This window comes from Cydia splendana, chromosome 6, assembly GCF_910591565.1.
Source record: "Cydia splendana chromosome 6, ilCydSple1.2, whole genome shotgun sequence".
NCBI classification, from domain to species: domain Eukaryota; kingdom Metazoa; phylum Arthropoda; class Insecta; order Lepidoptera; family Tortricidae; genus Cydia; species Cydia splendana.
In genome coordinates, this window is record NC_085965.1 from 15,185,272 (window position 1) to 15,257,360 (window position 72,089).

Genomic DNA, 72,089 nt, shown 5'->3' on the forward strand with positions numbered 1-72,089 from the left:
AAATTATTGCGGGCGCCACTTCCTACGTAACTCTCACATTTTTGACGTAAAATACTTACTTAAACATGGCAATAATTACGTACTTACGGAAATTTTTTGGTTATATAATTTAATTTCTACTATTTTATGTCGCACCAACACCATACTAACTATTTCTTATGTGGCAGTACGATTGACATAAAAATGTGTTGTATGTACCATGTACCTATGGGTAAAACACATTTACAAAGTATAATGTCCAGTGTTTTAACCGTTGTCGATTACACGGCACTTTTGCTAAGTCCAGTATGTTGGACATTGCCAAGTATGCGAAGAGTAAAATTATCAAATTTTCTGGTAGTTTTTATGAATATGAATATGAATTAAACAGAGGGATTTTAGGTGTTTCAAAACCTTTTAAAAAGTCATTACTTGTCGTATTACAACGTAATGAACCAAATAGATAAAAAAATATTATTACGGATTTTTTTTCCTGTGCGTTCATCAAGACATCAAAAGACAGACCCGATTTCATTTGAGAAATTTCTTACGAAAATATTGATAAAATTGCGTGCATTATTACCATTGCTCAGATGTTGCTGCATCCTACGATACCCCGCTAAGTTTGATTTAATGTTAATAAAATGACGCCAATGACTGGTAAAATTTTACCACCTACGAGCTATAAAGTTTTTGGAAAAATATAAAAATAATAGGTTTTACTTTAGTTCATAACATAAGTTGACATTATCAGTAAGTGTATTTGTAATTAAAAAGGCAATTATTCTATAATTATTAAAAAAAAACATGAATTTGACAAAAAAAACCTTATGCATATAAAGTACTGTATAACACTTTAAACTCTCGCGTTTTGTACACATATTTAATTACACAAACGGGTCTACCACGATATAATTTCATTGTTTTTACCTTTAATTCCGACGTTTCAGCTGAGTTGCACCAGCTAACGGCGGAATTAAAGGTAAAAACAATGAAATTATATCGCGGTAGACCCGTTTGTGTAATTAAATAAAAGTACTGTATACTCGGCAACGTCCAAAATACTAGACGTCTTTTCATTATGCTGCTTATCTACAGTTCATGCCATAAAAACTTTTTTCCTACCATAATTCAATAAATAATCTTTATATTGTGAGGTTACTGTTAATTGAATCTATCACTAATTCACTACACCTTATAAAACAAAGTCCCCCGCCGCGTCTGTCTGTAATTATATGAATGTATGTTTACGATGAACTCAAAACCTACTCAACTGATTTTCATGCGGATTTCAGCTATCAATAGAAAGATTTTTGAGGAAGCTTTAGTTTAGGTGTACAATTTGTTAAGGTTTTGTGTAATCCGTGCGAAGGCAGTGCGGGTAGCTATAGTCAGATATAATACATAGTTATTATATGTACGTATCGCCAGGAGAGGTGAATGATTACACACACTGCTCGCACAGAGTACCTACTAATCGCAAAAATAGTATGAATGAATCAATGAGTAAATGTGACTTAAACGTACGATATTAAAAGTCTATAAAAAAACCTTCAAGAAACTTTTTTGCAGTTGATATCAACTTGATATTGGTACGAAATACGGAACACTAAAAAGAATATTAATTTCAAAATCTCGCTGTCATTACATGATTTTGTTGTTGTGTGCTTGACTTCAACTATCGTGCCCATACCTTTACATTCAATTGTTGAGGATATGTTCTGGAATAGACGTAGTAGGTTAGGCTCCATATCACATATTTCTTATTCATTGCCATTGCCTCGTCACCGACTCGCTAATTACTGCCACTTGTTTAGCTTAAGCATAGACAAGAGAAAGCATGCAGTCTAATATCTATTAATTTTAATTTTTAACAAGCAGAAACGTCTGCGAACGATGCTATTAAGCTTAGAATAAATTTAAAAGTGGAAAAATTACTGTCTTGAGTGAGACTTGAACTCACGGCCTCTGGATTGATACTCCAGCGCTCTGCCATCTGAGCCACCAAGACCTCATCCATAGCCAGCAAATCTTTTCACCATATTATAGGTCAAGGTAAGCTTAATAGCATCGTTCGCAGACGTTTCTGCTTGTTAAAAATAAATTCCCGATCAAACTAATCTGCATAGCATTTGCAACGACAACGTGTGTAAATATCATCGGTAATGTCAAATTTCTATGAAAATATGACGTTTATATTATAGTAACACTCCCTCACTTTGTTCTGTTCAAATCGGTGCAAAGTTAGCTTAGACAGACTCTAGTATCTAACAAGGTCACGCCGACGCCACGCCGATAGCGCAGCGTCGGCGGCGGCGACGCGAAAATTATGGCGGCGGCGGTGGCGCGCCGGCGCGGCGCTCATATTTCATATGGAAATGTTTTCTGGGATTAATTATTTTCATTAATTCATTAATTAACCTCGTGCCTTGAAACGGTCGCAACGCTCAACTTTCGAACCACTTGCTACGCTCGTGGTTAAATTATGAAATCTTTCGCTTGTACAGCGATCAATATTAGCATGAGGACTTAACAACAACTTTAACCTCTTGTCGCAAAGTTTTTGGTTACTCTTTGATCAAGTGCAATGAATACCGGTATTAAATACGAAAACCATTACCGGTATACTGAATACCTGTTATTATTGAGGTATTAATGAATACCGGTATTTCATTATGTCAATTAGTGTACAAATAGCGATAAAGATAAAAACGGAATGACAGCAATACCTGTAATTCCAATATAGGTATAACATTTTAACCGGTATTCGTTTGACAGTTTTTATACAGGTATTTAATAAAACCGGTTATACGGTCCCTGCTTGCGATATTGCTGACAAAAAAATTCGCGCTCGCTGCGCTCGCGTTTTTGGTTGGTTTTTTGGTTAACCCTATATCTAATCTACATGTTAGCTTGACTGATGAGTTAGACCAAGAAAATTCTGCAATGATTTTGATAGCATACGTAGTGCTACTAGTGCAAATGTTATTAATACGTCATAATTTCATAGAAGTTTTGACGTTTAAAATAACACTTGCACTGCGTGTGTTATCAAAATCATTGCAGAATTATCTTGGTCTAACTCCAGTAATTTTTTTTAAAAACTGCTTAATTAACATCAATTTCAAGGACATTGGGTGTTGACAGACCCATAATATTTGTGTAAAAACGGTTTTATGACATTTTTTCAACGATTTTAGCAAGTCTACAAAAGTTTCGGTTTCGGTTTCGGTTTCGGCCGAAACTAGAGCCAAAGCCGAACATTCGGTTTCGGTTTCGGTTTCGGCAAAAAAACATGTTTCGGTCGGACACTAGTACTTAGGAAGGAGGGGCAAACTTTTTTCAAATATGTGCTACCACTAATGAGTACCCTGATAAACTAACAGATGGCGCTGAATTTAATACGTTGTGACATGAATAAGCCACCGAAGAAAGACTTTGCCAAATTAACTCTAAGTTTAGAAGAGTGGGTAGTGTACCAACAAAATATCAACAAAAATAATTTAATAATTATGTTGATTTAATAAATTAATAATACAACAAAATTAAACAACAGTAAATTAATTGCCCCTCATTGCACAGTGCCATCTTTTGGGGAACTCAGTAAACATTAAGTAATCAAGAAAACTAAAAATGAGGTTACATAGTTACGTAGTGGTAAAATAAACACACATATCAACACGCGTATAATTGCATAATTATTTAAAATTATTAATTTTCTCCGTCATAAATTATACCTAACCGAAATTATATCGCATCCATATCAAATCCATATGCATACGTATACAGCACTTAATAATGGCCACTAAAGTGGGTACTTTGAAAAAAATAACATTGACCTCTGTCATTTGCAGTGCCGGATTAACCCTTTTAAGCAAAATAAGCACTTGCTTAGGGCACCACGTCTAGGCACCAAAACCGTAGGCAAAACAACGCGCAGGCTGCATCAGCATTGCAGTGGTCGTGGAGTAGGTACCAACATGAAACTTTTATACGTGAACAAGTACCTACCCATCTAATAACGAAGGGTCAGAGGGACAGTGAGGGTACGTAAAAACATCTCCAACGTAGGCTTTCGGTTTGACCATACGCGGAGGCCCTTAATGTCATGGAAAAATCTTGCTTTCGGGCTTGCGGCCAGCCGATTATTTCGACATAGGTTACCGATTATATAGCGAATTTTGCTCTATTGCACGCCAGATTCGTCGGCCAAGCCGAGTTGCTCCTTAACCGCGATCCTGAGACCTAACTGTCAAAGTGTTATAAGGGGCCCCGTGAAAGCCGAAAACTAAAAGCATCCTATCAAGTAGCGCTTTCGAGTGAAGCCAAAGAGCGAGCAGTAGAAGAGACGTGATTACATGCATAGATTCGATTTCAAGCCACTCTTTTGCAGTTCGGCGTTAGGTCTTATGCGAGGCCTTCTGCCTTACGGCAAAGTTGATCTTCTGCCTTAATTACACTTGGGCGTGGATCCAAATCCAAGCTTTCCTCTTTCGCAGCTGGGCCTTCTGCCTTGCTCACACTTCGCCAATTCAATTCACTTGGTCAATTCCAAGCTCTGCTTTCTTGCATCTTTTCACCTCTCTTGCATCAAACAACCTCGCTGAGACCCTTAAATATCGAGCCCTATGCGAAGCTAGGCTGATAAAAAACTGTCCCATCCCTTCTCTGTATGAAATCCTGGATTCGCGCCTGGTTGGGACTAAAAGTAAAAATATACAACTGTCTATCAAATTGTGTTTTTTATATCGAACATTTTTCGCGCTCGCTTCGCTCGCGTTTAAATAACGTTCTAAGATATGATAAAGGTGACATTCGGGTGGCGACTGCAGCAGCATTACTCTGTTGCAACGTTACTGCTGCAGCACTGTCCATTTTCGTGATAAAATGATGTAACTGATTTCCATACTAAAATTAAAAATGTACAACTGTCTATCAAATTGCGTTTTTTACTTATATCGAAAAATTTTCGCGCTCGCTTCGCTCGCGTTTTCAATCACTTTCTAAGATATGATAAAGGTGACATTCAGGTGGCGACTGCAGCAGCATTATTCTGTTGCAACGTTACTGCTGCAGCACTGTCAATTTTCGTGATAAAATGATGTGTCTGATTTCCATACTAAAAGTAAAAATGTACAACTGTCTATCAAATTGCGTTTTTTATATCGATAAATTTTCGCGCTCGCTTCGCTCGCGTTTTCAATTACTTTCTAAGATATGACAAAGGTGACATTCGGGTGGCGACTCCAGCAGCATTACTCTGTTGCAACGTTACTACTGCGGCACTGTCAATTTTCGTGATAAAATTATGTGACTGATTTCCATTCTCAGCTGTAATGTGAATGCGGCAATGAACGTCACCCAATTTACAAAAAAAAAATTATGTAATCTTGAGGACCCTAGGGAGAGGGGGCACCATCTAGAAATGCTTAGGGCATCAAAATATCTTAATCCGGCACTGGTCGTTTGCGGAGTCAAACGATTTGGGACTCTCATTTTATACGCATTTCCATGCTTTCCCGAAAAAAAACGAATCATTCGCGAAAGTCTCGCAACGCATTGAGGTTACAAACGGCACGCGGTCTTCCTCAGGAGTCTGAAGAAGACCACGGTGAGTGGCGCTCTAGCCAGGCAGGCGGCTTCGCTTTCGCTCGCGCGCGTATACCTTACTGCATCGTCCGATATACACCTACTACTCTGTCGTTAAAATCACGTGTAAAATTTAAATAAAGGCGAAACAAACTATTGAATTTGGAGTGTAGTTTTATTTAGTGGTACCTTTTAACTGTAAACCATTTTATCTGGACTACAGTCCTCTAGCATATCCATCTGTCAACTTTACTTCAAGCTCCGCCTCCAGGGGAGAGGGAGAGAAATTAGGATTAGAAATTAGCCGCTTACTGACACAGACCGAATTCCACGCGGGCGGAGCCGCGGGCACAGCTAGTTACTTTATAAACTTCATAATTTATTTTTTTTGCGAGTCACCATTAGGATAAATAGGTTCTAAGTAAGTATATAGTTATCTAGTAACAAACTCTTCCAAACCAAAAGACCTTAGGTACTTTATTAGACATAAGATAATTAGGGTAAGTGGATTGTTACTGATGTACACCTTTAGTTTCAGCTGTATCTGCTGTCAAGCTGTTATTATAGTTTATCTCTACATATTCTCTACATAAGCTTTTAAACGGTACTGTTTATCGTGTACGAACGGTAGGTACAAGTGCATAATAAATTATTATGAACGTTATTTTTTCTTGAACAATGTAGCATTTACCTTAGTAAACTGTTATTGCACTCGGCACCCAACATTCATTTCCCATGAATGACGAGACAGTGGCAGATCGCTTATAAGTGTCTGAGTCCAGTGTGCAGCAAAACAAACAGCTGACTTCAGTACACGTGTAACAGTTGACCGCAGTGCGCGCGCGACCACAGACCTTGCCAATAACCGCGAAAACTATTCGAAACACGGTGCGGAAGTTTGAACGTACGTATTTTGAAATTGGAATTTGTTTGTTCAAGTTGGATCGAATGTCATTTGTTTTATTTTGCTTCATTTCACTTTCTTAATTTTAGCTAACTTGGGGTTTAAAAAGTTTCTCTACCTCTTCAGAAATTTAGTTCAAATATATTTAGGAGAAAATGTAGAAGACTAACGGTAAATAAAAAAATAATAATTTATGAATATACTTAGTACGGATTAAGTATAGGTAGAGCCCTATTCTCTCAGATATACAGTGGTTAGTTCTCTAGAGCTCGCTTGAGCCTTCTCTTAGAGTATCTAAGCTTTCTCTATCTCCCTATTTCCATTTAGTGTCTATTAAGGTGGCATCTTCTGCTACTGTGACTATTGATTCCATCTTAAGCCTAGTACTTAAGTCCATGAGTGACTCTCTTCCTTATTCCCTAATTAATATAGACACGCAGAAGAGTTGTATACATATTTCGTTCCCAAAAGTTATGAACATTGGAGCCTAATTTCTGACTGTGACTTATCGGGGATCAAAACCAAAATCCTTTATTTTCCAGGATCGCCAATTAGAGACGATGGGCAGTTGGTTGAGCCACCTGTGGTGGGGCGGGGATCCAGACGCAGTGAACTCGCTCTCAAGGCTGACGCGGCGTGAGGTATACGCCGTGCAACGCTCTTGGGCGCCCGTCTCCGCAAACTCAGTTGCAAATGGAACAGAACTTCTCAAAAGGTAACATGCTAAAACTTGGAATATAAAGCTTACTCAACACTTTTGGTAGCAACGATGTTACATGGTTCCGTGGCGAATCTAGCGCTAAGTCCAACACAGTTCCGAGTTTAAGTTCTCCAAGCATAACCCTTCGACGGGATGTTACGTTAACGTGACAAGAAATTGGCGTACGCAACGTTAAAGAAATAAATAGGAATTCCAGGCATAAAATAAATTCCTGCTCTTAGATACCTTTATGAGTGATCGCACTGCAAGAGAGTTGTTATTGTTTACACAATTACAATAAATGTTATTTCTCTATAACGTAATGTACTTTATATATTGTAAATAAATGTAAAAGTACATATCGATAAATCTAGTCGTGAAATTGTCCCGTGAAACATATTCTATTCAACATTCAACCGATCAAACGTGCATAACTACATAAATATAATTATCGACTACCTATACTGACAGCTCGGCCACAAGAGGAACCTTGGGGCCAAGTGTCACATCTTCTAATTGGTATTGAATATGCAGTGTCCCCAATTGAATACAAGTCGATTCAATTCGCTCCCATTGAGCTGCTGGTTGGTTGAATACGCTTTGTAGACAGGAATCAGAGTGGCAGCTATACCTACTCGCACAGCTATAATATGTAGACTCCAGATACCATCAGAAAACTCGTTCGATTGTTTATTGTACTCCCGTGCAATAAAGTATACCGTTATAATACCCCATAGATATTTAAAATTATTATGAGTGTCACGTTAAAATACGTTACTATTTTAAGGTACTTACAAGCAGCGAATGGATTTGTTTTTTTTTCTTTCTCTTTTATTACTACATACCTATTTTAATATCGAATTTAACATAATCTCTCAATCCTGGCAGCAGGTTTTTTCATGAATTTCATTTATTTCTATGTCGTACCTAATGGTTAATTAATAATGTGTACATGCCGAATCATGTGAGTTTGTTTGTTTAAAGTGAATCCATTTATAAAATGGTAGACTTATAAGTATTCTCCAACACTTGTGAATCTTCTTATTTGGATCTACTCTGGAGTAGTTCAACATGTTAACAACATAATATCAATTGGTCGAAATGACTGCGTAATGACGTAGTAAAACTACAAATGGTATTAGTTTTATAGACCTAATTAAAGCTGCCGACCGATATGTGCAACATTGTGCCTGCAACTTGGTTCTATAACTCTTTTCGAAATAGTTATCTCTTCTAATAATTGATATACATGCGTTGTAACCTAAATAGAAACTGTGCGGTACTCAGTGACAACAAATTATGTTTGGCTATTGTGCACGAACGTGTATGTCAAAATAGTTCTTTTTTTATTTAATTAAATATTTCAAAGTTAAAATCAAAGGCCGCAAAAACGCAATTGACGTTTCCTAAATTCGAATCCAAGGGAATCAATTCAAAATCTAATATTATGCAACAAGTAGGTATACGACTGGTTATAGTAAATGTACTATAACCAGGCGGCTTAGCACGGTCGCGTTTTTATCCCTTGTCACCATGCCTGTCACGTTCTAACAAGTACGTAAGTGCGAAAGGGACGCACATAGTGATAGACGATAAAAATGGAACCGTGCTGCGCCCACTGGGGTATATACGTAGTCGTACGATACAAGTGCGAAAAGTAGGAAATTGCGAATTACCTTTTCGCACGTGTATTGTACAACGTTTTACAGTACATATTTATTTATTTTTACACTCGAACCATAATTTGTTTTTGCTGCATTCGTCAACAAAAATCAATAAGGTCAACATTTATTATTATCACAGGTCACAGATTTTTGGTTTTCTATCATCATATTGTTGAATAATTTATAAGGATGTTGAATTCTTGTTCAAGATCAATGAGTTTTGAGTTTTAGCATATTGGTATTACTTATGTAAATGATTAATAAAGAAGGTCTTATGTCCGGGGATAGTTATGAGGTATTCATTATTGTGGTTGCTATTCAAACATATTATGTATGTGATTATGGTTGATACAATCATCACTCATCTGTACTCGCTTGTCTCATCTTCATCGTAACTCAACTAAGTACCTATTCTTTTATTTCAACTTTTTCTATAAATATATTTAACTTTTTTTTATATATTTAAATATTTAAAATTATACGATTTTAAATGGTTGATAACTAAATAAACCAAAAAAGAAGTATAATTTATTATTATTTTCGTATTACAAACTTTACAATGCTTTACTTTGTTATAAAAGTAACACCGATTTTTTTGCAGGCTATTCCGCGCCTATCCTGAAACGCGTGAGTATTTCAAAATGGTCAGAAAGCTGCCAGAACCCGAATACGAGTCCAACATGCAATTCAGAGCGCACGTTATCAACTTGATGAACTCTATCGATCTGGCGGTGGGACACATGAACCAGCCAGATATGGTCGCAGCTATGATGGAAAAAATAGGAGAATCTCACAAGAAGAGGAAGATCAGTGACCGACACTTTTTAGTGAGTCTTGCTATTTATTGAACTTTATTTATTATCTGTAATTATTTTCCATCGTATTTTCACGGAACCGTACGCGTGTCTTGCTATTTCAGACAGTCTCGGTACAAAAAGTACTGAGTTTGACTGAAGTAGCATGACAACTAGGAACGTTTCCGAGAAAATACGATGGAAAACAATTATGCAGTACATCTGTAGGTAGATGAGGTACTTATTTAAATACAAAACGGGACCTAAATGTCGCCATGTTGTAAAAGTGTACAGTCACAAAATACGCGGGAAGTAGTTAGGTATAGTTAATATGAATGTCACCTACGATTTTTTATTACAAAGTGTAACAAAAATACTAATAATTTGTTTTGTTACAGGAACTGAAAGACGTGCTAATAAAAATGTTTATTGAAATACTTAAATTGGATGAAATGACATTAGGCGCCTGGTCCAAAACCGTAGATTTTTGGTACAAACACATATTTGCAAGCCTAAATTGATCTTATTTAATAGAATAAGTTGTGTGTATTAAATTACACAGATGATAGTGACTAGAATCCAGTGATATGATAGCATAGCAAGTAAAGCTAAGGCGATTTTTTCTGTTTCTTAAAATTATATTATATTTTTTTATCTATGTAAGGTAAAAGTCCTAGTGCACGACAAGGAAAGAATAGGAAGATAACATCACTAAAATGTAGTACCTAACTGTTATTGTAACAGTTATATTTTATGAAATATGTAGTTTTAATAGGGAACAACATATATAAAAAATTAAATAAAGCTACGGTAAACTTATCACTAAAATTAAAAAAGGCTCCATAGGTTGCCTTCATGCGTTATGGTGCCCTTTACTGAAGAAGGCTGGCAGCTTTACGTGCTGTGACTGCCAGCCCTCTGACCTGAGGCTGTGCCATAGATACCTCAGTCCGAGTGTCTACACCGGCGGTCGGCAACCTGCGGCCCGCGGGCCGCATGCGGCTCGTGAAACTGTCACTTGCGGCCTGCGAGCCTCTCTGGCTATGTAATATTGAGAAACGACAATGTCTGATAAAGTCATAAATATTAACAAAGTGCGGCCCGCGTCAACTTACTCATCGTTAACTACGCTACTAAAACTACGCAAAAAAAGGTTGCCGACCGCTGGTCTACACCAACGTCGCAAATATGTAGCCCCGCCGAGGACATCATATTTGCTATCATATCATATTGTAACAATGTACACAATTATGGCTGTTTGTAAAATTAGGTTAGATTTAACATTATTTTAAACGATGACCAATGAATATAGGTACCTATTACCTAAGTATTTTGTAAAATTAGGGTTTTGTATTTTGCTATTTTTATAAAATGGCAACAATAGATTCAAATAAAATAATTAAATAGTTAAATGCATTTTTTTTTGTCGACATCTAATTGTCTTTTTCATCTTCACATAAAACTATAATGGTCTAATTCTATTATTATTATTTGTTTGTCCTTTCCATATCTCGGGACCATGGGGTCCCGGACCTTTGGGAGGCATGCGTGGGGCCGAAGCCAACAGCGCAGAGGCCCTTTAAGACAGTTTACTCTAAAAGCAAGGGATACACATGGCGGATACCATCCCCGAGCCCACAATATGATACATCCGGAGATGGTCTCCGCCAGGTGCAAAGACTATTGCAGTGCAGCACTTTTGTGCTGCGATGGGAACTAAGGTCATGGGCTATTGATATGCAAGTTGGATGGATTATTATTATTATTGGTTGTTTGGGTGGGTCTAATTTCGGGTAGTTTAGTGGTGTTTTATTAATATCTCTGTTGACATTTGTTGGGACGTCAGTCTTTCCGTGACCACAGCTGGTGCAACTCAGCTGAAACGTCGGAATTAAAGGTAAAAACAATGAAATTATATCGCGGTAGACCCGTTTGTGTAATTAAATATGTGTACAAAACGCGAGAGTTTAAAGTGTTAAACTATAATGGTATTTTCTCTATGACACTCCTAACTGAATACGACTGTCTAAAAAGTTAGTAAAGTACTCATTATACAGTCAACTGTAAAAATATGGATGTAGACAACTTACTCAAAAATATGTCCCATAGTTCTTAATTCACTGACATAAGAGTTATGGGACATATTTTTGAGATAATTTGTACACCCATAGGCCAATTAGCAAAGCAAGAAGGTAAATACCTATAGTCAAAATGCGGTTAATTTCTCAAAACTACGTCATGATTGTATAAAACACGATTTTAATTGGAAAGGCATAAGGTATAATTATACTTAGGTGATTTGTTTGCCGGGTGCGGCGCCTAGCGGTCACTGTTTGTCCGCAAAAACCACAATGATTTGACAAGACTTGTTATACTTGGTAGAGAATTATTCAATGAACACTTCATTTTTATTGCCCAGTACATTCATAATAATGTTTGATTACTTTGTCCTTTTTGAAAGAAACTAATAATTTTTACGTTATGACGAACCCACCGGGAGATTGGTAACTCTGCAGAAATGACTGCATTGCAAATAATCGTAATTTGTCGGTTCATGCTCGTAAAAACATACGTGATCATTATCAGCCATCCGCGATATGTGGCCAGTATTATTTTTATCACAGAGTGAGTCGCGCGCGTTCTCTACATTATTATAACCTCAAAATATTCCAAAGACTAATCGCGCGGGAAAAAAAGAGCGCGAAAACAAACGTCAATCGAAGTGAGTATTTATGCAAGCGTTCTGAATGATTCAATTGATGTAATAAAAACTTGTTTACTGTTGGGGAAGGTAAAATATACGAGATTCTCATAAATGATGCGTCACTTGTCACAATAGATACTCTTCGACAGATTAATGAACATTGTAGTAGTACAATTTGCCGCCAAGGAATACCCAGAAGGAAAAGAATTGCTTATCTAAGCCTTTATAGTGAATGATAGAAAAGTGTTCCGTAAACGTAGGTGAATATACAAACTTTAAGGCCAGTTCAGACGGGACAATTTTTCCCACAATCTGATTCAATTGTCAATACTGTGGTGTGGACGCAAAAATTAAATAATAAGGTGCGGAACTGCGGACGCAAAAATGCCTTAAATATGCGCGTGTAGAGTACGCGGGGATTGGAGATTGTTTTAGCGCTCGACTGTCACTATAATCTAAAATTGGTGACACAAATTTGTGGGTGAGGACACCAAATGAATTTAATGTCTGATCAAATGATTTATTTGATTGTCTCATCTGGACTGGCTTAACACATTTGAACAATCCGAAGAAGCTCTGTGTGTCAAACTCGCAAAGCGCGCTCATGTCACAATAAGTGTTCCGTGAACAAAGTTTTGTACGGAACACTAAAAATTACACAGATTACACTTGGTAGGTATGTTACATATTTACTATTTAATATTATTTTGAAATCCTTCGATAAGGTAAATTGTCCGCACATGCTGAACCGTGAACCGACAAGGTTGCGTGCACCGACAGCCAATTCCATTCGAATAGACATTTAATCCGATTATCGATACTTCGAGCATTTGACGACGCATTTACAATTGAATTCCGTTTATTTTATTCAAAGGAATAGGTACCTTGTTTGAGGCAAATACCAAGGCGTATAAACGTACGGCAAACATTATGCAAATACGAATACATGACTCGGACATAATACGATAAACATGAAGTGTTATTCTGATTAAAATAACGAGTTGCATTAGAAACAACATTTTACATTCAGCTGCAAATAATATTTATTTAGTATGCTGTAGGAATAGGTATATAATAAGCCCTTTCATTATGTAATACGATATGGTTTGCAAAACTTCGTTTTTTAATTTTCTCATTTCATTTGTTTTCATTACATGTCCGTCTTTGGGTCACAGACTTACATATGTGTACCTACCAAATTTCAACTTAATTAGTCCAGTAGTTTTGGAGCAAATAGGCTGTGACAGACGGACAGACAGACGCACGAGTGATCCTATAAGGGTTCCGTTTTTCCCTTTTGAGGTACGGAACCCTAAAAATTAAACATTGCTCAAAACTTCTTAATAATGACTCTACTTTGATAAAAGTAGATTGATTCGCTAGTTATTGATGTTATTGTCTACGGGTGCAACAGAATATATAAGAGCAACTTTGGCCTGGCCAGCCACATTTGGCTCACGCTACAAGTTGCCTCCAGAATCTCGCGAACTAAATTGACAGGTCAATGTGCACAAATGTAACCACAGTTTGGCCAGTGCTGTTCATATCGATATTTTCAAAAAAGATTGAATTAAAGAATATCGCGAGAATTCACCGCTAGGGGCGCTACTGTTGCGCGGTCAGTTAAAATGTATCTCTAATTTAAGTTATTTTACAAATGTTACTTGGTATTTCGAAAATTGTGCAATTTTATAGTAATAGAGACAAGGATATTGGATAAACATATTGTAATTAAATAAATATTTTATTTTATTTATTTTGTTTTATTTGTTAGGAAAACTTACAGCTAGAGTAACAAGTTAGGTGATAACATAGAAACAGTGATTTTGGCTCAAAATACAAAAAAAGGCCGGCCCAGACGGTGAAATATTTCGTACAATGTGATAGATTCTCATTTAATTTGTGTCATCTACCGGCCACATGTATAAAATTAAATCACCAATTTTAGAATTATGGCGACAACCGAGCTCTTGAAATAAACAACTTGCCCCTAAACCTGCATACTAACATTGAAATTTGTTGGCTTGACTTCGTGCCCGGAAGAGGTACATCAGATGCAATTCAAACTGTACGTATTCTGCTGGAAAAGGCAAAAGCAAACAAGCGAAACATGCATATGATATTCATAGACTTGGAAAAAGCGTTTGATCATGTCCCCCGAGATCTCATATGGGAATCACTCAGGCAGCAAAAAGTACCAGAATACTACATTTACCTGATACAGGACATGTACGATGCGATCACCACCCAAGTTGTTAACCCAGCAGGTAAAGGCGACAGGTTTGAAATAGAAGTAGGAGTTCATCAAGGTTCTACACTGAGCCCAATACTCTTCAATACTACTATGGATTACTTGACGAAACACTGTCAAAAGCCGCTACCGTGGAACCTACTTTATGCAGATGATGTGGTTTTAATTTCGGACAACGTCGACCACCTACAACAAGACCTAAATACCTGGGTAGAAGCGCTTGAAGCCAATGGTTTGAAGATAAGTAGGAAGAAAACCGAACATATGTCCTGTATCTTTGACGGTTTAACAGACCCTAAAACTATCAACATCTCGATAGGAGACACGCCAATACCCAGAGTGTCGGAATTTTAATATTTAGGTTCGATAGTGTCCAACGACGGCAAAATTGATAGGGATATTACTCACCGGACCACTACGGGCTGGATGAAATGGAGACAGCTCACAGGAGTCATGTGCGATAAGAAAATGCCGCTCAAGACCAAAGGAATACTGTACAAAACAGCAATAAGACCCGCGGTTTTGTACGGATCGGAGTGCTGGGCTACAAACAAAAGTCACCTTAATAAGCTACACACTACCGAAATGCGTATGCTACGATGGTCAGCTGGCGTCACACTCCTAGATAGGATCCGGAATGAGTACATTAGGGGAAGTTTTGGAGTCGCGCCAATAATCGACAAAGCCAAAGAAAAACGCCTTAGATGGTACGGGCACGTCCAAAGACGCGAAGAAGGCCACCCGGTAAAACTGGCCTTGAACCTGCCTGTAACCCAGCCACGCGGCCATGGAAGACCACCCTCCACTTGGCTGACGACGGTCGAGAAAGACCTCAAAGAAGCTCAAATCGACACCAACGCCGCACGGAATCGTGCTCAGTGGAGGATGCGGACGAGGAGGGCCGACCCCAAGTAAATGGGACTACCGGTCTAGGGGAAAGAAGAAGACTAACATTGAAATTTGTCAGTTTCTCATCCGCACCTCCTGATTTGATCGGTAACGTCACAATCTTACAATCGAATCAACCACTTTTCTCGTCACATTCATTTAAATCGAAATCGTTTGTGACCCCTTTATAATTATGACATGGGTAGTAAGTGCAATAACTTACCTACATATCGATATCATTTTATCGACATATACCCGTGACTATTAGACCGGGAGATAGTGACACATTTTACTGGGTCATTTGTACCAGTATGGCGGTTCGTCAGGGGTCTAAGCATGTAATGAAGGAAAGAAAAATGATGGTCAAAGCGCTGGTACCGGCGGCCCAATCGCGTGGGCGTTAGTCGAACGTGTCGGATAAAATACGAGTGTCGAACGATTTGTTCCACAAAAATCCTCGTATTTTCCGATAGTTCATAAAAAAGAAGTAGGCGGTAGCGTAATGCCATACTTCTCCGGTGTGACTTACAGCCCGCCATACTGAGGCGAACACATTAATTAAAAAAAAACAATTCAACCATTTGTGCCAAGCTAATTTTTGCACAGGTGATCATCGTCGAGCAGCCATTCATGGACATCACCATGCCATACTCTTCGGACGGTTCCAAATGGCCGCCATACCGCCCCGAAAGGGAGTTAAATTTTTTTTTTTGTTAAACGATTTGTACCAGTATTGCATTTAAATTTTTGGAAAGTATTTGATAAAATGTGACCGTTATTATAATTGCCATACTTATAGTAGGGGGATAAAGTGCTGCCATACTTGAAAAACTTATTTAATCGACACGTTTCAAAAATACGACTATGTATACGTAAAATAATTTTTTACAGCATGGCATCATCATATTCTGTTTGTTTGGATACAATTGTACCTAAAAAAATATATTTCAGATTATAACTACGGGGCGGACGACTGTGAGACTTAAGCCAAGACTTAAAACAAAAAACAATTTTTTGACGATTTGTACCAGTATGGCATTTGGATTTTTGGAAATTATATGATGCAATGTGACCATTATTATATTTGCCATACTTCTAATAGGGGGAAAAAGGGGCACCATACTTGAAATAAAAAAAAGTATTGTACACATTTGCCACCTCCTACAGGTATGGCATTATGAGATTTCCATTTATGATCACACAGAAAGTCTTGAAAAAAAATTACAAGATGGTACAAATCGTTTAGCAATAAAAAAAAATTAACTCCCTTTCGGGGCGGTATGGCGGCCATTTGGAACCGTCCGAAGAGTATGGCATGGTGATGTCCATGAATGGCTGCTCGACGATGATCACCTGTGCAAAAATTAGCTTGGCACAAATGGTTGAATTGTTTTTTTTTAATTAATGTGTTCGCCTCAGTATGGCGGGCTGTAAGTCACACCGGAGAAGTATGGCATTACGCTACCGTCTACTTCTTTTTTATGGACTATCGAATAATACGAGGATTTTTGTGGAACAAATCGTTCGACACTCGTATTTTATCCGACACGTTCGACTAACGCCCACGCGATTGGGCTCATGTCAATTTAGATCGCGAGTTTCTGGAGGCGACTTAGTCAACGTCCATAATGTTTATTTTATTTGGGGTCGCCGTCATCGAAAACGATGAGGAGGATTGCAGCAAACATTAATTTTTCACTTGTTTTGTTGTTTTTCATTTCAAGTTCTTATCATCATTTTTCTACTCAAATTAATAAATTAGAAAAAGTTTATTGGTAGGTACAGTGAATTTAATTCAAATAGTTTCATTGATATGTTCTAGTGAAGAACAACATTTCTTGGTAACATGAGTCAAATACTACGATTAGTTGTAGGTAGCGTACGAGCAAAAAAGTATGCATCGTACGCGTCGGCTACAGTAGTATACTAATAAAAAGACACGTGATAGGCACGCTGATATTATCATGTATCCACCGCTTAGCGAGGTAGGCGAACGTTCGCCTCGCCAGCATCTAGAGTGAGATAGCAATTTTTCGAAGAAAATATATTACTTTATTTCTGGTGCAGATGGCTGCCTTTTCCTCGTTGGACTGAAAGCATCAGGAGTACTTATTAAGAGCCAACAGGAGTGGTCATTCCTCCATACAAACGTAGTCCTCGTTTTCCTCCGTGGTTTTTGAAGCTAGAGCAATGATTTTTTCAACACAGATTAATATTATCAATATCTGTGTCGGACCGTTTTGCTTTTTTTGATATTTTTGTTTTTTAAGGCGCTAGAGCCCTTCAAAAACGGCCAAAATGGCCTAATAGACTATGCCGCAATGAGAGGCGTGGTATTCAAAACTGATATCAATTAGCCAAAAAAGCAAAACGGTCCGACACAGATAATTTCATAATCATTTAGATTTCCAAATTTGGTTACGATTGGTTAAGTTTTGGGGGAGGAAAAAGAGGACTACGAAACCTCGATTTTTGTCATTTTTACGCAGGATTTTTCGCCTCAGCTGCAGTTGTCCCTATCGCACTAATTTTAGGGGCGGAGTCAAGTTTCTAAATACGTATACAGCCAGAAAAGTGATGGGCAATAGTCGACATTTAATGTCGATAATCTAGTGATGTAAGAAGTTATCGATAAACCGTCTTGTGTGAAAATATCTAGATCCTAAGATACAAGGGGTTTTTGGGTTGAGAGTAGGGAACACATTTTTGTAGTTATGATATACAATCTATTATGAACTTTTTGATTCTAATATTTCAAATTAGAAATCAAAATCAAAAATATTTTATTGCATGGTTAAAATGGGTTAACAAAATTTTTAGGTACCTACAGGCACGCTTCGTAATTGTCGAGCAATTTAGGGTCCTAGCTGAATTGGTTGTTCCATACTTACTCGTGCTCTATGGAATGTCCAATTTAGCTAGAACCCTAAATGGCTCAACAATCACGGAGCGTGACAGTACAAATGATTCATGTTCTGTATATCCTGCCCTACAATGGCGTTAATATTTGGTTGTCATGTCTATACTTCGTTTTTAAGCATTATTGAAAAAAAAAATAGTAAATACTAATATTAACCACTAAGTACATAACTATTACAAAAAAAGCTAAATAATTATACGATTGCATGCTTAAAAAAGACACGTTACCTTCACTCTAATGCTAAACAAACGAAGAATAAGAACTAACAGCGATAAGACCGCCTGTTGCTACCTTTATCTACATTGTAAATCGGTTTTAGGGTTCCGTACCCAAAGGGTAAAACACGGGACCCTATTACTAAGATTCCGCTGTCCGTCCGTCCGTCTGTCACCAGGCTGTATCTCACGAACCGTGATAGCTAGACAGTTGAAATTTTCACAGATGATTTATTTCTGTTGCCGCTATAACAACAAATACTAAAAACAGGATAAAATAAAAATTTTAGTGGGGCCTCCCATACAACAAACGTGATTTTTGACCGAAGTTAAGCAACGTCGGGCGGGGTCAGTACTTGGATGGGTGACCGTTTTTATAAATAATGGTACGGAACCCTTCGTGTGCGAGTCCGACTTGCACTTCGCCGGTTTTTTTTAAATTTGTTTTTATGTTTGTGGTGTAATAAAGAATATTTTAGAGTCAGACCAAGAAAAGTCTACAGCAATTTTGATAGCACACGCAGTGCAAGTGTTATTTATATGTCATAATTTCATAGAAGCGACGTTTGAAATAATACTTGCACTGCGTGTTCTATCAAAATCGCTATAGATTTTTCTTGGCCTAACTCTACTTTAAATTACAAAGTAAGGCCTAAATTATAAAATAAGGCCCATCAATGTTTTTTTTTGTGTTTATTAAACTTGATATTTTGTCTATAGTATTAGCGGACATGGCCTCAAAATTTAAACCCGCTTAAGAATCGGGCCTTATTTCGTGCATTATATACAATACTACCCATTTTTGTGTAGTCATTATTTATACTATAGAAGCATTGTTTGAGTAGCCAATTATTTAAACAGTATTTTTTTAAAGGGCAACGGTGGCAATATTTTAAGGTCTGGATAATAAGATACAGATCTTAATAAGGATATCAATGTAAGTGAATGTTACCATGACTACCAAACAAACAAATGTGATAGAATTTGCCAGCTGGCATTGTAACATTCAGACAGTTACCTATGTACCTAATCTGAAATATGAATAAATTAGTAATATTTTAAACAGGAAAGTAAACCGAATTTTGGCCTTTTGCTGGACACAATCACAATAATAATTTGTTTTACAAGAGGGCAAAGTTTATCGCCACCGGTTGATGCATTTGCAGCACCAATGGTAGAAAATGCAAGCTCATCATCAACTGCATAATCGACGTTTGATATGACTATTGAATCCGAGCTTTTTGATCATGAATCAAAGGGAAAAACAAAATTTTAGAAGGTCGCAGAATAGTGGATTTAAAATATTTATTTTCTGTGATCTCAAATATCAGGCACGATCATACAAATTGTACATTTGCTGATCTTGCCTTTGTCATTGAAAGACGTAAGGGTTTACACAGAGAATATATATTTAAGTGTAATATGTGCAAAAAAAAGGAAACGATACACTCTGAAGACCCAAAAAGAAAATGTTAGTAAATACTGCTCCTCCCCATGGTTACTTGGTTCCTTATTCAACCTACCTGAAATTAAACGAGTAGGTTAGTAAATTATATCATTTTACATTATAAAGTTAAATGTTTAGGTATCTCAATCACTTACTCACTGGTGGACATGGACGCAAAATTTTTGCCCATCTACTTATACTATCTTATAAAAAATGAAATTTTGAAAGTTAGCACGCTTAAAGTTCGTTTTTTTGCATTAAGGTAACAGATTTTGACATGTCTTATTAAAAATTACCATTGAAATATAAGTCATAGCAAATATGTTAGAATTATAAATCATATTAATCATATTAATGAGCAAGAGCACCCTAAACCGGCGAGCGTGTATGAGGAATGTTATGAATGTGAAGGAAGCGAAAGTGGTATGTCAGGATCGTAGCAAGTGGAAATCCGTGGTCTCTGCCTACCCCTCCGGGAAATAGGCGTGATTGTATGTATGTATGTATTAATCATATACTTTTTTATATTCTTATGCTTTCATAAGTAATATAAACTAATTTTTGAAAGCGTTTTTCAATAATTATTAATAAAAAGACACGTCATGATTGTTTACCTTCTTTCTAATGCTAAAAAATAACGAACTATAATAACCGGGCCTTATTTGGTACAGAACCTTGATTTGATAGGTACATCGGATATTCTGGGCCCCTGAGTTTGTTACGTAAAGGACAAAATGGTGACATGTGGTTAGAGCTGATACTGTTAAACTAGTGGTTCTGTGCGCTAAGTATAAAAAATAAGCTTCAGCGAACTCATTAAGCCTAGAAAAAACCCTACACCCTACTGCCACTTAAGTCAGTCTTGAGTCTTTGAATCAATTTCCGTAGTAGTACTACTACTACTAAGGTACTAGGAGGTAATAAGGCCTATAGTAGGTATAATAAGGCCTACCTGAAAAATAATGTTCTTACAACAGTGTAACCGTGTTAGTTATTTGAGTAACATATATGTAAAGTGATACAATTAAAAGCTAACAGCAAACCAGTACATAAATTATATCTTATGTACTTCTTATGAATTACACTCTTATAAAGGTTTCGGCTAATTACGCATATGTGCATTACGCAATAAAATCTATAAGTAGGTACCTTCTAAAGTAATGAATACTCGTATTCTTAAAATAATGTTTCGTATAATAATAATACCCTCAGGTACCTTTATAGTATAATACTTAGAGGTTAAGTTCGTTGAAATTTAGATACTTAAATAAATTACTTTCAATCGGAATAGAGATGTTTTAGTTCCTTAAATTTTCAAATAAAATAAAACTAATATGATACTGGCAAATATTGGTCATATTTCTTGAGTACCTGGGCCTTATGAGAATACAGTAGGTATATGGTGCTTATAAGAATTATGTGCTTCATAAATCGAAGTAGGTTTATATAAACGTACATAGGCATTTTACATTAATTTTTTTTTTAATGAAATCTGTTTTTAATTCACAAAAAATAATACTATTACACGTTCTGAACCTAGCTTTAATCTTTAATATTTAAGATTTTAGTAACTAGGATGAGGGGGACATATTAAATTTATTCCCTAATCTTAAGTTCTAATATATTTATTACTTATCATTATAAATACATAATGTATATTTATGTGTAGGTATATGTATTATATTTATGTGCTTACTTAACTAATAATTATTCTTGTACTATGGTATTCAGTTCTTTTTTTATTATATACTTAATCTTATTAGGCTTATTACTTATTTCTAGTAAAACTCTATTAGGAAAGTTGTTTAGAATAGTAGGTAAGTATGAATTCCAAACTCTATTGCCATATTCATTAAATATTATGTGTGTAACTAATAAACACGATTTACCTATATGTATGTAGGTACCTACCTATACTTCGGCAAGTCATCTTTGACATTAGAAAAATGCAGCAAACTTAAAAAAAATGTAATCGACAATGATCGACCTCCCATAATAAATTAAATTTAGTGCCTTTTTCTAATGTTAAAGTTGGCTGTTGAGTGTAAGAGTATATATAAGTAAGTACACGATTTATTTTCCCTACCCTTTTGACTCATTATTTGACGTTATCATGAATTCTTTATAAGTAAGTATCATAAGTAGGTACCCTACGTACAACACAAATGTCATAATTATTGTAATATTATAACCAGAAGTTTTGTAAACAACACGTAGGTATAACAAAAGGTACTTACTTGAATAAAGGTAGATGAATTGCGTGCGGTCCAATAGGTAACCACAACTCACGGAGTCCAAAACAATAAGCTGATCAGCAAAGTCAAGTAAACAAAGCCAAGTCACAGTAGTAGAAAGATTATCGAGTTCCGTAAACGTAAGCCGGGTCAAAAAATTCAATCGCAACACAGTAAGTAATAAGTGAACGCCTCGTGGCAGTACTTAACGCACGAAAAATAACATTGCAAATTGTCGGCAATGAGGCGCGCGCGGGTGCAAGCGTACGCATCTGTGTGCGTGCATTACACACACAAATACAGTCTCTCACGCCCCGTCAGAGCGACGGGTATATTCAGCTTGAAATCTCAAAATTGACTTTTAGCTCAGCTCCCGTTTCGTCTTAACAATTCTGAACAAGGGAACCAAAAATCGAAGGCAGGGATTTTCTGGGAAAAAAAGTCAGATCACAGAATATATTTTGTTCTGAATGTCATATAATTAATTCTGGTTTCACACGGCGACATACTCTCCAATGCTCCATTGAGTGTGCGTTGACTCTAGGCAGCACTTACTCATTGGATTGAAATGTCAATTTCAAGTTTTTAATTCCGATTTAGGCCACAAGGTGGTAGAGGGCCAACTGCGAACCACGTTCGACGGGCTGCCTCCCTGTCACACTTACGTACGAATTTACAAATGCGACAGAGAGGCAACACGTAGGCCCTCAGATCCTCCAATGTGTTTTATGCATTTGATTTCACCTATACTAGTTCGCTTAGGCAAAGCTTTCCTGCGCTCAGTGAGCAATTGGAACAGCCCAGGCTGTTACGCCGTTAATCCAGTAAGCTGCAAACTCGCAAGGTAATACCTACACGCGCCGGTTTTCCTCATTCAACCCATTCATTTGCCGTCTACGACGTCGTCTGCGCTTAATTTATGGCTTAGTGTGGTATTTCGCGGTGTTACCGGTTACCCATTTTAATAAGGAGTGCCTACATTAAATTAAACACGTTGTGAGAATCGTTTTTATAAAAAAGAACCTTCAGCTCTCAGGTTTTACACTAGGTAGTTTTATAATTACCTTTATAATTTAAGTAGTAGTAAGAGTTTGAGCAGTCAAATATCGCACCTGAATAACACACTAGTAATTAGCACACATTTGTTTGTTCATGGGTTGTCTACAGGTCAAAGGTCTTTTGTCCAAAATGGGACTATCACAAACTACTAAGAAGATACTACGTGGGGACTATCGGACAACACAAATTGTATCTTCCTAATGCCCACCAAAAGTATTAGCAGTCGAGCTACGCCGAGTCAAAATAATTCAAAGCGCTCACTAGCTCTATCATTCGATAGATACCTACATGAAAATGATGGGTCAAGCTCCTGGGTTGGGTTGGTGCGTTGAGGGAGCAATTACCTATACAAAAGATCCCAATGGTTAGAACAGTTCGAACCCTCAAACACATAGGATAAGTAACAGAAATTCTTACTAAGATCAGAGGGGGTAAGACAAACACTGGGGCAAAAGTAACACTTGTAGGGAATCCTCATAATGTTACTCTTGCCCCGAGTAAAATAAACTATGTTTGTCTTACCCCATCTGATCTTAAAACCTTTAACATCGTTGTAAAAATCAATATTTTTTAAGAATGAATATAATTGCATCAATAAATTGCCGAGGGGGCCGATTTTTGAATTTCGATCGCTCGATTTCGTCACTCGAAAATCGGTGGAAAACGGCGAACTGCTAATTTTTGAAATTCGAGCGATAGAAATTGGGAATCTATTGGTATTGACCACTCGTTTTCAATTCTATTAGTAGAATTTAAATGCCTAGTAGAAGAGATATTATTGAACGAAATATACGAAATCGAGCGGTCGAATTTCAAAAATCGGCCCCCTGATCATTAGCTTAAGTTGAGATGATATTTGTAACAGACGATTTAAAAGAGCTTGTTGCTAAGCTATTAAGTATATGCAGTTTCTTATAAATATGATTTATTAAGTTCGATAGAAATGACAAAAGGTAGGTATCTGGGGGCACGGCCGTACCCCCGCCAAGACGAGACAAAGGGCAAAGGGCAGTTTTTTGATATCTATGGCTTCCCGCACTTTTCTACTGTAGAAATGGCGATCCGTGGAAAGGATTTTAGGGTTATGCAGCTCAATCCAGTGGTTTGGTCCTGACTCCAGTAAATGCTCAGCCACAGCAGACTTGTTCACGTGACGATTTTTGACAGCTGCGATATGTTCCTTAACTCTATCTGCTTTTTTCTTTAAGCGCACCATAGCAGGAAGAGTTAAGGAACATATATTTACACTCCCTCGGTGGACTATTTGTACAAAGTAGTAACAGCTGCACAGGTCTTTCAAATTCTGAAGGTGTCATTACGGGATTGTCCATATGACGGCATCGAAATGGCCAAGCCATACTGTTAGACCAAGATGTTGGCTTTATATAGTTAGAGCTTATAATAAAGTTAGAACTAACAGAATAAAAGTATTGGTACCTACTACGGGATCTCATAACTTTTTAGTGTAAAAACTTTAAACGCCTAGATTTGGCAACACTTTACATGAAATGTTTTTGGTGGGATAACTTTGTCTGGTGTAAGTTTTAGACCAAGTAAGAAATTGTTATGAACAAACAAACCGCTTCAGTTTCAGCATCATGGGGCACCTGTTAAGCCGGTGGTGGTGGGGCGGCGACCCTGACGCCACAAACCCGGTGTCGGGCCTTACTCTACGCCAGGTCTACCAGGTTCAAAGCACCTGGCGGCCCGTGGACGCAGACGCGGCTAAATACGGAATGGAGCTGTTCTTGAGGTAAGTGACGTGAAAATGCGATATTTTAAATCTCTAAGAATGGAACTGAATATAGCTAACGATTTGATGATACCTACAATTTAATCTAAACATAATACGACCCTAACAAAATGTATAAATAAAAAATGTATGAAAATTTGGATAACCTTCGTTTTCCTTCGCGAATAAAGAGACCTACATATATATATATATATATATTGGGCTCGTGCTCTACATAATGCCATTTTGCCACCAAGAATCATCGCATTCAAGTTCAAGTGCCATAAAATGCGCACTAAATCGGGGCTTTTCGCGATACGGGGCAAAAGGTCAATGCCACCTTACGGCCCTTCATGAAAATATTCGACGCTGAAGAATCGCGAACCCAACCCGTGCACTATTATTATTATGATCTTTGGTAAGCCATGGACACAAAGTGGACTTTTTTGAATAACATCGTAACAACCACCGTAAGGCTATACTACAAAGTTCTACAGAGGGAAAAAATGTATGTTATTTTAGTATTGTCCTAGATAAAAACAGTGAAACGATAAACCTTGGCTACAAGTTTCATGTCTCTAAATTCCAGCGGCAAATTAAAAAAATTACCGCATCTACAATTTGTATATTTCGCGCCACTACGGAAATATTTTACGTAGAGTCGTACCAAGCTAGTCTGCATGTCATTTGCAAAGACAAAGTGAGGCGGTGTCATCATTAGTTTCAAATTTCTATCACAATATGAAGTTTATACCTACTGACACTCCCTTACGGTTCGGCCACGACATTGAGCGACTTGCGACGGCGGCAGCGATAACCATAGGTTGGAGCGAGACACAGCGATCGGACCTTTCGTTCCCACCTATAGTTGTCGCTGCTGCCGTCGCAAGTCGCTCAATGTCGTGGCCGAGCCGTAACTTTATTCTCTTCGAGTCAGTGCTAAGTCGGACTCTAGGTACTTATTACCGTTGATATTTTGACATTGGAAATGTCTTTTCGTTCGCTCCAGTATAGGGTCCGATTTCACGAAAAAGTGCGATCCCCTTACATCTCGGAAAGTTGTGAAGATATGATATTAAAAAATAGGCTCAAAAGACGCATAATCACGAGAGCTGTAAGGTCCAAAAATAATTATTCGAGAAAGTCAAAAACGAAAAAAGTTATGGTCGAAATAGTGAAAATAAAATTCAATTTTTACGAATTTTTGATTTTGGTGCTCGATAATTTGGAAACGAAGAATGATATCAAAAATTTGAGAAAAACGGCTCTGGACAATTTAGTCAGCTACAATTTGAGCCTAAAACAAAGACGATCGGGTTAAGGGTTTGCCCTGTAGCCTAACCTTAAAATAGTTAAAAAGTCAGAACGACATTTTTCACATGACATTCATGTTTCGCAGAGTTCGTTATCGGTGTTTGTTAATTAATTATCGGGATTATGACGGCAGAATAACACTTGGGCTATCCATGGTATAATAATATACTCCGCCTGGTACTCCATTCCCGTCTTTTCTAGGTCACCTAACTGACACGGGCCTACGTCATCATGCGACAGCGCTATATGATAATATGCGATAGCGCTATATATAGCGGCCATGTTGTTGTGACGTAGGCCCGTGTCACTCTGGGAATGGAAGACCATGTTTTATTAGACTATGGGGCTATCAAAATCGCTGCAGATTTGTCTTGGTCTAACTCTATCTATCCTGTTTGAGACGGGCGTAGATAACGCGCTATTCGACATTATTGTGGTGGTGGAAATAGAAATAGAGATAGAGGTAGACGTAGAGGTAGAGGTAAAGGTAGAGGTAGAAGTAGAGGTAGAAATAGAGGTAGAGGTAGAGGTAGAGGTAGAGGTAGAGGTAGAGGTAGAGGTAGAGGTAGAGGTAGAGGTAGAGGTAGAGGTAGAGGTAGAGGTAGAGGTAGAGGTAGAGGTAGAGGTAGAGGTAGAGGTAGAGGTAGAGGTAGAGGTAGAGGTAGAGGAAGAGGTAGAAATAGAAATAGAAATAATTTTATTCGTGAGCACAAACAAAATAAAAACTTATACAGACAAACATAAAAAAGAAAAAGTGCCACGAAATGGTCTAGCTGATGCTGAACCCTGGCAGTACCTAGTGGAGCTCGGGTTTAATACAACATAAGCACACGCTGTTTTGGTCATCCGACTCGTCTTGATGAGCACTTAGGAGAGTATACCCAAGATAGAGCTGATGCTGGACCCTGGTTGTATCTAGCGGAACTCAGGTTTGGTGCAACATAGGCACGCGCTGTTTTGGACATCCGATTCGCCATGATGATCACATGGTAGAGCATTACCCAAAATAGCTGATGCTGAACCCTGGTAGTACCTATTGGAACTCAGGTTTGGTGCAACATAGACAAACGCTGTTATGGTCATCTCTCGTCGCGTCAAACTGCTGTCAAGAAAATTTCATATCTTGCAGCAAATGGGCCGCTGCCGATCAAGACTCGAGTGACGATAACGGCGATGTGGCTACCACTTCTCGAGTTGACTACGGATTTGCCATGTAATAATTTTCTTGTACTTTGAACATTAATATATCCTGCTTATTAATCGAAAAATGAAATATGTACCTATACTTATGCGCCACGGCGACAATTATTCAAACTTCGATAATAGAAATTTTGCAATTTGTTTGTTCACATGCGTTATGTCCAGGATACTTGTGTTAGTCTAAGAATAAAATAATTATCATTCAACGTTGTAGTTTTATTTTGTAACTTTTTCCTTATCCAGACTTTCTCGTCGCTCAGCGACAATATTTTTTCGAATTCCGTAGATTCATTTCCAATGTGGTCGATAGTCGTGTGAGGCACGAAATCTGTGAATTTTTTATCTAGACCCTACCTTAAACATTTTTAAATCTTAAACTTACTTAAAAGGAAAGAAACATTTCACATTAATATGGTACCTAAACTATTCACAGGTTATTTCGTGCCGACCCAGAAACGAAGACATTCTTCAAAGCTATTCGCGACCTCGACGAAGACAGGATAAGAAACAGCTACCAGTTTAAAGCACACGCCATCAACTTCATGTCTGCTATTAGCCTGGCCGTGACCAACCTGGGGCAACCAGAAGTGGTTGTGGCTATGATGGAGAAACTTGGAGACTCACATAGCAAGAAGAAAATTTCTACGAAGTATTTTCATGTGAGTTTCAGTGCTGGGCCTTACACAGTGACTGCAAATGTTGTTAGCTCTCATGCTACACTTAGGCCCACTTGCACCATCCCACTAACCCGGGGTTATGGGGTTAAACCGTTATCTCAGTGTCAAATTGTACTGGTAACCATGGTACCTAACTCCAGGTTTAACCGGTTAACCCCGTTTTAGTGCAATGGTGCAAGTGGGCCTTAGTGTTATCATAGAAACGATGATTTATGAGAGATTCATTGCCAACAACTAAGGTGCAAAATTATGCAACTATGTACGTAGGTAGCTAAGTAACACTTTATTCCTTTAGGTATTTAATTAGATCAGGTATTGGCATACCGCGCCTTTATCGCGGTTCTTTAAAACATCCAAACAATTAATACTTACGTGATATCCCATTTTGTGGATAATAGACCTACTGTTGTGGCTCCCCAGGCAGCGTCCCACTCGCTCTTCCCAATCTCCACGAAACCAGGGGTATGCCGTCCGGGCACTTGCCGTTGCCTTCAATAGAGCTGGCACGTTGACGGTTACAAGAGACCGGCAGATTTTGTCATTCAATGCGGTGTGTCTAGAAAAGCGGGCAACACATAATTATATGTATACATTCTAATTATATTATACAAAAAATAAAATAAACTGAGGTCCAAACAAATCGTTGTGTCAAATTCTACTTTGGAGAGTTTACTGTGCCAAAAATTCGTACCGATGCACTTTGAATATAATTTTTTGCTCTGGAGACCGCATAAATTTTACTTGTAAATAGTAGTTCGTGACATCGCGAAATCGGAGTGAGTTCACAAATAATAAGTGACAAATAAGTGCGCACTTTTTAAACCTAACTTATAAATGGAAAACTTATCGTGGCAGAAAGTTATAATTCCAACAACGTATAATAATAATAATACATTATGGGTCACCGTCTGCCGGAAATAGGCAGGCGTCCGGTTGTTATATCCCATAGGTAGCCCTGTATTTAGTCCATCGCTTTCACCAAACACCCTACTTACCTAGTTCATTTTTAGGGTTCCGTACCCAAAGGGTAAAACCCTACCCTACCCTAAGGACCCTATTACTAAGACTCCGCTGTCCGTCCGTCCGTCTGTCCGTCCGTCCGTCTGTCACCAGGCTGTATCTCACGAACCGTGATAGCTAGACAGTTGAAATTTTCACAGATGATGTATTTCTGTTGCCGCTATAACAACAAATACTAAAAACAGAATAAAATAAAGATTTAAGTGGGGCTCCCATACAACAAACGTGAATTTTGACCGAAGTTAAGCAACGTCGGACGGGGTCAGTACTTGGATGGGTGACCGTTTTTATAGATAATGGTACGGATCCCTTCGTGTGCGAGTCCGACTCGCACTTGGCCAATTTTTAGTTTCCATCAACTCCCAATAGCCCATACACCCTGGCGAGTTCTGCTTCTGTGTGTGTCCCATGCAGGGACCGTTACCGGTATTCTGACTACAGGTTATTATTGAGGTATAACCGGTGTAATTTGAATTTGGGTATTTATATCACTTAAGCTCTGAATAGAGGTATTCGAATACCGGTATTCAATAGTGTTATCGGTTTAGCCAATTGACAACAAATACCAATATTTGATAGTTTACTCGTAAAGCTATTACCGGTAATAAGTAAGTGCCAATACCGGTTGTAGTAGTACCACGATTCGTTCCTTCGCTACTCGTCAAGGACGTTGTCCGGCCCGCTTGTAAAGTTGTAAATATTTAAGATCCGGATCTTAGAATACCCGTTTTCATGTTGGCTGGTGAAATTAGCCGTTAGGTGATGATTTTGAATGATAAATATTTAATAGCGTTCATTTGATTCATTTCATTGTTTTTTTGTTGATTGAATTGTATTTTATTATGTATGTAGTTTATAATCTCAAAGATATGAGCGCCGATTAGACGTGCGCGCCGCCGCAATAAAAGGAGTCCGCGCGCCGCCGCCGCCCCCGGTAGTTTAAAATTCGCGCCGAATATTTTTTTATAAGACATGCAGCGTTAAAATATGTAATAGGTTGTCCGATAAGAAATAGTTGAAAATTATTGCGGGCGCCACTTCCTACGTAACTCTCACATTTTTGACGTAAAATACTTACTTAAACATGGCAATAATTACGTACTTACGGAAATTTTTTGGTTATATAATTTAATTTCTACTATTTTATGTCGCACCAACACCATACTAACTATTTCTTATGTGGCAGTACGATTGACATAAAAATGTGTTGTATGTACCATGTACCTATGGGTAAAACACATTTACAAAGTATAATGTCCAGTGTTTTAACCGTTGTCGATTACACGGCACTTTTGCTAAGTCCAGTATGTTGGACATTGCCAAGTATGCGAAGAGTAAAATTATCAAATTTTCTGGTAGTTTTTATGAATATGAATATGAATTAAACAGAGGGATTTTAGGTGTTTCAAAACCTTTTAAAAAGTCATTACTTGTCGTATTACAACGTAATGAACCAAATAGATAAAAAAATATTATTACGGATTTTTTTTCCTGTGCGTTCATCAAGACATCAAAAGACAGACCCGATTTCATTTGAGAAATTTCTTACGAAAATATTGATAAAATTGCGTGCATTATTACCATTGCTCAGATGTTGCTGCATCCTACGATACCCCGCTAAGTTTGATTTAATGTTAATAAAATGACGCCAATGACTGGTAAAATTTTACCACCTACGAGCTATAAAGTTTTTGGAAAAATATAAAAATAATAGGTTTTACTTTAGTTCATAACATAAGTTGACATTATCAGTAAGTGTATTTGTAATTAAAAAGGCAATTATTCTATAATTATTAAAAAAAACATGAATTTGACAAAAAAAACCTTATGCATATAAAGTACTGTATAACACTTTAAACTCTCGCGTTTTGTACACATATTTAATTACACAAACGGGTCTACCACGATATAATTTCATTGTTTTTACCTTTAATTCCGACGTTTCAGCTGAGTTGCACCAGCTAACGGCGGAATTAAAGGTAAAAACAATGAAATTATATCGCGGTAGACCCGTTTGTGTAATTAAATAAAAGTACTGTATACTCGGCAACGTCCAAAATACTAGACGTCTTTTCATTATGCTGCTTATCTACAGTTCATGCCATAAAAACTTTTTTCCTACCATAATTCAATAAATAATCTTTATATTGTGAGGTTACTGTTAATTGAATCTATCACTAATTCACTACACCTTATAAAACAAAGTCCCCCGCCGCGTCTGTCTGTAATTATATGAATGTATGTTTACGATGAACTCAAAACCTACTCAACTGATTTTCATGCGGATTTCAGCTATCAATAGAAAGATTTTTGAGGAAGCTTTAGTTTAGGTGTACAATTTGTTAAGGTTTTGTGTAATCCGTGCGAAGGCAGTGCGGGTAGCTATAGTCAGATATAATACATAGTTATTATATGTACGTATCGCCAGGAGAGGTGAATGATTACACACACTGCTCGCACAGAGTACCTACTAATCGCAAAAATAGTATGAATGAATCAATGAGTAAATGTGACTTAAACGTACGATATTAAAAGTCTATAAAAAAACCTTCAAGAAACTTTTTTGCAGTTGATATCAACTTGATATTGGTACGAAATACGGAACACTAAAAAGAATATTAATTTCAAAATCTCGCTGTCATTACATGATTTTGTTGTTGTGTGCTTGACTTCAACTATCGTGCCCATACCTTTACATTCAATTGTTGAGGATATGTTCTGGAATAGACGTAGTAGGTTAGGCTCCATATCACATATTTCTTATTCATTGCCATTGCCTCGTCACCGACTCGCTAATTACTGCCACTTGTTTAGCTTAAGCATAGACAAGAGAAAGCATGCAGTCTAATATCTATTAATTTTAATTTTTAACAAGCAGAAACGTCTGCGAACGATGCTATTAAGCTTAGAATAAATTTAAAAGTGGAAAAATTACTGTCTTGAGTGAGACTTGAACTCACGGCCTCTGGATTGATACTCCAGCGCTCTGCCATCTGAGCCACCAAGACCTCATCCATAGCCAGCAAATCTTTTCACCATATTATAGGTCAAGGTAAGCTTAATAGCATCGTTCGCAGACGTTTCTGCTTGTTAAAAATAAATTCCCGATCAAACTAATCTGCATAGCATTTGCAACGACAACGTGTGTAAATATCATCGGTAATGTCAAATTTCTATGAAAATATGACGTTTATATTATAGTAACACTCCCTCACTTTGTTCTGTTCAAATCGGTGCAAAGTTAGCTTAGACAGACTCTAGTATCTAACAAGGTCACGCCGACGCCACGCCGATAGCGCAGCGTCGGCGGCGGCGACGCGAAAATTATGGCGGCGGCGGTGGCGCGCCGGCGCGGCGCTCATATTTCATATGGAAATGTTTTCTGGGATTAATTATTTTCATTAATTCATTAATTAACCTCGTGCCTTGAAACGGTCGCAACGCTCAACTTTCGAACCACTTGCTACGCTCGTGGTTAAATTATGAAATCTTTCGCTTGTACAGCGATCAATATTAGCATGAGGACTTAACAACAACTTTAACCTCTTGTCGCAAAGTTTTTGGTTACTCTTTGATCAAGTGCAATGAATACCGGTATTAAATACGAAAACCATTACCGGTATACTGAATACCTGTTATTATTGAGGTATTAATGAATACCGGTATTTCATTATGTCAATTAGTGTACAAATAGCGATAAAGATAAAAACGGAATGACAGCAATACCTGTAATTCCAATATAGGTATAACATTTTAACCGGTATTCGTTTGACAGTTTTTATACAGGTATTTAATAAAACCGGTTATACGGTCCCTGGTCCCATGACACTGGCAAGGGCAGCATCCGCTCGGTGTTCCCCTTATATTTCGTTAAAGTTATGTGAAAAGGGACTCTACGTGTCTACGTGTCGGCTCCGTGCACGCTTCCCAAATGTCCGGAACACCATTGTTCCGTGATGGGAAAGACATACATTATCGGACATTATTTGACACAGTGTTGGCCGAAAGTTAATGCGAATTGAAAATGTTGGCCATTAACCATTATAAATTGAACCTTAAATCGTAACGGACGATTACAGTTTACGATTCAATTTATAATGGTTAATGGCCAGCATTTTCAATTTGCATTAACTTTCGGCCAACACTGATTTGACATACGTTTCTTCAAACAAAAACGTCACTTTTGACTCTGACACATCTAATCTATATCGTTTCCAGATCTATTAATTGACGTATCTTAAAGTTCGAATCGGGCAGTAATGTATTTATAATAACATTTTTTATTATAAAAACTCTATCAATACGTATTTAAGTATGTTTTTTTATTGCAGGAAACAAAAGATGTCTTGATAGGCATGCTGAAGAATGATTTAAAATTGACAAACGATCAAATGATGGCGTGGGAAACATTTATAAGTTTTATATACAAACATATTTTTGATAAGTTATAGTGAACAAAATTATATTTGTATACAGGGTGACCTTAGCCATTGGATAAACCCTGAAATCCCACGTAGGGTTACTTCTCAGAAATGCTCTAACGGTAATATTTTTTTAATTAGAACAAAAGTTAAAAAATAAATTACCTATCAAACAAAAGTTATTTCCAATAATCGACAACAAAAAGAAACATACTGTATTAATCATTGGCAGTACCTTTGACAATTTGTTTGAAAATGTGCGACAATGATGACATTTGTCAAAAGTCAGAATCTTATTAATGTCATAATTAAAAAAGATAATCAAAACGGTCGAAGAAGGTTTCATACTATTTATTACCTCAGGTGCTACTAACACATACAGGTTGATCCAAAGTAAAAAAAACGTAATTAGTTAATTTCTTCGTAACCGCTACACCGATTGTTATGATACTTTGTTACCTATACTGGTTCTAAATACCCTAATGTATATGTACATTTCGGCTTTGTCCAATGGCTAGGGACACCCTGTATAATAATATTATTTTTACTGTTACTGACTGACATTTTTAATATAAGTTTTAGGTGTTTTTGTTATATATAGACGTTCATGTTAATAAAAGTTTTTTTTTTTCTTCATTGTTTTAGTTTTCTAAATTGCATTGTAGAAACCCAAAATTCGCTGTTGTGTTTTATTATTAAATGGTGCTATCTAATAGCCTTAATTTATCTATACCGTAAAAGGGTCATTTGCAATTTTTTTGTACCTTTGTCTAATTTTTTCTTAACATTCTCAGTTTCGTAACGAAAATTAACCATACAAAAATGCAAATTTTTATAGCTAACATTCGTAACGAAACTGAAAAAATTAAGAAAACCTAATCTTCTCTTTTCTTAATTTTCTGTTTCGTTACGAATGTTAGCTATAAAAAATTGCATTTTTGTATGGTTAATTTTCGTTACGAAATCAGTTTCGTAACGAATGTGTACAAGAAAAAATTAGACAAAGGTACAAAAAAAATTGCAAATGACCCAAAAACACGTTAGATGAAACTATACGATGCGTGAATGACAGGCATAAACCTTAAATAGATATTAGAATCCAAAAAATCTATCGACGTGATTTGTAAGTAAAGTATAAAAGTAGGTATCTAGATGATCCTTCAGATTTTCTTTAATAATTAGTGGATATTAACTATATCTATACTGTCGCCCTAATCATGTGCTAGCCCAACTGAAGGTGGGTAAAACCTACTTACTAGTTACAAGTTACTATGGAATTTGACAATAACACCGACGCGTTCGTACTAGCAGTGCAGCTGCGGTCAGAAATGGAATGTTACCCTTAATTACAATGTTAGGGTTAGCAGTAACTATACCTTCTTTTGTGGTACCTATACCTGTCCTAAACAGTATCTGAAAAAAACGTATAATTTCAACGATTTACAAGATCGAAGTGATCCCATAAGTGCTCCGTGAACAAAGTTTTGTACGGAGCACTAAAACTGAAAGCGATTCAGGAAAAATCAATAAGGCATTCAGGAAAACTAGTATATTTAGAGCGACATCCATGACTGATTTAAAAGTATGATATTAATTTGTTATAGTTTCAGTGCATATCGTTCGCATCATACTTATAAATTATAAAATAATACCAAATAAATCTCAAATGAAGATCATATTCTTTTAAACCTAAATGTGGTTATCAAGGACACCACTTCAAAACATCCACCACAGGGCACAGGTACTATGTTTTATTTAAGAATGAATTGGTTAACCACATCCATTATTTATGAGAAATGTTGCTTATGGATTTTACAAGCCTACCGTGCCTTCATCAATATTAATAGGACTGAGATTCTTCAGAACGGCCGTGGCTTGTCATCGCAAAATCATGTCACGCCATCGATGTATGTCTCAGACAAATGGACAAATCTCACAAATCTGTCAAGCGCACAGTGGCCCCCTGTGATTTCGATTTTTTTTTATTTCGAGCTTTCGATTTCGTGATTTTCCCTGCAAGATGGAGAGATGGATGGATGTGGAGATCCACTACTACGTATTTAAATTCTACTAATAGAATTGATAACGAGTGGTCAATACCACTAGATTCCCAATATCTATTGCTCGTATTTCAAAATTATCATTTCGCCGTTTTCCACAGAATTTCGAGTGACGAAATCGAGCGGTCGAAATTCAAAAATCGGCCCCCAGATATTACAATTGCGCACATTGTAAAAGAACTGTATGTTTATATAAAATAAGTACTTTGGATTGTTTGCCTTAAACGTAAACAATCAATTGAATTATTATGGCGCACACCACAAGCAGAGGTTAATGCTAATACCTGCTCAGCCTGCAGCTGCATACCTAATATTCTCTACGCATACTGCGCGCATCACTCACCAGTACCGAGCCAAAAGCCCGAGCTGTTAAAATAACACTAAATAAAGTGATACAAGTTCACTCACACATGCACTTGTTAGCATTATTTTTAGGGTTCCATATGAAAAGGTAAAAAAGGAACCCCGACGACGGGCATTACGGCATCGCTCATTTTACACGAAAGTGGTGCTATTAGTTTATAAACAACAAAATAAACTACCTAACTACGCATATTTAAAAGTGAACCCTAATTATGTACTTTGTGTCTCGTTAAGCAGTCGTAACAACTGGAGTGGTTAGTATTCATTACCGAATGTCCACCACGTTGGACAATGGGTCATTAGATGGTTCTTATCGATGCTAAACGCTGCATAATAGGTATGACATTATGAATGCATATGCGTTATAATAAGATACTTGAGTATTTAATCAATTGATATCTTTAGCGAAGCAAGTTATCATCTAAAAGCATCCAGTGAAAAATAATACGAACATGGCATTTTTGTTTTGTTATACGCTGATAACGTAAAACAATACGTTGATTAAGGTCAAGAAGAATTTTTCAACACATGAAGAGGACGAAAAATGAGCAAAAGTATGCAATGCCATGTTTGTAAAACTAAGTAGGTACTTATACCTACGTAATTTGGTAAACTATCATACTTAACACAATCAAATGTAATCTTAACAACTTATAAGTTGAAAGTTCACATTTAAACAAAAAAAAAATACATGCACTAGAGGGCTATGGTCCAGCCGTATATATGTACAAGAATAACGTCCAAAGTTTGCCAGTGAACTTTGAATCTATAATGTAGAAATGGAAATATATGTAGTTGATTTTGTTTTGTTTTAAAATTGAACGAAACAAAACAAATACTTTTCTGGCAGTTGTTCGTTTTTATAGGAGGTTTGCTCCTAATTTATACAATATTAAAAAAAAAACTAAAAAATACAAACGTAGGGGTATGGGTATGCTATCGTGAATATACATCAAATTATGTAAAAAAAATTACATAATGTCAAAATCCAGAGAGGAAAATGAAGACTACGTTTGTTGAGGAATATGAGGAGAAACGGCCATCCTCTTTCCTTTTAATTCCATAGTGGAAAATCGAAAAAAGATACTGATTTGACTAGTAGTCAAATACCCTATTTTTTTACTCTTAGGGCCGGTTGCACCAACCATAGTTGCCGGACTGATCAACGTCCCTCACCGGTGCACTATGACACTTCCCGTACAATAAAATATAACACTAACGGTGACAGATAGGCTACCCTGATGTCTTAAGGGGCCCACTGATTAACAGTCCGCCGGACGGTATCGGCCTGTCAGTTAGAACAAAATTTTGACAGTTCCGAACAACTGACAGGCCGATACCGGCCGGCGGACTGTTAATCAGTGGGCCCCTTTACCGGTACTGTTACGAGTAGCTGAGCTATGAATCAGAGTACAAAGTAGATACTTATTTATTATATTTTCTTAGTAAACATTTTACCGTGGAAAACATTATTAACATACTAATGATTTAATAATAAAACAATTGGCATTAATGTTTTTTTATATTGGTGATGACACTGATGACATAATTATCCTCATTAAAAATAATTGCTTGGTTTTATGTTAATAACTATTGCCAATCACCGTGTTATTATAAAAGGGCAGTAGATTCAAAAAACATGTAGTTGGTGGTGGCAATAACTTTTTAAGAACTTTCCACCTTATTTAAACACACTTAAAATTAAAACGTATTATAATGTCTCAGAATTTTGTCGAACGATTTACCCCCTTATTCATAAACGTTTACTAAAGTTGACAAGCCGATAATAATCGTTTGTCCCTTTCCATCATACCAATACGTCTGAAAGGGACAAACGATTATTATCGGCTTGTCAACTTTAGTAAACGTTTATGAATAAGGGGGTTACAGGATAATGACTTATATTAGGATTTTCAATTATCTTTCAATTGGACTTTTTAACTGTTCTTTAAGTACCTACCCATATTTTACCTACGTACCATGTCTAAAAACAAAGTGAGGTAAATAACACTCTGACGCAGGTTATGGGCCATCGTATGATTTTTACCATCGATATCATGAGACTTTCACCAAAAACAATCGGTGTTATATTTACACCTATACTTGGTCAAGCAGATCTTGTCAGTAAACACTAGAGGCGGCAAATTTGAAAAATGTAGGCGCGAAGGGATATCGTCTCATAGAACATTTGAATTTCGCGCCTTTTTCTACTGACAAGATTTGCTTGACCATCTATATTAGACAGGACTCTTAAAAGTATGTTATTGGTTATTGTTAACAAGTAGGTTAGTGTCAAGTATATTTTTCATTTCTAAATAAATTAGCGGAAAGCATAATTTATAAAGCTTTCTATAGGTAAAGATTTTTGTTTTGATCTTATTAAGTGCCTTCGAATTTAACTGAAATTAATAAATAATTCAGTTAGAATTGAATGTATTTAAGTTACGCCAGCAAGGTATTAAGTTCGTATAAATTGCATCTACATCTACAGCACATGGGATTCAATTTCCAGGATTTAAATTGCGTCTAGACGTTATCAACTAACTAATGCATTCATCTAGGTTAGGTATTAAAGTGGCGAGGCGATAGTATGGAGGGCGGGCGGCTGTAGTGAACAGCTGAGCTCAGTCTTCACCCACCCGCAGGCTGAAACGCGCGTGCCCTGGCCCCGAGCCGCAAGACGAAAAACAAAAACGTTGTCGTTGAAAAAAGGGCGCCAAATTTTCTATCGGCTCTGTGGCGTAAATCGTAAGTATAAGGTACGTTGTTCACGCGAGTTATGCTATCGTGTTCACGTTTAGTTTGTGCATTTCGCTGAAGATTTATGAAACAGTGACACGGTTCCGGCTTGATATGTAACGTGATCTTGACCTTGTCTACCTGAAACATAAACAAAAGACAGCAGTATTTTTATGCGATTCTGAATGAAAGTGTTGATAAAACAGTCTTGATAAACATCATACCTATTGTAATCTACATATCTAACGATCTGCTTAGACTAGGTACTTAGCAAATATGAATTAAAATTTGTCATCGCCGTCGCGTGGCAATTTACTTCTGAGTGCGAGTTTGAAATAATTAAATTATCATATTCATAACATTGCGCCGTACGCTGAGTGGCACATGAATATAATCTGTGTGTTACTTACTTTAGGGCTAAGTCCTATGTCCTATGCCGGCTATTATACGAAATTGAATGAATTTACTTTAAATTAAACATGAAGACATGAATTTAATAGGAGAGTCGGTTATATTTATATCGTACTAGTTTTTCTTCGGGTATCGTAAAATGAGGTGAGTAGGGATTGCGAGGAGAGTCGGGTTATGAATGCGGAGAGAAGACACGACAGGGGGGTGAGATGGTTTTTAAAGGCTACTGCTACCTAAATAATTTATTTATCTTATTTATTTATTTAATACAATTATGTTTACACGGCATTACAGTAAAAATACCAATACTAAAATACCAATAATGTATTCCTATTACAAATGGAGCTATAGTAATATTAATAATTTAAAAAAATCGATTCAACAACGTTTCAAAATCACCTTTTGTATGAAACCCCATCTCACCCCAACTACGAGGGACTACGGGGTGAGGAGGGATTTTGTGTTTATCGTTAAAGTTATGAAATTGAACTACCTAAAATCATAAAAAAAACTAAAATACATACGGCCGGAACATTTATTAATAAAATTAAGTTTGCATAAAATGTAAAAATAAAATGTTATCGAGGTTTGAATGTCACTTTTGTCCCTACTCACCCCATTTTACGGTGCATATTTTTCTCACTTCCGTTCGTTTTATAGCGTTATACCAGTTCTGTTCAGATTATTGAGAGTAATACCACTGGAGCATTGTTTGGTGCCTCACGTGTAGGTATATAAACTAGATGGTTTAATCGGAAATCTAGTCGAGGTACGATTTAACCGTTGGTACTATATAGCCGAATCTCCTATATTGTATATCCTCTAACTAGCGATCCACCATACAAGAAAAATGTGAATCTATATAACATACATATTTGTAGCAAATGAAAACAATCTAGAACAGGTGGGCATGGTTAGGACGCTTATGAGTGCGTAGATCTGATAATATTATAATCCTCTAAAAGGTTGCTATGAGGTGAAGTTCGATTTTAACATATCAGTCCAATTATAAAAATCGTGTAAAATCAATCCCTGGCTTCCGGAAATGTTTTAAAATGCTTTTAATATACATTAGAAAGATGAAAATAAAGAATACTTATGAATGATAATAAAAAAAAATTGTGCAGTATCCCAACTTGTGAAGCTTATAAGTCAAACACAGTTAGTTTTAGGACAAAAATGTATATAACCTTTTTTGTAGAAAATTATGTCTACTTTAGTTTGTACATACAACACATTTCGATATTAATGACAGATTCCAAGAAATATGAAAAAGTTCACTTTTGCCCCCCTCACCCCAACCACACCCCCCGCCGACCGAAGTTGGAATGTGTATTATCAACGTATAAGTACGATAATTTACTCAAGTCTAAAAAAAATACTCTTATGACGGCCTTTTTTTAATATTTATCAAAAGTGTACTAAAAATTCCTTAGTTACAACTGCAACTGCAACTAAACCATTACATTTTAAATGACACATAATAATTACAGCCATTAACTCGGTTTATATCTCCACTTTAACACAAATCGACATGTGCAACAAGAAATGAATCTACCCGTCCATTTGGGTAGATACGGGTAAATACCGGGTAGATGGGTATTTACCGGGTATTTACCTGGGTGGGTAAATTGGGTAAATACCCGCGACCCATCTCTAGCTGTAGCACTGTCAATTTTCATGACAAAATGATGTGACTGATTTCCATACTAAAAGTAAAAATGTACAACTCTGTCTATCAAATTGCGTTTTTATATCGAAAAATTTTCGCGCTCGCTTCGCTCGCGTTTTCAATTACTTTCTAAGATATGGCGACTGCAGCAGCATTACTCTGTTGCAACGTTACTGCTGCAGCACTGTCAATTTTCGTGATAAAATGATGTGACTGATTTCCATATTAAAAGTAAAAATGTACAACTGTCAATCAAATTGCGTTTTTATATCGAAAATATTTCGCGCTCGCTTCGCTCGCATTTTCAATCACTTTCTAAGATATGGCGACTGCAGCAGCATTACTCTGTTGCAACGTTGCTGCTGCAGCACTGTCAATTTTCGTGATAAAATGATGTGACTGATTTCCATACTAAAAGTAAAAATGTACCACTGTCTATCAAATTGCCTATTTATATCGAAAAAATTTCGCGCACGCTTCGCTCGCGTTTTCTATTACATTCTAAGATATGATAAAGGTGGCATTCGGGTGGCGACTGCAGCAGCATTAGGTACTCTGTTGCAACGTTACTGCTGCGGCACTGTCAATTGTCGTGATAAAATGATGTGATTAATTTCCATTCTCAGCTGTAATGCGGCAATGATCGTCACTCAATTAACCAAAAAAATTCAATGTAATCTTGATGACCCTAGGGAGAGGGGGCACCATGGTCTAGAAATGCTTAGGGCATCAAAATATCTTAATCCGGCACTGGTCGTTTGCGGAGTCAAACGATTTGTGACTCGCATTTTATACGCATTACCATGCATTCCCGAAAAAAATCGAATCATTCCCGAAAGTCTCGCAACGCATTGAGGTTACAAGGGGCACGTGGTCTTCCTCAGTAGTCTGAAAAAGACCACGGTGAGTGGCGGTCTAGCCAGGCAGGCCGCTTCGCTTTCGCTCGCGCGCGTATAACGGCTTAGGTACTGTATCGTCCGATATACACCTACTACTCTGTCGTTTAAGTCACGTGTAAAATTTGAATAAGGGCGAAAAAACTATTGACTTTGGAGTGTAGTTTTATTTAGTGGTACCTAATTGTAAAATATTTTATCTGGACTACAGTCCTCTAGCATATACATCTGTCAACTTTACTTCAAGTTCCGCCTCCAGGGGAGAGGGAGAGAAATTAGGATTAGAAATTAGCCGCTTACTGACACAGACCGAATTCCACGCGGGCGGAGCCGCGGGCACAGCTAGTACTTAATATGTGTTTGTCTCTGTTTAATTTATAGTTACTTACTTAGTTGTAAGTGTTTCAGCAGTTTTCGTATTTTGGGGAACTTTTCGACTCAAATGAATAATTAATATGCGTTGTCTGTCGCATTTAGCAGAACAATAAACAGGACATAATGTAAATTGCCACTGCATTTATTGTTGCTCGGGGTTGCCACCAGATACCGTTTTTCGGGCGGCAGTCATATATAGTTTGTCAAAGGACTGTCTCATTTCAAACATAGACAGAGAGAATCATACTATCTTTGTCTTAGTGTAAACGCCTAAACGGCCAAGCCTCATATTTTGACTAAGGTGTAGAGTACTGTAGAGTTTGTGAAGTTAGGGCTTGTAGAGTTAGAAGCTTGGCTCTACAAGAGATCTGATAACTTTTTGACAGTGCGAGCCAAGGTTTCGTCTTGGCAACATTTTAAATGAAAATGTTTTTGGTGGTTTGGTTTGGTTTGGTTTTTGGGTGGGTACTTACTGCTTTTCATTTTTCAGTTATATCTAAAACTTAAAAGGACTCTGTTATCTGTTAGTCTTTTATGCGTTTTCAAAAAAAAATGTACATTTTATTCATGTCTTCAAAATATTGACTTCTTCGGCTCATTTTACTCAGAATCATTTGTGTGTGTGTAGAATCATATGTGTACAATACGCCTCATACATGAAAAAATGTGTCCCAAAATTTCCTTTCCAGATCGTCACATTTTTGTATGAAATTTGTTTTTATTTGTGAACTCAAATTACAGTTTTCACTCCAAATGGGCACATATCCCTCGTAGCACGTGCAAACCAGTCTAAAATAGTAACACTTAAAACGCCGAATATAACTGTAGATAATTATCATAAACGTTTACTCTGGTAGGTTTGACAAACTTCGTTGGAAATAGGCCAAGCCGTAAATTTATAAATCTGGACGGTTTTAGCGACATTTTATAGAGTATTTATAGTTTTATTGTTCGTTTTAAGTTTCGTATACGATTTGTAGCCGCTAGCTTGTAAAATACCTACGTATGGATTCTAAATGGACTATATATGGACGTACCACAAATTGTATCATGTCCATTTAAATTAAATAAGTAACACTAGACACGACTACACTCCAGTGCAAAGAAATCGAACCACCATATTTTTCAATTTCTGTAAAAACTGTAAGCGTGACCGCGATATATGTAATACCACATAATAGATAAGCTTTTCCTCTATAAATTCATGTGATTTTGAAAAATTAGCCCAATATATTTTCGGTTTTTCAGGGCTTAAAACATTACCGCCCTTATATGGTACTGCAGCCAACTTTCCAAAAGAAAACTGTGATTCTAAGGAAATTGGGGAAAACAACATTTTTTAAGCGATTTAATTTCATTTGATTTTAATATGACAATAGGTAGGATTTTATAATATATACCGTAAAATGGGGAGATTTGGGTGAAATTTGACTTTCAAACCTCGATAAAATTTTATTATTAAGTACATGTGAAAACTGAATGGTGTATATAATAAGTGGTTCGGACGTTTGTATTTTATTTTGGGTAGTTCGATTTCATAACTTTGACGATAACCCACCTCACCCCTTAGTGCCTCGTATTTGGGGTGAGAGGGTTTTTCATACAAAGGTGATTTTGGAAGACTGTTGGATCGATTTTTTTTTATTATGAATATTACTATAGCTCCATTTTAAATTGGAATACATTATTTTTGTAGCAGTAGCCTTAAAAACCCACCTCACCCCCCTCTCAATCCTTCTCTCCCCATTCATAACCCATAGCTCCCCGCGAAACCTACTCACCCCGTGTTACGGTATTAATATTTTACACTTAGTACCTATTTTCCTCGCATTGGTGTCGTAAAAAAAAATGTTATGTATTCGGTAGCAAAGTTAGTTTAACCCTTAAATTCTTGCAACACTCAAAATTCTACTTTTCAAACCACTTACTACACTCGTGGTTTTGTTTTGGAATCTTTCGCTTGCTCGGGTATCAATATTAGCTCGAGGAGTTAAACAACTACTTTTCCCCCTTATAAAACAATGGTTATTTGCTATGCAATTACATACTTATAATAATTTGCTGACATTTAATGTTTTTAAACAGATGGATGTTGGTTTTGCAATTATTGTTTCCCTGTCCGCTGTGTTATTCTTGTTTATTAATAACAAATGACATAAAGTCTAAAGATACATGATAAAAGTAGAAAACAAAGTTTTGTTATAAACGGATATGTACGGTTGAAAATGTAACTTCACTGCGCTGCACTCAATTAACAAACTAGGTATATTTCAAAATTAACTGTAGATAAGCAAAATAAGCAAGACCACTATGTTATGTTCAATAAGGTAGGTACCTATACACTCGTAGGTGTAGTAGTTCCTAGTAGGTTTAACAAGCAGTTGTATGAACTAAGTGATTACAACCCCTCTTTTTAACAAATACAAGTAAATCTTATACATACCTACCATTAAGACATTAATAAAATAATACCCAATAAAAATTGAGTAGGCAGGTATTATATGCCACATATAATATAGCACTACAATAAACGCATATGAATGATAACAGGCGATGACATAACTCGCAACGATAACGTCAGCTATAGATAGAGCACAAAGGATAATTCCTCTCACCAGTTCAAAAGGTTACTTGATACCGTTTAAGAGTTATAGTTATAGCTCATTCAATAATATAATACACTGTGTGCCTGAAATAGGTGACATTTTTCCTATTGTGTCATATGTGGAGAAGAAAATTGTTGCTTTAAAAATAGTTCGCAAGCCAAAGCTACCTACTTGTTAAATATTTCAAAAGCAACAATTAGCGTAAACTAAGTAATAGTGAGCAGAGTACGTTTCCTGTTTTAATGTTTTTTCCCTATTAGCAACAACTAAACTATTACTCGTAATGTAGCTATGCTCGTATCGCGTTTGAATTTACCTACTTCCCATGCGAATATGATAACCAATAAATGCTCTATAAAGTATTAACTAAAGAATAGTCATTTGTACAACAAGAGATCAAAGTTTGATATTTCTTCGAGTGCTTATTTTGAGTCCCGTGCAAGCGAAAGATTAGAATCTTTAGATTCACGAGCTTACGCTCACGCGAGTGAATCTAATTTAGAATCTTGAGCGTAGTAAGGTATTCAAAAGCGCACGAGATGTAAATAACTTTGATCTCGTGTAGTACACAAAATTTTTCACCCTAAGCAGTGAGAACATACCTAGAGGGACAGAGATAATAGAACCCAAATATATCCAACTTGTATTAGACCCCGCATGTTGAAATGACATTTAACTATAAATGACTCAGTGAGCAAAATCGCATTTTGCTCACTGTTTTTAAGAAGCAAAGTACCCTTGTTCGAGCTGCTGAGGTGAAAAAGTAATTTCATAATAAAATACTAATATGAAGTCTGTTTTTTTCTTTCGTTATAATTACATCCGTCGTCGTCATAGCACATAACATGCGCCACAATGGAAATGACTAAATTAGTATGAAACTACATATTACATTTAAACTGGAACGGGGCCCATTTAGCTGTGTTGATATCAATTTACTTGCCTCGTGTCCTTCGTGGGTACTGAGGGACATAATTATTTAAATTGTCCATACGTAGCGTAGCTAAAACTAGAAATTATAGGTACGAAGTAAATTGATAGAAAGGTGGATTCCATGTGGATTGCTTAGATCAATACATTGTGTGAAGTACACTCGGGAACAATTTAGGTCATTCTGTATGGATATTTTCATGAATGAACCGGTGTCATTGCATTTATGCAGATTAAAACACATGTTTTGTAACGTATAAAATTACTACCTATTCTTTATTTAATTAACAATACAGTATTGTCTTTGAATATTTTTTACATACTAACTTACAGTAAGTAGTCATATAGTACAGTACAATATATTGTATTAGGAACATACACTAAAAAATACAAACATCACTAAAATAAGTATAAGATGATGAATATACAGTTTTAACGACATTTAATATGGTAAGACTTCTGTATAAATATTTATAATTGAGCTAATTAAATCATAGCAAATAAAATAATTAAATATAATTTATTTTGAAACAAGTAATATAGTATAATAAATAATAATACAGGCACATTATGTAAAGAAATAAAAACATTATTTCAACATTAAAATGAAAAATATCGTGTTTGTTTAAAACTATCAAAAAATGCAAATCATTCCGATATCAACATCATCATTTTGTCGGGTCACCAGATTGGCTATAAATACATGGCAACGGGCTAAATAAACAGCTAAGTAGGTACTTCTATTTTAGGTTATCTCAATTATTTATTCAACAAGTACCAATTCAGCATCATTGTTATTAATTATACATGATACATACTTACAAGCAATATTGTGTGCCTTTTTATCTATCCGAAATCAAGTATGTACCTGAGGCATTGTACCAAGGATGCTGGCGGCATTTCCTCGCTGTATCGCAATAGCATCCTTGGTACAATGCCTCAGGGGCCTATTTTAGATTTAAGCTAGTTATTAATTTCGATTAGTAGTACCACTGTATATATATTGTATGTAAATAAATGATTTTTAGTAAAAAAAAAAAGTATGTACTTACCTACATAAATATATTTACGAGTAGGTACTAATTATTGAATTAAAAACAAACATACTAAAGCTTCATTTAGGTTAGGGGTTATCTGAATGTCTTACTTAGCAAGGTCAGCGCTACCTGGGCTATTTGCAGGTTGACCCCAAGGGCGGAGCCTTCGCACCACGTCTTGTGGCAAATTATACCATTTGAGTGTAAAAAGCTCTCGATAGTTCTTTGAATTCAATTAACAAAACTGAATCTTAATACTTAACTAACTACGAAACCCTACACTGAGCATGGCCCGACATGCTCTTGGCCGATTATTAAAAAGAAGAACTAGAAGAAGACCGTTTACTACAGTATAGTAGGTATTGTAAATGAATCAACACAGCAGAATTCAGAACCTATATCACATATAGGTATACCAATTGATTTGCAGCGGTATATCTCGAACGAACCAATCTACATGTACAACCTCTTATCGATTTCCAGCAAATTGCATTTACTAAAGTACGAATGAACGATATCGGACTGCAATCGACTTAATTTACTTAGGGCATTGGTGCACCAGCTTATAGGTACTTTGAATCAATATCAGCATGTTACAAAGTAAAGTATGACTCACGTTAGACCGGGCCGTGTCCGTGGCACGGAGCTTCCGGCGCATCGTTTTCTATGGAAATAAGCATCACGTGATCGCCTGTCTGTTATAGAAAAGTAAGCGACGAAAGCTCCGGCCCCGACACGGCCCGGTCTAACGTGAATCATCTTTAAGAACGCAGGATACCTACATAAAGTCCATGCAGTGTACAGTTAGCATCAAATAGAAAATGAATGCTAAAGTGGCCACAATATAATACATAGGTATGGTACACACCTTGGTTACCATAAAAATAAGGATGAGTCCCAATATATGGCCGTCACTATTTTCTCTATGCTGACTGTACCGCATTTTTCAAGTCTTTTTTAAGTTTCCAAAAGATCTAATGTCTATTTTGATTGCAATCAAATATCCAACAGCAACAGTGAGTCTATAGTGAGTCTCTAAAATCTTTTTGACATTCCCAATACTGCCCTGCTAAGCCAATATGCGCTATCTCAAAAGAAAATTAAATTAAATTAAAAAATAACTGAGAATTCAATTTTCAAAATCATTTGTTTTTGAGATAGCGCTATTCGGCTTAGGCCCACTTGCACCATCCCACTCCGGTTAGTGAATGGTGCAAGTGGCCCTTAGGAGGGCAGAATACTTAAGTCTCCAGATGGCAGTGCAGTGACGGAAACATAAAACTCACAATTAATTGACCGATGATCGACCAATTGCGTTAAACGAGCGGTCCAACCGCGCATAATGCAATTATTGGTGTTGAGGCGTGAGCGCGAGGTCGCCGCAAACTCCAATTTAATTAGTGACCCGTGCTCCGTGCCTCACTGCCAACCAAGGCGGCAAACATACGGAACCGCCTCTGCGCGGAGGCCCGGCAATTCAAATTCTGAATATCTAAATCCGGAATTCCGTAACCGTAGAGATTTTTCCATAAAAAAAAGACGATATCAGAATTTATTAAGTGACCATACAGATTCAGCCTCTGAATTTCTAAAAAATATCAGAGGCCGATTTTTTAATTTCGATCGTTCGATTTCGTCACTCGAAAATCGGTGGAAAACGGCGAAATGCTAATTTTTAAAATACGAGCGATAGAAATTGGGAATCTAGTGGTATTGACCACTCGTTTTCAATTCTATTAGTAGAATTTAAATGCCTAGTAGTGGAGATATTGTTGAACGAAATACACGATATCAAGCGGTCGAATTTCAAAAATCGGCCCCCAGCTCGTGTGTGATGTGCTATTGCATAATAAGATGCTCTTAGCAAAGGATGCGGATCTGCTTGGCGCTCCGGTGAGCGCGTGTGATAATCCATAAGGCGTAGGTATTTTGAGTATCTAGCCTATCCATTTATTAATTGACATCAGTATCCCTAATAAAAATATCAGCACGTTTAACGTTTTTATTTTAACCCCCTTATTCATAAACGCGCTACAAACCTTAATTAGCTAATAATCGTTTGTCCTTATCTGTCATTTTGACTTATGTATTTGTAAGAAAGGGATAAAACATAATTTAACTAAATCAGGCCCGTAAAGTTTTATGAGAGCATTTAGTAACTGGAGACGTCATGGCTGTCATTTTCTGTACCTACGAAACAGTCCACCGATTTTTGCGGGGGAGGGGACGTCAAATGTATTGCTATATCTACATGATTTGTACGTAATGTACAAATAGCCATGTGCAAGTTTTTCGGCAGAAGGGTAAGCTCTTAAAGGCGACTCCAGTTATTAAATGCTCTTAGATAAGGGGGTAAGACTGTGCTGCCAAAGTGTTAATTTATTAAGTATATACGACATATGCGTCTTTTACATTTCAATATAAACCAAAGAAAATAAATATAAACACAGAATTAAAAATAAAGTCTTATGTCATATAAAGTAGGGTCAAGCCAGTTCAAGGTCTAAAATATCGATGTAACCAATTCGCCAGAAATATTTAGACGTTCCTAAATATTCTACCAATAATTATATGATTACTTATATGTATGCTTCTGTTTATTTTATCGATTTTTTCTCTTGAGCTAAAGATTTACAAAGTAAATCGTACTTGCTAAGAAATTAGGTCTCAAGTAAATATTGTCTCAGTTCGTTTGCTTCAAGCATGTGATGCCGAGTTACTGCTCAAATATTATCTCTGCGATAAGTTTCAGCGACGAATGCTGTTTACTGAGAAAGGTGTACATGAATGTGACCACACGTGCTTTTTTGTGATGATAATGCAATTAAGTGCTAAATAGGGTTACTTCTCAAACAGATATCCTAGAAGTGCAAGTTGGTCAATAAATTATTTGACAATTGTTCGAATCGAATAAAAACTATCAAATAATACCACATTGTAGAGAGCCAGGTTAAAAGAACTGGCGGCCTAGCCAAGGTGACGATCGCTTGCGCTTCGCCGTCGAATCGCTTTGTGTCTCTCTATCACTCTCCATATTAGTGTGACAGTGACAGTTGCGTTTCGCTACGTAGCGTTAGCGATTGGCATGTTGGCTACGGGGCCAGACACCATTAAACACAAAAAAAACTCCAGACACAATCACAAAATAGTTTATTTTAATATTTAGAGATTAGGACTTTTCTCTACCAATATTCAACCGTATAGTTAAATGTCAAAACAAATTAAGGGACAGCCCTACTATAGCGTATACCTAGTGATACATGTTTACACATAAATATATTTATGGATAGAATATAAAAGAAACATATGACTAATATTCTTCAGTGTCACTTCCATCTTTTGACAGGTCGTTGCGTAAGTAATAGGGGCGATTATTTTCTCATTTATAATGTTTTTCCGCCTAATAATAATTATTGTTTGCTTCCCTATATTATAGAGGCCTCGAATTTAATGAACGAAAATTATTTAGGATATTCCTGATAACCGATATTTTATTTGAATATAGTAATCATTTCAATTAAAAAAAAAAAACTTAAAACTACGAAAATATTTTTATATTATTCCTTGCTTTCATTATAATTTATTAAAGAGCCGAGCGTGCAAATTCGGATCCCACTTGCAGTATTAAACATGATATAATTATTTTCGCGGCGTACCTATATAAGTCCCTAAATACAATTACATTAGTAGTCACGCCTGTGACTAAAGAATAAACAATGGAACAAACGCCTGTATGTTTTACACTAACATTGCATTCACAGTGTCACTCAAATTGTTTTCCTATTTGTTTTTGTCCCGTGATACACATGATAAAACTGTTTTGAGAACACTATCACTTAGTTAAGTGTTGTATTTTCATACTTCAGTCTAAATTGGTGGACACTAAGAGAAGGCTGCAAGATGTTACTTTATGTGTATTTGTCGTCAATATTTTTTCTGTTAACGGCACTTGTTGTTTTAAAAAGACTGAAAAGCGGGCAAAAGGTTAAAACAAAGGTATATTATTGTTTCTCAGAGTAATATTTTTAATCTTTCATCTATCTACTAGTTTGTGATGTTACTCATCATTGTAAGTACCTATGTGTTATCCTTTATTTATCATGAAATGTAAATAACCCGTTTCCCATGCAAAATTATATCCCCATTTGTTAGTTTTCAGAATTATACACAAGTACAAAATTAAAAGTTACTTTCAAACCTACAGGTAATTAGCTATTTATTTTGCTCTGAAATATTTAATTGGTTTGTGTTATTAAATGTTAAGTAGAACCAGCAATTTCATCACCAAATTTTACTATTTGAATAATTAATGAGTACTTTGGGGCTATTCATGAATTACGTCATTTCAAATTAGGGGGGGGGGGGGGGTCTTAACATCGGATGACGGTAGCATGAAGTAGGAGGAAATGGGGTCATTTGAAGCATGATTTTTGGATGATTATAGGGGGGGGGGTCAAAAATCATCAAAAATCGATGACGTAATTTATGGACAGCCCCTTTCTTTGATGTTAATAGAGATAGGAAATGTATTTAAAATGCATTATTAATGTTTGTAGAGGTCTACGGCGTAGCACATCTAGGAACTAAGTACTAAGTAACTATTTTTTTTTTAATTTCTGAATTGACATTTAAGTATTTAATATGGATAAGGTATTAAGAATACATTTTTTACTGATTCTAATTTGTATAAGAATAATATAAGATGGTCCTACTATTGTTCAATTAATATTATCTATACTATATATATATATATTCTATGACTATGGTTACCTAATTTAATAACCTTAAATACTTAACAGTACCGTTCATAGATCCTTAGGTCCGATTTAATGAAGGAAAAGTTTACTAGAATCAATGTACCCATGATCTGAATATGAGCTGATCAATATTGTTGACCGAATTAAAAACAAAGGACTGTTTGTCCAGAGGTTGAATATTTTAAGTGTTATGTGACACCAGCCCCCCATTGTAATCTGTAAAGACACATTGGTAACTCGTGGCATTTAGGTAGCACTTAAAATATTAGTTTAATTAATTCCTTTTTTTAGTGGTTTCTTTTTCTCGATTCGTATAGGAAGAACATTGTCACATCACTAGTCTGTTAGAAACTGTCAAGTGCCACGAGTTACCGATGTGTGCTCATCACTAATCTTTTAATGTCTGTCGAATGTCTACACCGCCATCTACACTCTCGAAATTGAGTCAATAATTAAGGGAATCTGCTAAAAAAAACATGAAAGGTATTAATTGATGGTTGAAACTTCTAATTTTATTGGCATTTCAAACTGTTTCCTTTTTTTTATATAATTTTTATTCTAATCCCTATTTACTTTACCTCAAGAAACAGTACCTAGATTTTCAGCCTGAAGCCAAAAGTCACTTTTTCTTTACAGATTACAATGGGGGGCTGGTTGAGCTACCTGTGGTGGGGTGGTAACCCGGACGCAGTGAACGAAGTGTCAGGCCTGACGCGGCGCGAGGTGTACGCCGTGCAACGCTCGTGGGCCCCCGTCTCGGCAAACTCCGTTGCTAATGGGACGGAACTCCTCAAGAGGTAAACATCTAGAACCCCCAATAGGTACTTGTTGTTATTAAATAAGTGAGCACGAGCATTGCATCGTTGGTGCGTTAGGAATAGGTAAAAGTACCTACATATATCAAAGAGTAGGTTTCTGCTACTTGGCCAAATCAACACGCAAGCTAGTTCAAAAAAATATATCGGCTAAAAAAACGACTTAACTATGGATAGGTACAATAAAATTAATTAGCATTACTTAAGTAATATTATCAGAATGCTCACCAAAAACGTGAATTTTCCAGTATATTTTTAAAGAAGGTTATTGCCGGAAATGCACATTTTCGATAATGAATAGATATAGGAATGAATTTTCGACTCAAACTATAATACTAACTACCTATATATAACACTTTGTTTAATGCAAACGTCTCGATCGCTCTTCGTTGCGAATTAAATACAAATCAACGAAGAGACACGTCCGCATTCTTCGAGCAACACGGAAGGGAGGCGGCATTCGCACTATTTCCCCTCTGCCGAGGTACAAGATTAGCGCGTCTATCTAATCTAGCGCGGGTAATAAAACTAGTTGCACTTGGATTTTTTACTAGACCGAGTCCAGACGCGCGCGTGAACACTGCTGCACAAAAATGCCTGTTTGCTCGGTTTTTTGTTATAAAAAGAGGTCGGGGACTTCAAATTTACAAAAAGAAAGTGTTACATTTCACATGTAATATTTTTTTTTACATATGATACGTTTAATTACATTCAAACACAATTATTATATTTTAGTCTCATGTAATTGTTGGATTTATCGATTTTGCTCGCTCAGTACAAATTGCGGATCGGTCGAGCGACAAATCCGACTTCTCATCTCTCAGAATACAATGACATACTTCAACGAAAATGTGTTAGTGTGCGTGTTGTGACACTTGTCACTCGTCCGTACACAAAAAGAGATCGAGGTTTGCAAGATTTTGTCTTTGACGTGTGTTATTTTCTATGTATTTGTGTCGTCATTACAGATTGGATTTTGTATGTAAGTGTGTGAGAAGTGCGACTGTGTGCACCTTTCCCCCCGCGAAAAATGGCAGAAAGATTTGTACGGTGAGATATCGCTTGGGCCCCTCCCTTCCGATGTGTCGGAAGCCGGTGTTGCTCGAAGTCCGCATTGATGCAAGTGACAGATAGGGGACTGGCCTTAAAGGCAATAAGAATGGGGCATGGATGGGGCCAGTACAGCGGTATGACACCGCTACAACGCAATTGGTTGATGAGTTCGCATCACGCGCGCGATTGGTTGCAACTAGTTGCGTTAGACTGCACGATTCGCTCGAATTCGTGAGTGACACCGCTGAACTAGTACCATTTTTAGTGCTCGTAAGGCCCGTCCTTACGAAGTAATATTATAGATCTAAGAACGAAAGCAATAAATGTAAGTTATAAGGACAACAGGTACCACTTTTAGTACCTATCTATAGGTACATAAATATACAATTTTATATCTATGTATGTTGTTGTATGTACCTATGTTTATGCCATGTTCAAATGGTATTGATTTGATTATTCCAGACATTCCTAGTTTCTTGATAATCTTAATATGTTGTTGTATCAACTTTTCTTACAAAAAGGGCATAGGTTCAAATTATTAATAGCTGATGTAAAATTTTAAAGCGAACAAATGAGCCATCACCTGTCAAGCAATGAATTTGATCGAAACATGGTTTACTACGAGTTTTACTGCCCGAACCGCCGTCGGCGCCGGCGCGAGTGATCGTAAAACTGAGCACGAACCGTAAAATATGTATAGGTAATTAGGTAGGTACATATTGGTGTTATTGTTTTAGGTAGGATTAAAAAATAATTCATTTGGAATTATTCATGGATTCCGAATGCAGATGCTGCCTTAATAAAACTATTGTGTCACCTTACGAATTTAAAGTGTAGGTACACAAACCAAAACACAATCACAGAGCCCAAAACAGTCTCTTAATAATATGTGAATATATAAAGATATTAAAGATAGCTTTAAGCGACTGACTCTAGCATCAACTCATCATGATCGTCATTGGCAGCTGAACGACGTCCACTGCTGGACATAGGCCTCCGCCAGAGATTGCATTACAAAATAATTAAAAATATAATAAAATATTTTTTTTTTAAATACAAATATAAATATTTTTGCTGACCATATATTTCAAGAAGTAGTCATTTTGCGACAGAGTCATTTGATGATGTAATCCTAATACCAAAGAGAATAGATAGTATAGAGGGGCCCTCTCATAGTAAATTTTGTAGTCACAGTAAATTTACTGCCATCTATCGACACACGACTAAAACTCGAAATGAAAACGTATAAAATTATCAAAAAAATGTTTATATATGGATAAATGATTTTATTTTGAGTTTTAGTCGTGTGTCAATAGATGGCAGTAAATTTACAGTGACTACAAAATTTACAATGACAGGACCCCTCTATACTATCTATTCTTTTTGCTAATACTAAGGGGGTATTCAAGAGTGATCAAGGGGGAGGCCTATGTTCAGCAGTGGACGTCTTATGGCTGAGATGATGATGATGATGATGATTCAAGAGTAGTGGGTTTTCTTCAACGTTGGCTTTCTGCTGTGTGTACATTGTCCGACGTAGACAACTTCCACTGTAGGTTTTATGGCGTTATAGACAATTTGCTTTTCGGCCGTGTAGCCATTTTGCGTGGTGGGTGTGTGACGTTTAGCGTCGCATGTAGAGTTAGATAGTTAGGAAAGAAGTAAAAAGTTTAATTTAGAAAAGTTATTTAAGATTAATTAAAATTACAACAAGTTAGCTAGGGCCGTGAGTCCTTATAACTGAGCCGACACAGAATGAAATATTGAAACAAGTCCTTAATATGAGGCACTTTCCTGGGACTCTACGTCGCAGGCGGGGCAGTTGTAGAGGGCTCCGCTGAACAATGCATGCGTCGCAGTCGCAGGTCCAGAGTATTCTAAGAAGGCTCCGCACTGCGGTCCAGGATCCTCAGTTCGGAATGGAAACCTTCCGGAAAGTAGAGCTTGCGCATAGCGCAACCCGGGGTAGTGCAGGCTAGAGGGTTTTCAGAGTCAACCCCAGACTTGATCCCTAGTAATATTGGTCTTATTAGAATATGCACACAACGGTGACTGCGACATCCGGCCCACAAGGAAAGAAATATCAGGAAAGTTAACCTTTTAGCATTATTTTAGTGTTCACGGACGAAGCAGTCAGAAAAGAACAGATTAGTTAACAGTATGAAAGAATACAACGTAAAATTATTCCCATTAGAAACTTAAATTAAATATTCCCAACACTTACCCGATCCGGGGAAATGTACACAGCGTAATATCAATAAGGGCTGATTTAGACGGCGCGCGAACTCGCATGCGATTTTAGTTACATTGCGGACTGTGGATTACGTCCAATTCAACCGCCCAATCAAAACCCGCAATGGTATGAAACTCGCATGCGAGTTCTCGCATCGTCTAAATCGGGCTTAAGGCACGATCTAAATAGTATCAAGTTAGATAAATTATATTATTTTAGATATATTTAGTATCTTATTTGCATAAAATTGTCGTAGATGTTCATTAATTTTCTTCAAGTGACAGATTTCTGAAAACTATTTGAAAATGTGTTTTTAAATTTTTACAATCCGCCAACACAAAACGCTTAGCGCAAACGAGGTTTTATAGCAAACCGTTACAGGTGTTCAATCCAGGCGGCTTAGCACGGTCGCGTTTTTATCCCTTGTCACCATGCCTGTCACGTTCTAACAAGTATGTAAGTGCGAAAGGGACGCGCATAGTGATAGTCGATAAAAATGGAACCGTGCTGAGCCCGCTGGACCCGCTCTAGCCACCATATTTTGCCTCTATGTCAAGTGTATTAGCATCCAAGCAAGGCAGAACACGCTACTGCGGGGAACAGCTTAGTTAAAATCCATTAGTATTCAGTTTGTTCGCGCATCGTTAAGCCGGAGCTGCTAATTGCAGCTCTCGTAATTAATTTATTGTCAAATTTCATTGGTTATATGATTCAGTACAGCGAGCACCTAATTGGCGCCGACTACACTGGACTTAATTAATTGTGCCTACTGATAAGCTATTGGGCCAGCGGAATCAATAGCGAACGTTTTTAATCAAGTAACATTTTTTAGCATAATGTGTTTAATGACGTAAGGTGGGTTGGGGTAAGATTGAATGGTTTTTTTCATGAGGGGTAAAATGAAAAGCTGCCCGTATAACGAAGCATTACGAGCGACTTTTTATCTTACCCCTCATGAAAAAAACTTTCAATCTTACCCCAACGCACCTTACGGTTTTTGAAGTGAAAACTTCTTTAGCGGCGCTGTGCACTTTTTGTGATGGGGAAAAAATGTTAAACTCGGGACAGGTCTCGTGACCGTAAGGTTCGTAAGACGTAAGACGGACACGTGACCAGGGGGCCTACCGCGAACCACGTTCGACGTGTTGCCTCTCTGTCGCACTTGTAAATTCGTACTTAAGTGTGACAGGAAGGCAACACGTCGAACGTGGTTCGCGGTAGGCCCTCTGATCGAAAAACTGTTACAATATCATTGAGTTTTCACTTCTGCCGGCACTCCCGGAGTGCAACCCGTTTTTTCTTACTGTTGGAATCTAAGCAGGATAGTGATTGTTTTGTTGAATTGAAATTATAGTAATGGTACACTAATAATGTAGGTACATACATTATATACGTAGGTAGGTATATTATAATAATAGGAATCACATAATACTTTTCTTCGGTTACATAATGAACTTATTTTAAACTACAATTGTTGTACATCATATTTCACGGACACAAGGTGAAATTTTATGGCTATTTTCACCTTTGCCAATTGTAGGTGCTTAGGTATTCTTACTTTTCTGAAAATATAAAACAGCGCAACACTGTTTTTGTCGGCAAGCTTTTATTTTGGATAATAAAATAAAACTTAATGCAAAATCGCCTAAAATCGATATATTGAAATTTCTACTGGCGTAATTAAGGCGTCCTAATAGTAAAATGTTAATGGTAAATTAATACAGAATACGTCAAAATAATGGATATTTTCTATTTGGTCGCAATTTCTCACTTTACATGATAAATTATACATATATAAATATAGACCAATCCAAACTCCTCTTTCACAGATTATTCCGAGCATACCCAGAGACGAAAGACTTCTTCAAGATGCTCCGCAACCAGACCGAAGAAGACTTCTCGAGCAACATCCAGTTCAAAGCGCATGTCATCAACCTGATGAGCTCGCTCGACCAGGCTGTAGCCAACCTCAACCAGCCCGAGGTGGTCGCCGCCATGATGAGGAGGCTCGGGGAGTCGCATAAGAAACGGCAGATTAAAGAGATCCACTTTCACGTGAGTATCTATCGGTATATGTCAGAACATTAAAGAGGAATTTAGTGGTGTTGCTAAGTCGACTTTTTTTGCGTGTTTACAAAATTATTGTACGATTACGTAAAGTGCGTTGTATGTAAATACTAAATATATATTATATTGCTAGTCGAAAAGTATAATATCATGAAAATAACTACATCAGTTTTCCTTCACATTTGTCATTTCGATACCTACATTTCTTACTTTTCGGTAAAGGGGCCCACTGATTAACAGTCCGCCGGACGGTATCGGCCTGTCAGTTAGAACAAAATGTTGACAGTTCCGAACAACTGACAGGCCGATACCGTCCGGCGGACTGTTAATCAGTGGGCCCCTTAAGCGTTAACGGTGGACGATTGTCAACTGGCTACGCAGTTGTCGACGATATACTGTAACTATTAGATTAAACATACATCATATCTTTTCCAGGATCTAAAGGACGTAATAGTGAAGATGTTCATTGAAGTGCTGAAACTTGACGATGCCACACTCGGTGCATGGGGCAAGACCGTCGACTTCTGGTACAAGCACGTGTTCGAGACCCTCAACGCCGAGGCGAGATAGCATGAGCTAAGCGGCTGAATCAATTGCGCACTCAACGAATTGTGACTGCTTTTGGGTCATAAGGTGGTGGTACTGGTGCTCGACGCGGTCCCAGTACATGTCGTCTTGAAACTTAAGTCATTGTCAATAGAGGTGACAGCAGGGTGTCATCTATTGGGCATTAGCATGTCGAGCACCAGTACCACCACCTTACTCGTACTGAAACACAAAATGTCCCGTTCTCGAAAGTTAAGCACACAGGAGCCTATTTTGCGACGTTCGTGCATTACGCATGGTAAACCAAAAATTAAACGAAAATCAAATAGCGTTTACCTTTCGGCTGCTTCATTACACATATTACATTGTCCCCAAAAGCTTATTCTTTGTAATAAAACGCTACGAAGTGTTGTCGCTAAAAAACGAAAAAATACTAACTACTTCCTTACGATCGGCGTAGCGCTCTCGGTAGGCCGGACTGTTAATTCTTTAATTTAAAGAATAATTTAAGGAATTTATATCGTTCTCCCATGTCCTTAACTTTCGGGAAGTCTCGGGAACCTACTTCAGAAGTAGTGCACAAAGCGTTCATTTTATGTTGAGACATCCAATATCAATATAACCCATTTCATCTCACTCAGTAGGCTCATAAATTGAAAATGAGGTCTAAAAGACTATTCCTTGCTCTATAGCAAGGTTGAGATGAAATATACATAGGTACCTATACATTATACAGCTCTAGTAGGTATGCTTTGTAAGAACACTTTCAGCACACTTCGGTGGTTGGAATTTGTCGCGTTTTCATTTTTTTATAAAAGCCGTGTCTAAAGTGTCTGTCGGTGTTTAAATCAGTTCAACCTTTTCAATATGATTATGCAAACATGTGGTGTTCAAAACAAACACACCCTGGACATTTTAAATATTATCCGAATTGAAGTCTTTGGCCATTACGATCATTTATTATCCAGATATTTTAAGATTTTAACAAAAAAGATGTCTTTAATACTGGTACAAATTAAAATTTGAAAGATTTTTTTTAAATTACGAGTACGTACTCGTATCCAACATATTGATTTTCACGGCTTACTTTAATTTTAAATTATAAAGAGTCACTATATATATAAAATATATATTTTGTATTTTAAGTATAAAACAATGGAGGCTTTTTACACCTATATAGGGAGCTATTTGTAAATTTTATACAAATATTATAGTTACTTAGATTACTTAGATATCGAATATGAATAACCTTTTTTATTTGATATTTCGAATAATTACAGAAAATAATTGAAACCATTTCTGTAGCTACATATTACTCGCGCAATTGTGTAGATGCAAGTAGGTACTAATGTGGTCTAATTAGTTAACCATATGTACCTACACAATAGGAATTAGGTTTAGCTATGGATAAAATGGAGTACGTAATATAGAAATGGACGAGTTTGTTACAAACGATTAAATATCGTAATTTTCAAAAAATATTTCGCGGTTTCTCGTTTTGTACAATGCCAGGTAAGTACTTAAATACATAGACAGTAACGCTTATGGAAATGTTTAGCACTTTTGTCGTACGGTTACCATCAGTTTGTCACTGACATAAACGCCGTCGAGAACGTAATTTACTTTCTATACATCTCGCTCGCACTCGCATATTAGTGCAAACGGGATGTATAGAAAGTAAATTACGTTCTCGACGGCGTTTATGTCAGTGACAAACTGATGGTAACCGTGTTTTCATTCGATAGCGTGACGTGACGTACGTCAGCAGCAGAAGTTGCTAAGCGGGCGAGGTGTTCAAAATTACCTTGACGCGCTCTTATTCTCTTAACAATAAAGTAGCGTCAAGATCATTTTGAACACCTGGCCCGCTTAGCAACTATTGCTGCTGACTGTACGCGTTTGCGTTAAGTGTCATTTTGTAAGGGATTTTGAGTTTCTAAAACGTAAACTCTCGTCACGCTATCGAATGAAGTTTCCACTAGGGGTGTAGTGCCAACACACATATAGTGTTCGTAGTTGTTACGTATCTAAATATAGAATGGAGTCCAGACCACTCAACCTATTTGTTATCCGTGTGATGTTCTAATCATAATCATAATCATAATCATTTATTTGCACATAAAAAGGGTTTTACATAAATGTGTGTGCTAACGAGTAACGCATAAATGTAGAATTGTAGATCAACTATTTTATTGACCCGCATCAAATATATAACCATTCCTTGTAGGTACTATAGTTAGTTATAGGTACCTCTTATTATTATGACGTTAAATTGTAAATGTGTTTAATCCACTCGCATAGCTGATAAAGGTACCTAACTTACTTTTTTTTTAGCATTAGAAAAATGGTAAACAATCTTGCCATGTCTTTTTAATGAAAAACCCTTTACAAAAATAGGAATATTACTGATGAAACCAAAAGTATAGTAAATATAAATCCTTGCTATACAGGGCGTTTTTTGAACTAGCCATATTGTGCGAGGTGATTATATAGGCCATACTGGACAACTTTGTCTATGGGACCAACTCTGAAATCACACGTCGACGTTTTCTATGGGAAGGCCAAATTTGTTTTTTGGGATTTCGGGGTTGGTCCCATAGAAAAAGTTGTTCAGTATGGCCTATATATATAATCACCTCGCACAATATGGCTAGTTGTTCAAAAAACGCCCTGTATAGTTGTTACATATTTGCTGTAAATTATTTTTCAAAAATGTTTTTATTTAAAAAGACACGCCAAGATTGTTTACCCTTTTTCTAATGCTAAAAAAACGAGGTATAAACAAGAGTAGGTACCTACAATTGAGTCGCTTAACTTCAAACTCGGGTAAATCCATGTGTCAGATTAAGCTATTTTGGTATTAAGAAATGGTAATAGGGTAGATATTCGCTGAGAGGGTCGAATGGATTTACCCGGGTTTGAAGTTAAGCGACACAATTGTATCACTTTGAAGACCTTTATTTTACAATGTTATAACAATTTATTTAATTTTTTTGTAAATACTTGAATGGATTGTAAATATTTTATATATAAATTAAGACTAGCAGTTCACCAAATATGTAAATATATATTCAGTAATGTAATTGTAGTTTATTCAATAAATTTTATATGAAATAAAAATATCTACGTTTCCATTTGTAAATACATATTTTTAGCAATAATTAATTAATTATAGGTACCTCTTTATAATTTAATTCACTATTGTAGGTATATAAACATATAAGTTTTATACCTCAATTGAGTTATACTACAGCAATATAAAAATTAGGAGTCGCCGCTACCGGCCCATTTCTTGAACGGTATTAGACTAATATTATTAATAGTCTACGAACCGTCAAATCGTATGGGTTGATATGGCAACACATTAATTATATTAGACTAATATCGTTCGAGAAATAGGCGCCAGTTATACATATACAGCTAGGTATGGGGACATACAGTCAGCATCAATAGGTAGTAGAAAATGAAACAAATGAAATACATTTCCAACTAGAGATACATCTCTACAGTTCACGCCCAAACGTATATTTTACAGTCTAATAGGGAATATTAGGCAAAGCTCTGCGTAGATGGCACCTTTGTGGCACATACAGTAAACAAACCACATTGACACATGGCCTACCGCGAAACAAGAAAATCGAAATTCTGTTATCTAACCTCTCTATCACTCTTGCATATTCGAGCGAAGAGGCAAATAACCAAATTTCGATTTTCGCATTTACCGGTAGGCCCTTGTTAACAAACCGCCTTGATGCATCAATGTCATATTTTATTGTCTGTGAAAACTTGTCAAAAAACAGTTTAAGGCACAGTATGTATAAATAAAAAAAAAAAAAAAAAAAATTGTTTATTTCAGATTTTTTTTTTTTTACAATCCATATTTGTGTTAGTCTACTTATATCTAAACTTAAAAAACTACATGTTAGTAAATATGTGTGAATACATAATTAAAGAATGCTATGCCCTACCCGTCACAATACTGACCCAATATTTTAATATTGGACAGTCGAGGCGTCCAGCCACCATCCTCAGGATGTTGTTATTACTGTCTCTCACTCGTCGCAGCAAAGAGGCTACCCTCTTGCGTCTGATGGCATGTAAGCCATCCGTGTGCGCCTCGGCAAACATGCCTGACGCACTGCAGTGACGAGGCAGCTTTAACAACATCCTGAAGATATTATTGTACTGTATACAAAGCGTGTTGTAAACGCGCTTCGTATGTTTCACCCATAGACTGCACGAGTAGAAGGATGTACAAAACGCTTTAAATAGTGTAAGCTTCACTTCCTTCGTACATCGTGCAAATCTACGGATGAGCATGTTGCCTCTGACGGCTAGGGCCCTTCTCTCTCTTTCAATATCAAGGTCATCCTCTAAATTCTCTGTGACTATGTGCCCTAGATACTTAAACTGTTTTACCATTTTAAGCGCTACACCTCCCAACATGACCGAAGGTACAATTTGTGGATTATATTTACGGGCTCTGAAAACCACCATCACACTTTTACTCGCATTATACCTAAGGCCATGTTGGTCCGCGTAACTCTCACATTTTCTCAGCAGCTTTCTAATCGAGTTGATTGAGGGACCAAGCAGCACCATGTCATCAGCATAACTTATGTTATTGACACACACATTATCTATATGACACCCGACATGCATGCTGCTCAGTTCCTCAATCAGCTCGTTGACATATAAGTTAAAAAGAACAGGAGACGTCAACCCCCCCTGTCTTACCCCGCATTCCAGTTTATACTGGTCTGACCATTCCCCAGCCCATCTAACTTGATTGACCTGATGGGTATACCAAAACTTAAGTATGGACACGCATTCCGGTGGCACAGTTGTTTTTTTAAGCTTTTCCCACAACCGATCATACACCACCAGGTCAAACGCCTTAGACAGGTCGAGAAAGCACGTGAACACTGGCGTGTTTCTGTCCTTGTAGTACCTGACAGCCTGCTTAAGGCACAAAATAGCGCTCTCAGTAGACATTCCTGCTCTAAACCCAAATTGAGCATCATGCAGTTTTATGTGTCTACTGAGGTGATCGTTAAGCAAGCTGTCAAGCACTTTAGCAACTACAGAGGCAAGCGAAATTGGCCTGTAATTTGTGAAATCTGCCACGTCCCCTGTCCTATTTTTAACTAACGGGACAACTGTTCTCATTAGCTGCTCAGGTAGGTATGCATGACGCAAGCACAAAGTAAAAAACATAGCCAACACGCGAGGTAGATGTACACCCGCATACTTCAGGTGTTCGATACTGAGACCATCGTGACCCGGAGATTTTCCCCTCTGCATATTTTTAATGACTTTGTCTACCTGTTTTGCAGAAAAGTATATGGTACTTTCTCCCACGATGGCCTCAGCATCGCTCACCCCCTGTGTGGACGTGTGTGCGGACGACACAGTAAACAATTCCTTAAATTTGTTGGCTATGCTCCTCCCTTCGGTCATGCCACCGACGCTCACAGGCACACCCGGCTTTATACTAAGTTTATTGGTATTTTTCCAGAAGCTCTTAAAATCCTTAGCTGAATGGGCCGTGGCTATAATGTCACATTTAATCTGTTCCTGCCTCTCTTGGCACCATTTCAGCTTGGATTTGAAGAGCTTCCTACTTTCGACCATTTCAAGATGCACACGTCCATTAGATGGCCGTCCAGCATAAACCCAGCACATAAACTTCGTCCTCGCATCCCTATGAGCCTCCGAGACATACCTATTCCACCCTACAATTTGCTTTCTTTTAACTTTACTTTTACATGACTTTCTAGCCGCTTCAGTTAAGACGCTAATTATAGTGCAGTACATTTTATCCAGTACACTAAAATGATTACAATTCCTACATATTCCATCGGCACACTTAGAACATTCTGAAGGAAAATCTATCTGCTTTAGCCTTTCCTCGCATAATGAATGATACAGACCTACCTGAGCAGACTCCCTTTCCCCCCATAACACTTCTTCCAATGAAGATGGTTTAGTGATCTTATACTTTATTTGTACCTTATTTAAATCACACTCTACAATAAGGGGAAAGTGGTCAGACCAGTACACGTCATGCCTTACTGAAACATTTCTGACCGTTTCTCGGGCTGACTTCGTGGTAATGCAGTGGTCTAACCACCTGTGACAACCGTGCGCCTCACTAGTATATGTATATGTATTCGACTTGTTTCCCAGGAATTCCACATCGACACAATACCACTCTTGGTCCACACAAAACTGTTCCAATTCCTTAAAAAACATTTCCGCGGGGTGAGCATTAAAATCTCCCATTACATACACTACTTCGACATCACTGTTGTCTTCCATAATAGCATGAATCTCTCCTAGGCACTCTGTAAACATTGGCAGATTTTCTGTAGCGTTGACCGGCATATAAACACTAAACACTAAAATTGAGCGATCTCGTAGACCTAATTTTACCGCTACTATTCTAGTACTTACAGTCTTAATTACTGATACCGACTGGAAAACGTTCTTACGCCAGAGAATCGCAACTCCTCCGTAGGGGCGACCCACAAGTAGACCGGCACCCACGTCCACAGCCGAGCAGCCCGTGTACGCAAAGTCGTCACTCACTGTGCCTAGTAACGGTATTTCATCATTTAACAACCAGTGTTCCTGCACTGCCACAATATCGTATAAGTTAGTCTATGAATTTACTGAGTCGGTAGTGCTGCACTCTGGCGGCAGAACATTGCAGTAATATCCCCTATTGTTTGAGATACTTTTAACGCGTAAGGGTAACATTCCATTTCTAACCGCAGCTGCATTACTGTCAATTTTACTATGGAAATTGACAATTACAGCGACGCGTTCAGTACCGGTAGTGCAGCTGCGGTTAGAAATGGAATGTTACCATAATAGTTTGATTCGCTACTTTTGATGGTGACTGTACCTACCTATATTTATGCCGAAATTGATTATAAATAAATCAATTATATTGGCAATATGCTCACTGACCGCCAGGACCAGAAAATTAACCTAGATAACCTACCTAAACCTGGAGAGTAAGAAGGACACTCACTTACTTGGAAGCCTAAAATATAGGTATTTTTTAATACTACGTGGGCGGCAAATAAGCATACAATCTAATAACTGAAGTGGTACGTATACTTTTTATTGCGTTAGAATATATTTTTAGCAGACCGTAGCAGCACTAACTTCAAATTTCTTGTCTGGACCGTTACCTACCCTCCTGACGACGGAATGCCGGCATTTTACATGAGAATTTGCTCTTGAATACCATCTTAAAAGGGCTTTTCTCAAAGATCACAAGCAACGAAAAGCATGGTACGTTTCTTTTACTCACGTAATTCTTATTACTGCACTGGTGACAGAGGCATGAGGCAAGATCTCACTTTGTATTCCCTTTGCATACCTACCGATAGTAGTAAGCTTTATCACTCCACCAGCCCAAGCCGAAAACTTAGATAGAGAGATAGAGATCTTTATTTGCAATACCAGGTATAGATTCATCTGCTGATATTAGCTCTAAAGTACACTGGCGTTCAAAAGTGCATGGAGATGTTTCAACCGTAATATTAAGGCATTACGGTCGACAAACTCTATCCATGCACATTTGAACGCCACTGTACCTAACCTACTACGCGGTATCAGTTATTGAATAACTATACCTTTCAGCACTCTCCTTGCATTTAAATGCTTTCTATAATAGGTAGGTATGTTTCGATAGATAAGTAACTAACTTAAAAAAAAAATGTCGATTGGTAGGTACAGTCTAGTGCATAAATATGTATACATTTCTTCACCTTAACCCATTGCAATAAGGTGAAATAATGTATGCACTCGACTGTACTATCAGCTCTGATAATACTAACTCTTTGTGTTGGATCCTGGAGTCGATATCATGTAAGACTGGTATAACTTTTGATAACACATATTCCCAAGGTAGGTACTATTTGTAACCTCCCTCGCGTTTTCCCGGCATTTTATGCCACCGATCATGCCGCTTTGCAACTAATCCCAAGATTTTTACAAAAGCGATTGCCGTCTGACCTTCCAACCCGGAGGAACTAGGCCTTATTGGGATTAGTCCGGTTTCCTCACGATGTTTTCCTTCACCGAAAAGTGACTGGTAAATTATATCAAATCTTAACATAGTATCTATCGTACATTAAGTTCAGATGAACTTATTGGTTTTTTATGGGGCACTGACAGTGACACAAAATGGCCCATTTCTAGGTATCCAATATCCAGCATCAAAAGCTTCTTCGAGACCAACCTAGGATAGGGCACTAGAAAAGCCAAAAATTAAAGAAAATATATTTTATTCACACCTATGATGATACAAAATAAAATAAATTTTACATCTCTTTTTAGGGTTCCGTACCCAAAGAGGGACCCTATTACTAAAACTCCGCTGTCCGTCCGTCCGTCCGTCCGTCTGTCACCAGGCTGTATCTCACGAACCGTGATAGTTAGACAGTTGAAATTTGCACAGATGATGTATTTCTGTTGCCGCTATAACAAAAAATACTAAAAACAGAATAAAATAAAGATTTAAGTGGGGCTCCGATACAACAAACGTGAATAGAATCAGGCGTTACTTTGCGGAAATCCATACTAATTAAAACCAAAATATTACTTTGCTAATCCGCGAAAAGATAACGTGCTAGTCAATCAGTGCTAACCCGTTATACTTACTTGCGTATTTTTACATGCAATTAATATTCCCACCCTCCCACCGCAAAAATAAATACGCAAATAAATATAACAAACCACCACCAAAAGAATAAACCTCGACACGTGTTTCGCCTCTCTACGAGGCATCCTCAGGAGTTGTTGACGGTCTGACGCCCGGCAACGGAATGACCTGTCTAGAATGGTCGGCCATATTTATACCTTGACCACTCCCCCTACCGTGCAAGTGTGAGTGAGATGGAAAAATTCGTAATAACGGCGATGACGCAACATTCAATTGTTCGTTAAGAATCATGCCCCTATTGTTGTACCTAATTATTTCCAGTTGTTCCAGAACACCCAAACGCAATCCCTTTTCGCAAACATGTAAAATATCAAAAGAATGATTCTCAGATAAAGTGTGACCTGTATCTAATAAGTGCTTTGCAAAATTGGACTTCTCTGGATGGTTATGTCTATATGACGCAACATGCTCTTTATACCTAGTAGTGAAACTACGGCCCGTTTGCCCCACATACACTTTATTGCAATCGTCACAGGTAAGCTTATAAACTCCAGACTTTTTCCCATTCTCGATCTTATCTTTGCCATTGCAAAGCTTCGAGTGCAAAGTATTATTTGTCTTAAAGGCCACAGGAATGTCGTTAGACTTCAAAATTTTGTAAATTGCATCAGACAACTTGCCAACATAAGTTATGCTCGCTTTATATTTCTTAATCGGTTCAGAGGATCGTGCCGCATACAACATAGTGTTGACCATACTATTCCGCTTTTTCCTGATGATACCATCCACAACAGACTTATCGTAACCATTCGAAACTGCTAAGTGATAAATATTATTTAATTCAATCTGATAGTGTTCATCAGAAAGAGGCACAGTCAACATTCTATGCACATAACAATGAAAAGCAGCCAACTTATGCTGCCACGGATGCGTGGAAGAAGCCGGGATAACTGTATCGGTATGTGTAGGCTTACGGTAAATTTTGAACTGATGCCTGTTGTTTACTTTAGTGATTGTTAAATCTAGAAAATTCAATGAGTTGTCTTGCTCTAGTTCCTTTTTAAACTTAATTTTTGGATGCTTACCATTAATTTCAGCAATAAACGACGATTTGTTGAACGATGATTTGTTGGACGGGTAGTATGGGCCTGCTGGATGCATTTATTGCTGAAATTAATGGTAAGCATCCAAAAATTAAGTTTAAAAAGGAACTAGAGCAAGACAACTCATTGAATTTTCTAGATTTAACAATCACTAAAGTAAACAACAGGCATCAGTTCAAAATTTACCGTAAGCCTACACATACCGATACAGTTATCCCGGCTTCTTCCACGCATCCGTGGCAGCATAAGTTGGCTGCCTTTCATTGTTATGTGCATAGAATGTTGACTGTGCCTCTTTCTGATGAACACTATCAGATTGAATTAAATAATATTTATCACTTAGCAGCCGACCCTCTGAACCGATTAAGAAATATAAAGCGAGCATAACTTATGTTGGCAAGTTGTCTGATGCAATTTACAAAATTTTGAAGTCTAACGACATTCCTGTGGCCTTTAAGACAAATAATACTTTGCACTCGAAGCTTTGCAATGGCAAAGATAAGATCGAGAATGGGAAAAAGTCTGGAGTTTATAAGCTTACCTGTGACGATTGCAATAAAGTGTATGTGGGGCAAACGGGCCGTAGTTTCACTACTAGGTATAAAGAGCATGTTGCGTCATATAGACATAACCATCCAGAGAAGTCCAATTTTGCAAAGCACTTATTAGATACAGGTCACACTTTATCTGAGAATCATTCTTTTGATATTTTACATGTTTGCGAAAAGGGATTGCGTTTGGGTGTTCTGGAACAACTGGAAATAATTAGGTACAACAATAGGGGCATGATTCTTAACGAACAATTGAATGTTGCGTCATCGCCGTTATTACGAATTTTTCCATCTCACTCACACTTGCACGGTAGGGGGAGTGGTCAAGGTATAAATATGGCCGACCATTCTAGACAGGTCATTCCGTTGCCGGGCGTCAGACCGTCAACAACTCCTGAGGATGCCTCGTAGAGAGGCGAAACACGTGTCGAGGTTTATTCTTTTGGTGGTGGTTTGTTATATTTATTTGCGTATTTATTTTTGCGGTGGGTGGGTGGGAATATTAATTGCATGTAAAAATACGCAAGTAATTAAGTATAACGGGTTAGCACTGATTGACTAGCACGTTATCTTTTCGCGGATTAGCAAAGTAATATTTTGGTTTTAATTTTTATTTACAACAAACGTGATTTTTGACCGAAGTTATAAGCAACGTCGGGCGGGGTCAGTACTTGGATGGGTGACCGTTTTTTTTTTTGCCGTTTTTTGCATTATGGTACGGAACCCTTTGTGCGCGAGTCCGACTCGCACTTGCCCGGTTTTTTCACGCCCATCAGTCCTATGCAGCTCCTGCCCTCAGTGTCCCATTTAAAAAATGAGAGCTCTGTATACTGCGTTGCTGGAGTCCAATGCGCGCCCGGTAAGCGATCTAAATTACAACCGTTAGCTCACAAAGGCACACGGAGCAAACACGAAGTCCTTAATGGCTTAATCTAACGACACCAGGCAGACATAACTTTTTATTAAAGGACGAAGGATTGGATTTTTAAACCTACTGCGAATTTACAAGTTTTTACTGAGCTTCACTCTTTATACTACGAGTAGGGGTGATTTTAGTATCTCAACAAAAGAACACAGAAATACAAGCAGAAGTAAACAACAGGCGCTCATATCACAAAAAAAGCGATCTCTTCCAGAGAAACTTTGGGTAGCGGAAATTAATTACATATGTAGGTAACTTTTATTACATAATTTCAAATGCAAGGAAAGAAACCTATCACTATATATGTACACAGAAAACAGACAAATTACCACATGCAAATAAAAATAAACAAAATAAAAACGTTATTTATTATATATAGTGTATTTATTATATATATTATACCTAATTATTTATATTTAAGAACATTACTTACACCATTACTTGTTAGGGCGAGCGAAGCGAGCCCTATCACTATTCGACGAACTATGCATTCTTGTGGTACACTTTACGGAAAAACTACTGCACTGTTAGGTTTGAAATTTAACATAGTAATTTAAATTCATGTCTAGATGTGTTATCAAACATAAAAATATTATTTTATAAACCTAAAAAAATAAAATAAAGTAATAACAGTTTGTATTACTACTAGCGCCATCTGTTGGCAAAATGATGAATTAACAACATTCGCGCTAATGTTAATTATTTATTTCTCTAACAGATGGCGTTAGTAGTAAATATAGTTGGTCAAGCCGATCTTGTCAGTAGAAAACGCGGCAAATTTGAAAAATGTAAGCGCGAAGCGCGAAGGGATATCATCTCATAGAAAATTTGAATTTCGCGCCTTTTTCTACTGACAAGAATTGCTTGACCATCTATAAATAAATAAATATTGAACATTCTTATAAATACAAATTGACTAAGCCCCACAGTAAGCTCAAGAAGGCTTGTGTTGTGGGTGAACAACGATACCTATGTGGTGTTTTAAATTTCAATAATGTCGATGGCGCTTACGCCATTAACAACGATGAATACAAAAGTGGGTTAAAATTTTGGATTCAGGCCCACCTCGCTTCGCTTGGTTTGATTCCCAATTTAGCAATTAAATTTCTGTGAATACCTACAGGGAATAATTAATACAGGGGGTAATTCTTACAGGGACCTAAAAGACCTGGCCGAGGACCGCGAAAACTGGCGCATACTCCACCGACAAGAGCGATGCTCTTAAATTTTGATGATTTTGATGATGATGAATACCTACTAGAACAATCAATCTTGCTGTATATTCACTGCGGAGGTCAATTTACTCGTATGTTTTGTGACGCTGATGAACTGATCAGTCATGTTGTGTTAGCAAACTTAAATCGGGTATTTTCAGTTCGAAAAACAGTTTTGACGCCTTTAATTTATTACGTAAGACGATTTTGGGGTGGAGGGGGATCTAACATATCTTATTTTTTCTTACACCCTGTGTGACGGTGGGAGGGGGTTTTCATAATTGTTACGTAAGATCACAAAGATGCGTTTTTTTTATTTTCTATGTAATTATGACGTTTAATATACATAATAATAATACTTCCACACTCTATATATGCTATGAAACACGGTGCAGAGTTAGCTTAAACGAGCTCAAGTACCTTTGTACAGGTACAAATATCACATTTGTAAACATTTTTGTTTTGAAAAATAAACACTAAAACAAACCAAACGTGTAGGTACTCATTCTTTAGATTCTTACGTAATATATGGTCATATAGGGGGGTGGGAGAAGGAGGGGGTCAGCCTATTCTTATTATTTCTTACATAGGGGTGGGAGGGGGTCAAAAACTGGCAAAAATGTCTTACGTAATTAATGAATGGCGCCTTTAGTGTTACTATTGCTTGGAACTGCTAAAATTATAAATAAAGATAAGCATATTAATACAAACTTCAGTGACTTAGGGCCGACACACGACTGCAACTTGTTTGGGAACTACACGCCGACTGCACGCCAATTGCAACGTCGGCGTGCAGTTCAACAAAATGACCCAGAACCCTGGCAGTTTCTAGTGGAACTCAGGTTTGGTGCAACAAAGGCACATTATGTTTTGGTCATCCGACTCATCTTGATGAGCAGAGGACTCATCTTGATAGGAGAGTAGTACCCAAGATAGAGGTGAGGCAGTACCTAGTGGAGCAGTTGGCATCCTTACAAAAAGTACTGAGCGACCATTTAGGATGTAATAAGCGCTTATGAAATTGTATAGATGGTCAAGCAAATCTTGTCAGTAGAAAAAGGCGCCAAATTCAAATTTTCTATGAGAAGATATCCCTTCGCGCCTACATTTTTCAATTTTGCCGCCTTTTTCTACTGCAAAAACCTGCTTGACCAACTATATATTACGTGTGGATGATATTGGCAATTTGATTTTGTAGTCTGGACACGTTTTTAATGGACAAAGTAAAAGCTGTAACAAACAGGCGTACCGGACAGCAACCGGGGTCTGATTAGTATATTTATTTCTTGCTCTTACTTATAGTTGCGTTCTTAAAGGTCGTAACACACTATCGCACCGCACCGCGAC

General features: G+C 37.2%; 2 protein-coding genes across 7 annotated transcripts; both read left to right on the plus strand.

Annotated features, from left to right (window-relative positions):
• Positions 1-6,289: 6,289 nt before the first annotated feature.
• On the plus strand, positions 6,290-33,758 carry LOC134791477 (cytoglobin-like). 3 transcript variants are annotated; one of them, XM_063762508.1, is made up of 5 exons: positions 6,290-6,472; positions 7,015-7,187; positions 24,937-25,101; positions 28,028-28,253; positions 33,623-33,758. In XM_063762508.1, exons 2-5 carry the CDS (start codon positions 7,033-7,035, stop codon positions 33,740-33,742), a joined length of 666 nt encoding a protein of 221 aa, XP_063618578.1. In that variant the 5' UTR covers positions 6,290-6,472; positions 7,015-7,032; the 3' UTR covers positions 33,743-33,758. The 3 variants fall into 3 exon arrangements, with proteins under 3 accessions (XP_063618578.1, XP_063618579.1, XP_063618580.1); XM_063762509.1 differs by lacking the exons at positions 24,937-25,101; positions 28,028-28,253; positions 33,623-33,758 and adding exons at positions 9,438-9,663; positions 10,029-10,341 and having other exon boundaries at positions 6,306-6,472; XM_063762510.1 differs by lacking the exons at positions 6,290-6,472; positions 7,015-7,187 and adding an exon at positions 12,232-12,352.
• A 4,903-nt stretch (positions 33,759-38,661) lies between these two features.
• On the plus strand, positions 38,662-58,387 carry LOC134791752 (globin-like). 4 transcript variants are annotated; one of them, XM_063762899.1, is made up of 4 exons: positions 38,662-38,894; positions 52,195-52,355; positions 57,489-57,714; positions 58,162-58,387. In XM_063762899.1, exons 2-4 carry the CDS (start codon positions 52,201-52,203, stop codon positions 58,294-58,296), a joined length of 516 nt encoding a protein of 171 aa, XP_063618969.1. In that variant the 5' UTR covers positions 38,662-38,894; positions 52,195-52,200; the 3' UTR covers positions 58,297-58,387. The 4 variants fall into 4 exon arrangements, with proteins under 4 accessions (XP_063618969.1, XP_063618968.1, XP_063618967.1 ...); XM_063762898.1 differs by having other exon boundaries at positions 38,666-38,883; positions 58,162-58,386; XM_063762897.1 differs by lacking the exon at positions 38,662-38,894 and adding an exon at positions 50,592-50,785.
• The last annotated feature ends 13,702 nt before the right edge of the window (positions 58,388-72,089 follow it).

Excerpts from the sequence above, each read along its gene's own strand:
- LOC134791477 (XM_063762508.1), top strand. The coding sequence starts at position 7,033 with ATGGGCAGTTGGTTGAGCCACCTGTGGTGGGGCGGGGATCCAGACGCA. Across the intron at positions 7,188-24,936 it reads GGAACAGAACTTCTCAAAAG|TTTCAGCATCATGGGGCACC; the intron begins GTAACATGCTAA and ends AAACCGCTTCAG. Across the intron at positions 25,102-28,027 it reads GGAATGGAGCTGTTCTTGAG|GTTATTTCGTGCCGACCCAG; the intron begins GTAAGTGACGTG and ends AACTATTCACAG.
- LOC134791752 (XM_063762896.1), top strand. The coding sequence starts at position 50,702 with ATGTTACTTTATGTGTATTTGTCGTCAATATTTTTTCTGTTAACGGCA. Across the intron at positions 50,798-52,194 it reads GGCAAAAGGTTAAAACAAAG|ATTACAATGGGGGGCTGGTT; the intron begins GTATATTATTGT and ends TTTTCTTTACAG. Across the intron at positions 52,356-57,488 it reads GGGACGGAACTCCTCAAGAG|ATTATTCCGAGCATACCCAG; the intron begins GTAAACATCTAG and ends CCTCTTTCACAG.